Below are 72089 nucleotides of genomic sequence, written 5' to 3' on the forward strand. Positions count from 1 at the left end.
CTGAGACAGACGTCTGCGGTGGGAAAGCCTGAGAGTGCACAGCCAGAGTAATATAACGAGTAATATAAAAAGTAACATAACAAGTAATTTAACAGGTAATATAACAAGTAATATAACAAGTAATATAACAAGTAACATAACAAGTAATATAACAAGTAATATAACAAGTAATATAACAAGTAATATAACAAGTAACATAACGAGTAATATAACAAGTAACATAGCAACTAATATAACAAGTAATATAACAAGTAATATAACAAGTAATATAACGAGTAATATAACAAGTAATATAACAAGTAATATAACGAGTAATATAACGAGTAATATAACAAGTAATATATCGAGTAATATAACGTCATTATATAACAACATTATTTAACTTTTTTTCTGAAGAAAACGAATAACGAGTAATAAGTAAGTTTTTATCAGTAACATGCCCAACTCTCTGGCTTCTATACATAGCTGAGCACACATATGTTTATTTCCCTTTAACTCCACACCCAACCCTTTACTGTCTCTGAGATTGAAACATTGATTCTCATAGTGCTTTATCTTTAACACTTTATTGAGGTCTCAAGACTTATGGTCTAGTTAGTTTGAAATGTTTTTATTACAGTTTAAAAAGTCTGAGTTAAAGTAAACCGAATCTATTATTCAAGAGAAGTCTGTCCATTTCCAGTGTAAAAACAGTACTGTACCTCAAAAAGGGACATGGAGAAGTGTTGTAATAACGATTGTGTTAAAATGTAATGAATCCTGCATCTCACTATGGTTATGATCAGGCATTTGTAATGCATACTGCAAATAATTGCATGAAGATATCTTCCAGTGAATTCACTCAAACAACCCAAACAGATGAGTATAGCTTTGAAATTGTGGAAAAAAAATACAACTAATTTTGCAAGCTGAGGGTTTTTCCTTTGTTGCCTTTCAGTACTCTTAAAATGTGAGTTGGAGATTACTGGATAGTTCAACAGCAAGGAGAGCAAAGGGCAGTCCCATAGTGCACACCCAGGCTCTACACAGCAGGCTCAGGCAACAACTCCCTCCAAAGAGATACAGTCATTTCGTTTTTAAAAGGTCATGTTCATTTAAACTTTGCCACGATAAATGTTTGAGATTGTGCATTCTCTATAGCAGGCAACGCCAGGTAGCTTTAACTGAACCTGAGCTGAAAGTAAAGAACCTCAGCTGGTGATATTAGCAGGCATGGCTGCAGTGAGCAGAATAATTGCTAATTGTTTGTTTCAGTTGCACAACCCCCCCCCCCCCCCCCCCCACACACACACACACACCTTACCCGCTGCTATTACCTGTCGAGCAAGTCTTCTGAACGCTCCATTGCAAAAAGCAGCAACATTCCTCACAGGACATCATGTATAGACTTGAATTGAGAGATGATGTGTCGGAGAGGTGATTTGTACTTTCATACTCAGTGACTACACTGTGTAACAAAAAAACAATTTATTGTAAGTGTTATTTCCTAATTGCTTATGCCTCAAAAGTATAGAACATGGCTATTATTCCCCACAAACTTTGCTTTTGTGACCAGGACAGTAATATTTCAAAATATCACTATTTCTAATGGGAAAACGCCAAATGTGTGTCTTTTCGTTCACATAAAGTCAGAAAAAAACAACATATGAATTCAAATTAACATGTATTTATACTAAAGTAATACAAAGATGACTGCAAAAGATTTAGAAGTGAGTAGTTTTTGCAGGACAGCCATCTGGCAGAGACAGAGACAGAGCAATGATGGGAGTAGGCAAAACTTAGTCTGCTATTATTGGTGAGAGATATGATTAGGAAAAGTACATTTTTACTTCAGGAACCAAACAAAATGAAATTACCTACGGTGTGCGTCCCTGCCCTTCGGTCAACGTTTTTAGAAATCTTAAAACAGTTTTTGTGACTCTATGTAGTTCGAGAAGTCGCTCTTCCAGGACTTTGAAAAAAAACAAAACATGTATGCATTATATAATAGAATAGATACATAGATAGGAAACTGAACAAGGTACAGTTCTGCACTCAGTGACTGAAAATAGTCACACAGGAATCAATGCACGTGGATACATCTCAGACTGGATCTGTAGATCTGATTTAAAAATATGTTATGAAGCATTGTTTCTTTAACAGTGCAATTAATGCAAGCATTCACCGACACACTTTGATAAGGCTTTAGCTAAGAAAATAAATCCAGGGATCTTTCATACTCTGCAGTTTACACTGAAACATGAGGCACTTTAGGTTAAGAATGTTCTGGGAAGCAGCTGGTTAGTTTATCACAGGAAAAAGTTATGGAATGGGCTGGGGACAATTTCACTGTACAGGTGAAAAGACCAAGGAAGAGCACCACTACCTGAAAGCATGCTGCAGGATTTCTTTAACTTAGTGTGCTACCACATATAAGGTTTGTTTGTACTACGGGGTAAATCTAATTATAGGCACAGTGCAAATAATTGTGGATGCAAAGTTCATACTGCATTGCAGCCAGGCAATTATATTGCATTGCGCCCTATGTAAGCTTAAGAGCAATACATGCACATATAATGATCTGCAATGTTGATAGTGAGGGTCTCAGTCAGCGCATTGGTCTCTTTAGCGGCCGCACCTGCAGCCCAGAGGTGACAGAGTTAGGAGTACAGAGAGCAGTAGGCACTGTATGATGTTTGTGGGGCACGAAAAAAAAAAAAAGTATGGCAGAGGAAGGGCAGCAAAGTCCTCTTGGCACACAAAAAAGAAAAGAAAAGTTTTCTGAGGAGCTGAGAGTTCTTACGGCTGAGGACACTCAGGATAGCAGCTGATTGGTGGCAAAAGTTGAAATAGCAGCGGGGGTGGGGATGGGGGTGGAGTGGAGTCTTTCAATATTAAAGCACATTGCACACAGCCCTGCAGCAACGCCACAGCTTCTTCAAGTTTCTCCGGAAGCACTGAGACAGACGTCTGTAGTGGGAAAGCCTGAGAGTGCACAGCCCCACTCATCTCTTAAAGGTATGTTGTTATATTTATATGCCATTTCTACCACTCTCTTAAAAACTGACTCCAAAAAACTGAAAACTGACTCCAACCCATCCACCCAGGACTCTTCTGTGCCCATCAAGTGATTTATTGTATAAGGGTTAGAATAATTGAAATACTATAGAGTTTAATCAGTTCTATTGTCTGGTCTTGTTTACTATATATTCTGCTTAAAAACGTACCTGACGGCTGCATGTTCCTGCTTACTGTGTCAAATTGAAGCACATTTCTTTTCAATAACTAGAATTCAAAATTACAGGAATTTACTGTCTTTCTAACATATTTATGGTTAAGTAGTTAGTTTGTCTTTTATGTTTTGTGTTATATCTATACACACACACACACACAGCAGCATGCAAATTCATTAGAATTTGTAATCTATATCCTACCTGTATGAAAACCTCTGGGTGTGAGAAGTTCAATTTTCAGTCAGCAATCAATGAAAATATTAGACTACTTTGTGCTTTAATTATGCATCTTAAACAACTTCAAAAAGGTTGCATGCATTTTACCATTTGTGACTATGTGTAGGGTCCTATGAGTGATTTTTATCTAATTCTATTGAAAAATAGTATTGTTGACTTTGTGTGTGTGTGTGTGTTTGTTTTTTTTTTTGTGCAGTGTGGGGTGCACCAAAGCAAACAGATTGACAGGGAGCCGAGTAGGAGATTTCATTTTGAACTTGATGAAATGCCCATTGGTTTCACTACCAGAAATCTTATGTGTGTGAACATTGGATCGTATTGTTCAAAGTGACTGTACAGTAACAGCAGTCTGTGTGAGGAGTACTTTTAGTGTTTTAATACAGATGATAAAAATAGTCTAAAACAAGTAATAATATAACAAGTAATAGAAGAAATAATATAATGAGTAATATAACAAGTAACATAACAAGTAATATAACAAGTAATATAACAAGTAATTTAACAGGTAATATAACAAGTAATATAACAAGTAATATAACAAGTAATTAAACAGGTAATATAACAAGTAATATAACGAGTAATATAACAAGTAACATAACAAGTAATTTAACGAGTAATATAATGAGTAACATAATGAGTAACATAACAAGTAATATAACAATATAACAAGTAATATAACAAGTAATATAACAAGTAATATAACAAGTAACATAACAAGTAATATAACAAGTAATATAACAAGTAATATAGTAACATAACAAGTAACATAACAAGTAAACATAACAAGTAATATAACAAGTAATATAACAAGTAATATAACAAGTAATATAACAAGTAACATAACAAGTAATTTAACAAGTAATATAACGAGTAATATAACAAGTAATATAACAAGTAATATAACAAGTAACATAACAAGTAATATAACAAGTAACATAACAAGTAATATAACAAGTAATATAACAAGTAACATAACAAGTAATATAACAAGTAATATAACAAGTAATATAACAAGTAACATAACAAGTAATATAACAAGTAATATAACAAGTAACATAACAAGTAATATAACAAGTAACAAGTAATATAACAAGTAATATAACAAGTAATATAACGAGTAATATAACAAGTAACATAACAAGAAACATAACAAGTAATATAACAAGTAAATAACATAACAAGTAATATAACAAGTAATATAACAAGTAATATAACAAGTAATATAACAAGTAATATAACAAGTAACATAACAAGTAATATAACAAGTAATATAACAAGTAACATAACAAGTAATATAACAAGTAATATAACAAGTAATATAACAAGTAATATAACGAGTAATATAACAAGTAACATAACAAGTAACATAACAAGTAATATAACAAGTAATATAACAAGTAATATAACAAGTAATATAACAAGTAACATAACAAGTAATATAACAAGTAATATAACATAACAATAATATAACAAGTAATATAACAAGTAATATAACAAGTAATATAACAAGTAACAAGTAATATAACAAGTAATATAACAAGTAATATAACAAGTAATATAACAAGTAATATAACAAGTAATATAACAAGTAATATAACAAGTAATATAACAAGTAATAACAAGTAACATAACAAGTAATATAACAAGTAACATAACAAGTAATATAACAAGTAATATAACAAGTAATATAACAAGTAATATAACAAGTAATATAACATAACAAGTAATATAACAAGTAATATAACAACAAGTAATAACAAGTAATATAACAAGTAATATAACAAGTAATATAACAAGTAATATAACAAGTAATATAACAAGTAACGAGTAATATAACAAGTAATATAACAAGTAACAGGTAATATAACAAGTAATATAACAAGTAATATAACAGGTAAATAACAAGTAATATAACAAGTAATATAACAGAGTAATATAACAAGTAATATAACAAGTAATTTAACAGGTAATATAACGAGTAATATAACAAGTAATATATCGAGTAATATAACGTCATTATATAACAACATTATTTAACTTTTTTTCTGAAGAAAACGAATAACGAGTAATAAGTAAGTTTTTATCAGTAACATGCCCAACTCTCTGGCTTCTATACATAGCTGAGCACACATATGTTTATTTCCCTTTAACTCCACACCCAACCCTTTACTGTCTCTGAGATTGAAACATTGATTCTCATAGTGCTTTATCTTTAACACTTTATTGAGGTCTCAAGACTTATGGTCTAGTTAGTTTGAAATGTTTTTATTACAGTTTAAAAAGTCTGAGTTAAAGTAAACCGAATCTATTATTCAAGAGAAGTCTGTCCATTTCCAGTGTAAAAACAGTACTGTACCTCAAAAAGGGACATGGAGAAGTGTTGTAATAACGATTGTGTTAAAATGTAATGAATCCTGCATCTCACTATGGTTATGATCAGGCATTTGTAATGCATACTGCAAATAATTGCATGAAGATATCTTCCAGTGAATTCACTCAAACAACCCAAACAGATGAGTATAGCTTTGAAATTGTGGAAAAAAAATACAACTAATTTTGCAAGCTGAGGGTTTTTCCTTTGTTGCCTTTCAGTACTCTTAAAATGTGAGTTGGAGATTACTGGATAGTTCAACAGCAAGGAGAGCAAAGGGCAGTCCCATAGTGCACACCCAGGCTCTACACAGCAGGCTCAGGCAACAACTCCCTCCAAAGAGATACAGTCATTTCGTTTTTAAAAGGTCATGTTCATTTAAACTTTGCCACGATAAATGTTTGAGATTGTGCATTCTCTATAGCAGGCAACGCCAGGTAGCTTTAACTGAACCTGAGCTGAAAGTAAAGAACCTCAGCTGGTGATATTAGCAGGCATGCCTGCAGTGAGCAGAATAATTGCTAATTGTTTGTTTCAGTTGCACAACCCCCCCCCCCCCCCCCCACACACACACACACCTTACCCGCTGCTATTACCTGTCGAGCAAGTCTTCTGAACGCTCCATTGCAAAAAGCAGCAACATTCCTCGCAGGACATCATGTATAGACTTGGACTGAGAGATGATGTGTCCGAGAGGTGATTTGTACTTTCATACTCAGTGATTACACTGTGTAACAAAAAAACATTTTTTTTTTTTTGTTCCTGGGTAGTAAGTGTTATTTCCTAATTGCTTATGCCTCAAAAGTATAGAAAATGGCTATTATTGCCCACAAACTTTGCTTTTGTGACCAGGACAGTGATATTTCAAAATATCACTATTTCTAATGGGAAAACGGGCAAATGTGTGTCTTTTCGTTCACATAAAGTCAGAAAAAAACAACATATGAATCCAAATTAACATGTATTTATACTAAAGTAATACAAAGATGACTGCAAAAGATTTAGAAGTGAGTAGTTTTTCGAGATTTACAATTATTCTGTAAATATTAGGATATAACACTTACTACCCAGGAACAAAAATTGTGTTACATAGTGTCATCAGCATGTCTGCTGGGAAACCTGAGTGTTAACCTGAGAGGTGTTGTGTGGGAGAGGTGATTTTTATTTTTTCCCCAGTATCTTCAACTCAGCTGTATTATTATTTACTTATATTGAGAGAACCGACAAAACTCAGCAGGGACCTTCTTCAGAATAAGTTTTGTAGTGCATTGTGACGGAAACATGAGTTCTGGTGATGAATCTTCCTCCCGACCTGTGAGGGCGCTAAAGAACGGGACGAGAAGTATCTGGAAGGGCTGGTCTGACAGTTCGTTTGCCGGTCAGGGAAGTGGGTCAGCCTGGAAAGAAGCGAGACTCTGTTGCAAGACCGTATTGACCTGAAAGGTAAACGAGGGGCAGCTGCAAGTAATAAGGCAGCTGCAACCGTTTACCTAGATATCATGCGGGATTACATATAGTGGCCAGGGTAACGCTGATCGTTTGGGTAAATGAGTGGAGGGCAAAGGAGCGAGAGAGGAGTTCTCAGGAAATACAATAAATACGTGTTCTCTGTGTTTTATTAAACTGTTTGTGTTTTGTTCACTATAGACAGTTAAAGCACGTCTCCGGAGCTGTCGAAAAAGGGTCAGCACTATCCGGAGCACCACAGCACTTCACACAAACCTGTGTCCACACCGAGCACCTGCATGTCTGCACGCACCCAGGACTGGTGACCGCGTCTTGCGTTTTTGTTCGGGACTGTGCCCAGTTTTTGTTATCCCCGCGCTATCCACATTGTTGTGTATAGCCGGGGAGTTATTATTTATCGGTCAAGACCTGGAGTACAAATTAAAGCACTTTGTTCACTGAATCACTGTTGTCTGTTCATCACTCCTGCACCGCATCGCCGCTACGTCTGTTCCCCTTACCAACCACTTTGCTACATGCATGTATCATAATCTAAGGGTACATCGAGTCTGTCTTTATAAAGAACAGTTTATCCAAATGTGATGAAACATTCTTTAGCACAGGTTGTTCATATTCTCATAGTAAGGAAGTCCATGGAGCTGTGTGTCACACTATGCTTTTGCATACAGAAGCTATAATTTAATGACATGTAGAGTATGCAGGGTAAGCCTTTGGAGTGCCTGCTTTTTAAAAGAACAATGCCAGATGTGTGCATGATACTATCACCTGACATATCACCTGATATGTGTTTTGAATTTGAATGACACTAAATTTGTGTCTTGCATTATATCGATACAGGATTTTGCGATTTATAAAGCCGGTTTGCATTGCTCAGCCTGTCTTTCGATACAGGATTTTGTGATTTATAAAGCCGGTTTGCATTGCTCAGCCTGTCTTTCGATACAGGATTTTGTGATTTATAAAGCCGGTTTGCATAGCTCAGCCTGTCTTTCGATACAGGATTTTGCAATTTATAAAGCCGGTTTGTATTGCTCAGCCTGTCTTTCGATACAGGATTTGGGGATTTATAAAGCCAGTTTCCATTGCTTTGGAGCATGTGTACCATATCATCTGTAATAGTTATTTTAGAGTCATTGCTTAAAATAACAGTAAGGGTTGTTACTAAGACCAGATCAGGTACTGTGTCTTTTCTTAAAAACAAATTAACCCAATGAGGTTTTCTGAAGGGTCAGTAATGTAAATCAGTGCTACCCCTGAGGCAGGCATCCCATCTGAGCTGTAATTCTGAGTTATTTCTTTAAATGACTTTTAGACTGAATCTGATAAGCCAACGCCATGCCTACATCCTCAACAGGGTAGTCCGTATGACTTTCTCACTGCGGCATAGAATTCGGATGGGTGGGGGGGTCTGTTCAGTTGCTGAGCATCGTATTTGTTTCCATAAGCAAGTTGAATTTCTTTGAATTTTAGGAAGTCAGAATTTTTATAACGACTTTCATGTGTGTAGCGTCTTTGTTTTGTAGTATATTTTGTAATTCCTTTTTTGTTATGTCACAAAATTGCTGTTCAGTGGGTCTGTCAGTAATGCTGTTTTGTTGGGGAGTAGAGGAAGCATGTTCAGCGAGATGGCCCTGTCATGGGTCCATAGTTGGATATGTGTTCGGTCATGTGATGAGGCTTTAACTAATCACATACCAGAATCTCTAAAGGCTGATTCCATATATATATATATATATATATATATATATATATATATATATATATATATATATATATAGGTCAGCACGGGTACCTGAAAACCCGAGTACCCGTCGGGTTTTAAATTACGACCCAGGTTCTTTTAACTACCCCGGAATCGATTATTAATTTGAAAATTGAATGTAGAAAATGTAGAAAATGTGACAATGCAGTTGTAAGCACAGGTCTCAGGCCAGCGTAATAAAGACAACGTTAAAACAAGCTTTACATTAAATAAAATAACAATAAGAGGTTGATATTTTTCCAAGCCGTGTTATAAATATATATACACAGTTGTACTTGAAAGTTTACATGACCAATGGAAATGTATAATTTCTAGAAATTTCTCAAAAATAAAGAATTTTAGGAAAAATCTTTTGAAGCAAAAGTTTTGCTTTTGTGGATGAGCGAAAAAAGTTTCAAGAAATAGATGCCTACACAAAAAGAGCCCATAATGTCAAAGTGAAAAATAAAATCTACAAATTGTTATAAATTAATTACAAATATAAAACAGAAAATAATTGATTGCATAAGTATTCACCCCCATCAATCAATATTTGGTAGAGGCACCTTTGGCAGCAATTACAGCCATGAGTCTATTTGGATAAGTCTCTACCAGCTTTGCACATCTGGACACTGCAATTTTTGCACGTTCTTCTTTGCAAAATTGCTCAAGCTCTGTCAAGTTGGATGGGGACCGATGTGAACAGCAATTTACAATGCTTTCTACATATTCTCAATTGGATTGAAGTCCGGGCTTTGACTGGCCATTCCAGGACATTGACCTTTTTGTTTTTAAGCCACTCCAGTGTGGCTTTGGCTGTATGTTTGAGGTCATTGTCCTGCTGGAAGATGAATCTTCTCCTAAGTCCCAGGTCTCTTGCAGACTTCAGCAGGTTTTCCTCCAGGATTTCTCTGTACTTTGCTGCATCCATTTTGCCCTCTATCTTCATGAGCATTCCAGGTCCTGACACAGAGAAGCATCCCCATAGCATGATGCTGCCACCGGCATGCTCACGGTAGGGATGGTGTTCTCAGAATGATATGCGGTGTTAGGCTTGCGCCAAACATAGCTCTTAATGTTGAGGCCAAAAAGCTCTATTTTGATCTCATCAGACCATAGAATCTTCCACTCGGTCTCAGAGTCTCCCACATGCCTTCTGGCAAACTGTAGCTGAGATTTGATGATTTCAGTTTTTTTCAAGTTTTTCTGAGCTTTCTTTTTGCCACTCTCCCATAAAGGCCAGTTTTGTGAAGCACCCGGGCTATTGTTGCCATATGCACAGTGTCTCCCAGCTCAGCCGTGGGAGACTGTAACTCCTTTAGAGTTTCCATAGGCCTCTTGGAGGTCCTCAGTTTTTGAGGATGGTCTGTTCTAGACAGATTCACAGTTGTGTCATATTCTCTCCATTTCTTAATAATGGACTTTACTGTGCACCGGGGGATATTCAATGCCTTGGAAATGTTCTTATATCCTACACCTGATTGATTCTTTTAAAGAACCTTATTCTGGATTTGCTTTGAATGTTCCTTTGTCTTCATGATGTAGTTTTTGTTAGGAAATGTACTAACCAACTGTGGGACCTCCCAGAGACAGGTGTATTTAACCTGAAATCATGTGAAACACCTTAATTGCACACAAGTAGACTCCATTCAACTAATTATGTGACTTCTATGTGAATACTAATGCAATCAATTATTTACTGTTTTATATTTGTAATTAATTTAGGACAATTTATAGATTTTATTTTTCACTTTGACATTATGGACTCTTTTTGTATTGATCAGTGGCAAAAACTCCTAATTAAATCAATTTTGATTCCATGTTGTAACACAATAAAATGTGGAAAAGTCCAAGGCAGGTGAGTACTTTTGAGAGCTGCTGTATGCAGTGGTTTGCAGACGTATTCACCCCCCCCTGCGTAGTTTTCACATTTTGTTGGCACCTGAGCGTACTCCCCAACACTTTGAAATTAGACTTTACATGTAGAATCTACACAAACTACTCCACATTGATAAAGTTAAAAAATGCACATAAAATATAAAGAATTAAGATTTACAGAGAAAAATAGATTAATCTCAGTTGCATAAGTATTCAACCCCTTTGCCACTGCAGGCCCTGATTTGTTTGAAAGGTCACAAAATTAGTGAAATGGTTTCAGTCTGTGTGTGCTCAAAGTGGTTTAACTTTTAAATAATTTTGCTCAGGTATATAAAGACTTTCAAGCTGCAGCTCACATAGTGATCCAACAAAGCAACCACGAAGACCAAGGAGCTTTTGAAATAAGTCAGGGATAAAGTGGTAGAGAGGCACAGAGCAGGAGAAGGGTACAAGAAAATTTCAAAGGCGCTGATTATCCCTCTCAGCACAGTGAAGTTCATCATTAAGAAGTGGAAGATGCATCATACCACCCAAACACTATCCAGATCAGGTCACCCTCCCAAACTGAGCAGCCAGGCAAGTGGGAAACTGGTTCAGGATGTCAACAATGACCTTAAGAGATCTGCAAAGTTCTGTGTCTGAGATGGGAGGCAGTGTTCACACATCAACAATAAGCCAGTCCCAACTTCTGGCCTGTATGGACGGGTGGCAAGAAAAAAGCTATTACTGAAAAAGCCTCATCTTAAAGCATGTATGGAGTTTACAAAAAAGCATGTAGATGATACTTCAGACATGTGGAAAAAAGGTTTTGTGATCAGATGAGACAAAAATTAAACTTTTCAGTCTAAATTCCAAGCATTACATCAGGTGCAAGCCCTACACGGCACATCACCCAGGCAACACCATCCCAACTGTCAAGCATAGTGATGGCAGCATCATGTTATGGGGAAGCTTGTCAGGACAGAGGGGAAAATGGATGGTGCAAAGTACAGATGACTCTCTGAGGAACACCAGTTTGAGTACGCCAAGACAAACTGGGGAGGATAATGACCCGAAGCACAAAGCCAAAGCCACACTGGAGTGGTTGAACAAGAAGAGCATTAAAGTTCTTGAGCGGCCCAGTCAAAGTTCTGACTTGAATCCAATCGAAAATGTATGGTGAGACTTGAAGATTGCAGTCCATCGACAATCCCCAAAAAACTTATTAGAACTGGAGCAATTTTCCTGTGAAGAATGGGCAAAGATTTCACCATCCTACTGTGCATAGCTAGCAGAGACCTATCCAAAAAGACTCATAGCAGTAATTGCTGCAAAATGTGCTTCTACCAAGTACTGACTTAAGGGGCTGAATACTAATGCAACCAGCTAATTTCGTTTTATACACTTTCTTTGCAAGTTTTGCTGACATTTATCCAACTCCTATAACAGTGTTCAGTTTAACCACTACAGCTTTGAATAAAAAAAGTTTGAAAAACTGTGCATACATTATTTGTTGTGTCAGTGCCTCAGAGTTTCATGCATTTAAATGAGGACTTTTTGGAAGCACTTTTGGCAGCAATTACAGCTGTGAATCTATTGGGATAGGTCTCTACCAACTTTGCACACCTAGATTTGGCAATATTAAACCATTCTTCTTTACAAAACTGTTCAAGCTCTGTCAAGTTGCTTGGGGAGCGTTGATGAACAGCAATCTTCAAGTTATGCCACAAATTTTCGATTGGATTTAGGTCAGGGCTCTGTCTGGGCCACTCAAGGACATTTACCTTTTTGTTCCTTAGCCACTCCAGTGTAGCTTTGGCTGTGTGCTTTGGGTCATTGTCATGCTGAAAGATGAACTTCCGTCCCAGTTACAGCTTTCTTGCAGAGAGCAGCAAGTTTTCCTCAAGGATTTTTCTATACTTTGCTGCATTCATTTTCCCTTCTATCCTGACAAGTGCCCAAGTCTCTGCTGATGAGAAACATCCCCATAACATGATGCTGCCACCACCATGCTTCACAGTAGGGATGGTGTTCTTTGGGTGAGGCACTGTGTTAAATTTGCACCAAACATAACGCTTTGCATTTAGGCCAAAAAGTTTTAATTTTAGTTTCGTCAGACCACAAAACTTTTTTGTCATATGGTTACAGAATCTCCTGAATGTTTCAAATGGTATTCAAGGTGGGCTTTCTTGAGTAAAATACAGGCCAGATTTGTGGGATATTGTTGTCACATGCACACTTTGACCAGTCTTGGCCATAAAAGCATGTAGCTCTTGCAAAGTTGCCATTGGCCTCTCGGTAGCCTCTTTGATCAGTCTCCTTCTTGCTCGGTCATACAGTTTGGAGGAACAGCCGGATCTTGGCAGGGTCTTGGTGGTGCCACACACCTTCCACTTCTTAATAATCATCTTGACCGTGCTACAAAGAATATTCAAGGCCTAAGATATTTTTTTTATACCCATCCCGATCTGTGCCTTTCAAAAACTTTGTCCCAGAGTTCTTTTGAAAGCAGCTTGGTGCTCATGGTTGACTCTTTGCTTTGAAATGCACTACCAAGCAGAGGGAACCTTTAGGAACTGCTGCATTTATATAAAATGGATGTTTCTAATGTTATCCATCTTTTTGTTTAATTGCAGAACAATAAAAACAGTACACCACATTTCTGAACTAAAGGAGACAATGGCAAACCAAGAAAAGTGCGATACTCATCAGACAGGCATCATGAGTGAAGAGCAAAACAGCAATGGAGAGCCTGTTTTAAATCCAAAATTCCAAGGTCTCAGAAGACGGGTCACAGCCAGTCAGCTCTTAGAGGCTGAAATCATTGAGAAGGAGCTGTTTGATCAACTGAAACAAGGAACGGTGACTTTTGAAGGTGTTAACAAAATGGAATCAGTGCAGAAGTACCTGCAAGGAACCAACAGCATTGCAGGAGTGCTGGTGCAGTCCTCCACAGAGAAGATGAGTATCTACCAGGCCATGAGGAAGGGGATTCTGAGACCAGGCACTGCACTGGTTCTCCTGGAAGCCCAGGCTGCAACTGGATTTCTCATTGACCCAGTGAAGAATAAAAAGCTGTCTGTAGAACAAGCAGTGGCTGAAGGACTGGTGGGCACAGAACTGAAGCAGAAACTCTTGTCAGCAGAGAGGGCTGTCACTGGGTACACTGATCCTTACACTAAGAACACAATCTCCTTGTTCCAAGCAATGAAAAAAGATCTGATAGTAAAGGACCATGGGATACGCCTGCTGGAAGCTCAGATCGCCACTGGGGGCATCATTGACCCGATCAACAGCCACCGTGTGCCTGTGGAGGTGGCCTACAAGCGGGGATACTTTGATAAAGAAATGAGTCTGATTCTCTCCGACCCAAGCGATGACACCAAAGGGTTTTTCGACCCCAACACCCACGAGAATCTCACCTACTTGCAGCTGCTGGAGCGGGGTGTAAAAGACCCAGAAACTGGACTCTGCTTACTTAGCCTGGTTAAGAAAGGAGAACGGTATGTTTACAATGATGAGCAAACGCAGAGTGCCCTCAAGTCAGCTACAACCAACAGGGTAGCAGGGAAGTTCAAGGGCCAGACAGTTTCGATCTGGGAACTGCTCTATTCTGAATACATCACCGAGGAGAAAAGGAGAGAGCTTCTGCAGCAGTACAAGTCGGGAAGTTTGACAATTCAGCAATTCACAGAGATCATCGTTACCATGGTTGAGCAGAGTATTAAAACAACAACAACAACAACTACAACCACAACAACAACCATAAAAACAGAAACCGACTCCAAATTCCAAGGTCTCAGAAGACAGGTCACAGCCAGTCAGCTCTTAGAGGCTGAAATCATTGAGAAGGAGCTGTTTGATCAACTGAAACAAGGAACGGTGACATTTGACGTAGTCAACAAAATGGAATCAGTGCAGAAGTACCTGCAAGGAACCAACAGCATTGCAGGAGTGCTGGTGCAGTCCTCCACAGAGAAGATGAGTATCTACCAGGCCATGAGGAAGGGGATTCTGAGACCAGGCACTGCACTGGTTCTCCTGGAAGCCCAGGCTGCAACTGGATTTCTCATTGACCCAGTGAAGAATAAAAAGCTGTCTGTAGAACAAGCAGTGGCTGAAGGACTGGTGGGCACCGAACTGAAAGATAAACTCTTGTCAGCAGAGAGGGCTGTCACTGGGTACACTGATCCTTACACTAAGAACACAATCTCCTTGTTCCAAGCAATGAAAAAAGATCTGATAGTAAAGGACCACGGGATACGCCTGCTGGAAGCTCAGATCGCCACTGGGGGCATCATTGACCCGATCAACAGCCACCGTGTGCCTGTGGAGGTGGCCTACAAGCGGGGATACTTTGATAAAGAAATGAGTCTGATTCTCTCCGACCCAAGCGATGACACCAAAGGGTTTTTCGACCCCAACACCCACGAGAATCTCACCTACTTGCAGCTGCTGGAGAGGGGAGTAAAAGACCCAGAAACTGGACTCTGCTTACTTAGCATGGTTAAGAAAGGAGAACGGTATGTTTACAATGATGAGCAAACGCAGAGTGCCCTCAAGTCAGCTACAACCAACAGGGTAGCAGGGAAGTTCAAGGGCCAGACAGTTTCGATCTGGGAACTGCTCTATTCTGAATACATCACCGAGGAGAAAAGGAGAGAGCTTCTGCAGCAGTACAAGTCGGGAAGTTTGACAATTCAGCAATTCACAGAGATCATCGTTACCATGGTTGAGCAGAGTATTAAAACAACAACAACAACAACTACAACCACAACAACAACCATAAAAACAGAAACCGACTCCAAATTCCAAGGTCTCAGAAGACAGGTCACAGCCAGTCAGCTCTTAGAGGCTGAAATCATTGAGAAGGAGCTGTTTGATCAACTGAAACAAGGAACGGTGACATTTGACGTAGTCAACAAAATGGAATCAGTGCAGAAGTACCTGCAAGGAACAAACAGCATTGCAGGAGTGCTGGTGCAGTCCTCCACAGAGAAGATGAGTATCTACCAGGCCATGAGGAAGGGGATTCTGAGACCAGGCACTGCACTGGTTCTCCTGGAAGCCCAGGCTGCAACTGGATTTCTCATTGACCCAGTGAAGAATAAAAAGCTGTCTGTAGAACAAGCAGTGGCTGAAGGACTGGTGGGCACAGAACTGAAAGATAAACTCTTGTCAGCAGAGAGGGCTGTCACTGGGTACACTGATCCTTACACTAAGAACACAATCTCCTTGTTCCAAGCAATGAAAAAAGATCTGATAGTAAAGGACCATGGGATACGCCTGCTGGAAGCTCAGATCGCCACTGGGGGCATCATTGACCCGATCAACAGCCACCGTGTGCCTGTGGAGGTGGCCTACAAGCGGGGATACTTTGATAAAGAAATGAGTCTGATTCTCTCCGACCCAAGCGATGACACCAAAGGGTTTTTCGACCCCAACACCCACGAGAATCTCACCTACTTGCAGCTGCTGGAGAGGGGTGTAAAAGACCCAGAAACTGGACTCTGCTTACTTAGCCTGGTTAAGAAAGGAGAACGGTATGTTTACAATGATGAGCAAACGCAGAGTGCCCTCAAGTCAGCTACAACCAACAGGGTAGCAGGGAAGTTCAAGGGCCAGACAGTTTCGATCTGGGAACTGCTCTATTCTGAATACATCACCGAGGAGAAAAGGAGAGAGCTTCTGCAGCAGTACAAGTCGGGAAGTTTGACAATTCAGCAATTCACAGAGATCATCGTTACCATGGTTGAGCAGAGTATTAAAACAACAACAACAACAACTACAACCACAACAACAACCATAAAAACAGAAACCGACTCCAAATTCCAAGGTCTCAGAAGACAGGTCACAGCCAGTCAGCTCTTAGAGGCTGAAATCATTGAGAAGGAGCTGTTTGATCAACTGAAACAAGGAACGGTGACATTTGACGTAGTCAACAAAATGGAATCAGTGCAGAAGTACCTGCAAGGAACAAACAGCATTGCAGGAGTGCTGGTGCAGTCCTCCACAGAGAAGATGAGTATCTACCAGGCCATGAGGAAGGGGATTCTGAGACCAGGCACTGCACTGGTTCTCCTGGAAGCCCAGGCTGCAACTGGATTTCTCATTGACCCAGTGAAGAATAAAAAGCTGTCTGTAGAACAAGCAGTGGCTGAAGGACTGGTGGGCACCGAACTGAAAGATAAACTCTTGTCAGCAGAGAGGGCTGTCACTGGGTACACTGATCCTTACACTAAGAACACAATCTCCTTGTTCCAAGCAATGAAAAAAGATCTGATAGTAAAGGACCACGGGATACGCCTGCTGGAAGCTCAGATCGCCACTGGGGGCATCATTGACCCGATAAACAGCCACCGTGTGCCTGTGGAGGTGGCCTACAAGCGGGGATACTTTGATAAAGAAATGAGTCTGATTCTCTCCGACCCAAGCGATGACACCAAAGGGTTTTTCGACCCCAACACCCACGAGAATCTCACCTACTTGCAGCTGCTGGAGAGGGGTGTAAAAGACCCAGAAACTGGACTCTGCTTACTTAGCCTGGTTAAGAAAGGAGAACGGTATGTTTACAATGATGAGCAAACGCAGAGTGCCCTCAAGTCAGCTACAACCAACAGGGTAGCAGGGAAGTTCAAGGGCCAGACAGTTTCGATCTGGGAACTGCTCTATTCTGAATACATCACCGAGGAGAAAAGGAGAGAGCTTCTGCAGCAGTACAAGTCGGGAAGTTTGACAATTCAGCAATTCACAGAGATCATCATTACCATGGTTGAGCAGAGTATTAAAACAACAACAACAACAACTACAACCACAACAACAACCATAAAAACAGAAACCGACTCCAAATTCCAAGGTCTCAGAAGACAGGTCACAGCCAGTCAGCTCTTAGAGGCTGAAATCATTGAGAAGGAGCTGTTTGATCAACTGAAACAAGGAACGGTGACATTTGACGTAGTCAACAAAATGGAATCAGTGCAGAAGTACCTGCAAGGAACAAACAGCATTGCAGGAGTGCTGGTGCAGTCCTCCACAGAGAAGATGAGTATCTACCAGGCCATGAGGAAGGGGATTCTGAGACCAGGCACTGCACTGGTTCTCCTGGAAGCCCAGGCTGCAACTGGATTTCTCATTGACCCAGTGAAGAATAAAAAGCTGTCTGTAGAACAAGCAGTGGCTGAAGGACTGGTGGGCACCGAACTGAAAGATAAACTCTTGTCAGCAGAGAGGGCTGTCACTGGGTACACTGATCCTTACACTAAGAACACAATCTCCTTGTTCCAAGCAATGAAAAAAGATCTGATAGTAAAGGACCACGGGATACGCCTGCTGGAAGCTCAGATCGCCACTGGGGGCATCATTGACCCGATAAACAGCCACCGTGTGCCTGTGGAGGTGGCCTACAAGCGGGGATACTTTGATAAAGAAATGAGTCTGATTCTCTCCGACCCAAGCGATGACACCAAAGGGTTTTTCGACCCCAACACCCACGAGAATCTCACCTACTTGCAGCTGCTGGAGAGGGGTGTAAAAGACCCAGAAACTGGACTCTGCTTACTTAGCATGGTTAAGAAAGGAGAACGGTATGTTTACAACGATGAGCAAACGCAGAGTGCCCTCAAGTCAGCTACAACCAACAGGGTAGCAGGGAAGTTCAAGGGCCAGACAGTTTCGATCTGGGAACTGCTCTATTCTGAATACATCACCGAGGAGAAAAGGAGAGAGCTTCTGCAGCAGTACAAGTCGGGAAGTTTGACAATTCAGCAATTCACAGAGATCATCGTTACCATGGTTGAGCAGAGTATTAAAACAACAACAACAACAACTACAACCACAACAACAACCATAAAAACAGAAACCGACTCCAAATTCCAAGGTCTCAGAAGACAGGTCACAGCCAGTCAGCTCTTAGAGGCTGAAATCATTGAGAAGGAGCTGTTTGATCAACTGAAACAAGGAACGGTGACATTTGACGTAGTCAACAAAATGGAATCAGTGCAGAAGTACCTGCAAGGAACAAACAGCATTGCAGGAGTGCTGGTGCAGTCCTCCACAGAGAAGATGAGTATCTACCAGGCCATGAGGAAGGGGATTCTGAGACCAGGCACTGCACTGGTTCTCCTGGAAGCCCAGGCTGCAACTGGATTTCTCATTGACCCAGTGAAGAATAAAAAGCTGTCTGTAGAACAAGCAGTGGCTGAAGGACTGGTGGGCACAGAACTGAAAGATAAACTCTTGTCAGCAGAGAGGGCTGTCACTGGGTACACTGATCCTTACACTAAGAACACAATCTCCTTGTTCCAAGCAATGAAAAAAGATCTGATAGTAAAGGACCACGGGATACGCCTGCTGGAAGCTCAGATCGCCACTGGGGGCATCATTGACCCGATAAACAGCCACCGTGTGCCTGTGGAGGTGGCCTACAAGCGGGGATACTTTGATAAAGAAATGAGTCTGATTCTCTCCGACCCAAGCGATGACACCAAAGGGTTTTTCGACCCCAACACCCACGAGAATCTCACCTACTTGCAGCTGCTGGAGAGGGGTGTAAAAGACCCAGAAACTGGACTCTGCTTACTTAGCATGGTTAAGAAAGGAGAACGGTATGTTTACAATGATGAGCAAACGCAGAGTGCCCTCAAGTCAGCTACAACCAACAGGGTAGCAGGGAAGTTCAAGGGCCAGACAGTTTCGATCTGGGAACTGCTCTATTCTGAATACATCACCGAGGAGAAAAGGAGAGAGCTTCTGCAGCAGTACAAGTCGGGAAGTTTGACAATTCAGCAATTCACAGAGATCATCGTTACCATGGTTGAGCAGAGTATTAAAACAACAACAACAACAACTACAACCACAACAACAACCATAAAAACAGAAACCGACTCCAAATTCCAAGGTCTCAGAAGACAGGTCACAGCCAGTCAGCTCTTAGAGGCTGAAATCATTGAGAAGGAGCTGTTTGATCAACTGAAACAAGGAACGGTGACATTTGACGTAGTCAACAAAATGGAATCAGTGCAGAAGTACCTGCAAGGAACAAACAGCATTGCAGGAGTGCTGGTGCAGTCCTCCACAGAGAAGATGAGTATCTACCAGGCCATGAGGAAGGGGATTCTGAGACCAGGCACTGCACTGGTTCTCCTGGAAGCCCAGGCTGCAACTGGATTTCTCATTGACCCAGTGAAGAATAAAAAGCTGTCTGTAGAACAAGCAGTGGCTGAAGGACTGGTGGGCACAGAACTGAAAGATAAACTCTTGTCAGCAGAGAGGGCTGTCACTGGGTACACTGATCCTTACACTAAGAACACAATCTCCTTGTTCCAAGCAATGAAAAAAGATCTGATAGTAAAGGACCACGGGATACGCCTGCTGGAAGCTCAGATCGCCACTGGGGGCATCATTGACCCGATAAACAGCCACCGTGTGCCTGTGGAGGTGGCCTACAAGCGGGGATACTTTGATAAAGAAATGAGTCTGATTCTCTCCGACCCAAGCGATGACACCAAAGGGTTTTTCGACCCCAACACCCACGAGAATCTCACCTACTTGCAGCTGCTGGAGAGGGGTGTAAAAGACCCAGAAACTGGACTCTGCTTACTTAGCCTGGTTAAGAAAGGAGAACGGTATGTTTACAATGATGAGCAAACGCAGAGTGCCCTCAAGTCAGCTACAACCAACAGGGTAGCAGGGAAGTTCAAGGGCCAGACAGTTTCGATCTGGGAACTGCTCTATTCTGAATACATCACCGAGGAGAAAAGGAGAGAGCTTCTGCAGCAGTACAAGTCGGGAAGTTTGACAATTCAGCAATTCACAGAGATCATCATTACCATGGTTGAGCAGAGTATTAAAACAACAACAACAACAACTACAACCACAACAACAACCATAAAAACAGAAACCGACTCCAAATTCCAAGGTCTCAGAAGACAGGTCACAGCCAGTCAGCTCTTAGAGGCTGAAATCATTGAGAAGGAGCTGTTTGATCAACTGAAACAAGGAACGGTGACATTTGACGTAGTCAACAAAATGGAATCAGTGCAGAAGTACCTGCAAGGAACAAACAGCATTGCAGGAGTGCTGGTGCAGTCCTCCACAGAGAAGATGAGTATCTACCAGGCCATGAGGAAGGGGATTCTGAGACCAGGCACTGCACTGGTTCTCCTGGAAGCCCAGGCTGCAACTGGATTTCTCATTGACCCAGTGAAGAATAAAAAGCTGTCTGTAGAACAAGCAGTGGCTGAAGGACTGGTGGGCACAGAACTGAAAGATAAACTCTTGTCAGCAGAGAGGGCTGTCACTGGGTACACTGATCCTTACACTAAGAACACAATCTCCTTGTTCCAAGCAATGAAAAAAGATCTGATAGTAAAGGACCACGGGATACGCCTGCTGGAAGCTCAGATCGCCACTGGGGGCATCATTGACCCGATAAACAGCCACCGTGTGCCTGTGGAGGTGGCCTACAAGCGGGGATACTTTGATAAAGAAATGAGTCTGATTCTCTCCGACCCAAGCGATGACACCAAAGGGTTTTTCGACCCCAACACCCACGAGAATCTCACCTACTTGCAGCTGCTGGAGAGGGGTGTAAAAGACCCAGAAACTGGACTCTGCTTACTTAGCCTGGTTAAGAAAGGAGAACGGTATGTTTACAATGATGAGCAAACGCAGAGTGCCCTCAAGTCAGCTACAACCAACAGGGTAGCAGGGAAGTTCAAGGGCCAGACAGTTTCGATCTGGGAACTGCTCTATTCTGAATACATCACCGAGGAGAAAAGGAGAGAGCTTCTGCAGCAGTACAAGTCGGGAAGTTTGACAATTCAGCAATTCACAGAGATCATCATTACCATGGTTGAGCAGAGTATTAAAACAACAACAACAACAACTACAACCACAACAACAACCATAAAAACAGAAACCGACTCCAAATTCCAAGGTCTCAGAAGACAGGTCACAGCCAGTCAGCTCTTAGAGGCTGAAATCATTGAGAAGGAGCTGTTTGATCAACTGAAACAAGGAACGGTGACATTTGACGTAGTCAACAAAATGGAATCAGTGCAGAAGTACCTGCAAGGAACCAACAGCATTGCAGGAGTGCTGGTGCAGTCCTCCACAGAGAAGATGAGTATCTACCAGGCCATGAGGAAGGGGATTCTGAGACCAGGCACTGCACTGGTTCTCCTGGAAGCCCAGGCTGCAACTGGATTTCTCATTGACCCAGTGAAGAATAAAAAGCTGTCTGTAGAACAAGCAGTGGCTGAAGGACTGGTGGGCACCGAACTGAAAGATAAACTCTTGTCAGCAGAGAGGGCTGTCACTGGGTACACTGATCCTTACACTAAGAACACAATCTCCTTGTTCCAAGCAATGAAAAAAGATCTGATAGTAAAGGACCACGGGATACGCCTGCTGGAAGCTCAGATCGCCACTGGGGGCATCATTGACCCGATAAACAGCCACCGTGTGCCTGTGGAGGTGGCCTACAAGCGGGGATACTTTGATAAAGAAATGAGTCTGATTCTCTCCGACCCAAGCGATGACACCAAAGGGTTTTTCGACCCCAACACCCACGAGAATCTCACCTACTTGCAGCTGCTGGAGAGGGGTGTAAAAGACCCAGAAACTGGACTCTGCTTACTTAGCCTGGTTAAGAAAGGAGAACGGTATGTTTACAATGATGAGCAAACGCAGAGTGCCCTCAAGTCAGCCACAACCAACAGGGTAGCAGGGAAGTTCAAGGGCCAGACAGTTTCGATCTGGGAACTGCTCTATTCTGAATACATCACCAAGGAGAAAAGGAGAGAGCTTCTGCAGCAGTACAAGTCGGGAAGTTTGACAATTCAGCAATTCACGGAGATCATCATTACCATGGTTGAGCAGAGTATTAAAACAACAACAACAACTAAAACCACAACAACAACTATAAAAACAGAAACTGACTCCAAATTCCAAGGTCTCAGAAGACAGGTCACAGCCAGTCAGCTCTTAGAGGCTGAAATCATTGAGAAGGAGCTGTTTGATCAACTGAAACAAGGAACGGTGACATTTGACGTAGTCAACAAAATGGAATCAGTGCAGAAGTACCTGCAAGGAACCAACAGCATTGCAGGAGTGCTGGTGCAGTCCTCCACAGAGAAGATGAGTATCTACCAGGCCATGAGGAAGGGGATTCTGAGACCAGGCACTGCACTGGTTCTCCTGGAAGCCCAGGCTGCAACTGGATTTCTCATTGACCCAGTGAAGAATAAAAAGCTGTCTGTAGAACAAGCAGTGGCTGAAGGACTGGTGGGCACCGAACTGAAAGATAAACTCTTGTCAGCAGAGAGGGCTGTCACTGGGTACACTGATCCTTACACTAAGAACACAATCTCCTTGTTCCAAGCAATGAAAAAAGATCTGATAGTAAAGGACCACGGGATACGCCTGCTGGAAGCTCAGATCGCCACTGGGGGCATCATTGACCCGATAAACAGCCACCGTGTGCCTGTGGAGGTGGCCTACAAGCGGGGATACTTTGATAAAGAAATGAGTCTGATTCTCTCCGACCCAAGCGATGACACCAAAGGGTTTTTCGACCCCAACACCCACGAGAATCTCACCTACTTGCAGCTGCTGGAGAGGGGTGTAAAAGACCCAGAAACTGGACTCTGCTTACTTAGCATGGTTAAGAAAGGAGAACGGTATGTTTACAACGATGAGCAAACGCAGAGTGCCCTCAAGTCAGCTACAACCAACAGGGTAGCAGGGAAGTTCAAGGGCCAGACAGTTTCGATCTGGGAACTGCTCTATTCTGAATACATCACCGAGGAGAAAAGGAGAGAGCTTCTGCAGCAGTACAAGTCGGGAAGTTTGACAATTCAGCAATTCACAGAGATCATCGTTACCATGGTTGAGCAGAGTATTAAAACAACAACAACAACAACTACAACCACAACAACAACCATAAAAACAGAAACCGACTCCAAATTCCAAGGTCTCAGAAGACAGGTCACAGCCAGTCAGCTCTTAGAGGCTGAAATCATTGAGAAGGAGCTGTTTGATCAACTGAAACAAGGAACGGTGACATTTGATGTAGTCAACAAAATGGAATCAGTGCAGAAGTACCTGCAAGGAACCAACAGCATTGCAGGAGTGCTGGTTCAGTCCTCCACAGAGAAGATGAGTATCTACCAGGCCATGAGAAAGGGGATTCTGAGACCAGGCACTGCACTGGTTCTCCTGGAAGCCCAGGCTGCAACTGGATTTCTCATTGACCCAGTGAAGAATAAAAAGCTGTCTGTAGAACAAGCAGTGGCTGAAGGACTGGTGGGCACAGAACTGAAAGATAAACTCTTGTCAGCAGAGAGGGCTGTCACTGGGTACACTGATCCTTACACTAAGAACACAATCTCCTTGTTCCAAGCAATGAAAAAAGATCTGATAGTAAAGGACCACGGGATACGCCTGCTGGAAGCTCAGATCGCCACTGGGGGCATCATTGACCCGATAAACAGCCACCGTGTGCCTGTGGAGGTGGCCTACAAGCGGGGATACTTTGATAAAGAAATGAGTCTGATTCTCTCCGACCCAAGCGATGACACCAAAGGGTTTTTCGACCCCAACACCCACGAGAATCTCACCTACTTGCAGCTGCTGGAGCGGGGTGTAAAAGACCCAGAAACCGGACTCTGCTTACTTACCTTGATGAAATAAAAAAAATTTTAAAAAAATTATTTGGAATAGAATTTAAGTTTTAAATATTATGAGAACTAGCAGGGTTTGAATTTCAACATGTCTTTCAATGCTTTCTATTTCAGAGATATTCTAAGAGTCCACTGCATTTTTCACTAGAACAACCTGTAAGGAAGTGGGTGTCAGTGACAAAAGCAGTATGAGACGCATTCTGAGTAGTTCTGTGTAAAATAAATACATAAATAAAAGTAGTGCTGGATATTTTAAATGCCGCAAGACTTTATCCTCTCGTACATGATTCTCGGCCGCTGTCTTTAAGCATTATAGAAATTCAGTACACTGCAGTAAGGAAATAGTTTTGAAAAAAAATAAAAAAAATAACAATATTAAATCTGTCTAGATGTTGATTTGCAAGCAGTGGCCCTTTAAAACATAGAAAGAAAATGGAGCGCTGGTTATAAAGCAAAGCACCTTTTTCTTCTGCTGCAGGAAAAAAAAAGTTGGAGCAATTAAATGAAAACAGTACAGAAGGTACAACACAAACAAACCACAGCAGGGAAGGGCAAGGCAAAAAAGATACATATCCGCCAAACTGGCTGATTTAACCATGGCTGGAGTTTAAAATACGCTGCTCAGTCTGCAGTCTCTATGCAACTGTAAAGTTTACTAGCCATTGTTACACCAATTCTACATTATTGAGATATTCTAGTGGCAGTACACACAAACAGCTCAGAAAAAATGGAAACTTCACGTCAAGCAATGGCAAAAGCACCAGAGAGTGCTCAGTCTCAGTGATGAACAGTTGTTAGGTCTCCTGAAAGCAGCTTGTTTCAAAGCAATACCAGTGTTCCCCCTTAAAATGTTTGAATCCCACCATTGGCTGCAGCATTGGGATAAATCTGCCCAGGACACAAAAATGAAATTCAAGCCCTGACTAGGTTTATTTTGATATTCTGATATATTTGACTTTATATTACAAAGAAATGTTCTCAAATTTGCAGTGTCTTTATAAGCTATTAAAACATATCTGCAGAAAAAAAAAAAAACTATTTTCTATTTACCATGGTGAAAATAATTGATTTAGCCCACATATTAACCTTTTTATATGGCAATAAAGATGTATTGAATTTGAAGATTTTCTAAATGTATACAATAAATTGAAAATTGTATTCCACTGTGGTTTTTCGTTTTATCTTATTTAACTTATAATTAAGCCTTTTTACATTATTTAAACAAAGTTGTAAAACCTTACTGTTTTCCCCAATATATTTTTTTACCTTTACATTGAAATTAAAACTTGAATTCTTGATAAAAAAAAGTATATATATATATCCTCCATACCACCTAGATATCACTTAAGTTATTCAGTGTTCTACTGAATTCGCTCAAGTCAAACTTGGTAAACAAATGCATTTTAATTTCCTCTGACAATGTGGGGTGCTGTATTAATTTAGTTCAACGGTTCTCAAACTTTTTTTGCTAGACCCCGTTTTTGGAAATGTTTCAGGCTGTATAACACGTATTTACTGGTTCATATTGTGTCTGTGGTCAACTCTGAGACCACTTCGGTTATGGAGACTTGCTTCCCAAGGTCTGTTCTCTTACCAGACTACTGTACTTGTAATACACTGCCACACTGTGGTAAAAGATCATACAGAGCTAAACATTATATGCACTGGACCCAGGGGCAAAGGGAAAAACACAAACAAACAACAGTGACCTTGAAAAATTCCTTTAGGTACAATAGCAATTTAAGCGTTTTTACAAACTCATGTTTGTATTTTTTTTTATTTTTTACAGGCATCTCTTCCACCCTCCTTTCTGTCACATTCTGATACAACCTTACATAACATATTGTACTGCAGAACGCACAACCTGTCTGGGAATGTTTCATTGACAACTAGGGGATAATCCAATCTTTCATTCAGGCTTATTGATAACAAGTACACAAAATGATCAACACAAAACATACAGCAATACCCACAGTATGTAGCACATACTTTTAGTCTGCGGTTTAAATTACATTTCTGAAATGTATTCTGTAATAAGTGATGACTGAGTGCACCAATAAGAAACACTGCACTTTTTTCCAGATTTCTAACACAGACTTTCCTGCATTATCACTGGCAGTGGAAATCATTGGCTATGCTTATGACTGTTGGACACAGAATGAAAAGCAATTAGCATAAAATGACAGCAGCTGGCACCGGTACTTCAAAGTGTTTTTCTTCAGGAATGATAGCACGACCTCAGTTTAAGTGAGGTGCAGATTAACAGATCGCAGATGCTTCCATGGATGGATAAAGAGCAGCGTAGTGAGGGTGTAAAGTTATAGTATCATTTCCTCTATAAAGGAAGAAGATACAGTGCCTTGCAAAAGTATTCAGACCCCTGACCAATTCTCTCATATTACTGAATTACAAATGGTACATTGAAATTTCGTTCTGTTCGATATTTTTTTTTAAAACACCTAAACTCAAAATCAATTATTGTAAGGTGGCATTGGTTTTATGTTGGGAAATATTTTTAAGAAAAATAAAAAACTGAAATATCTTGCTTGCATAAGTATTCAACCCCCACACATTAATATTTGGTAGAGCCACCTTTCGCTGCAATAACAGCTTTAAGTCTTTTGGGGTAAGTATGTACCAGCTCTGCACACAGTGTCGGAGTGATTTTGGCCCATTCTTCTTGGCAGATTTGCTCCAGGTTGTTCAAGTTGGTTGGACGACGCTTGTGGACCGCAATTTTCAAATAGTGTACAGATTCTCAATGGGATTGAGATCAGGACTTTGACTGGGCCACTGTAGGACATTCACCTTTTTGTTCTTGAGCCACTCCAATGTTGCTTTGGCCTTGTGCTTGGGATCATTGTCCTGCTGAAAGGTGAATTTCCTCCCAAGCTTCAGTTTTTTAGCAGACTGAAGCAGATTCTCTTGCAGTATTTTCCTGTATTTTGCTCCATCCATTCTTCCTTCAATTGTAACAAGATGCCCAGTCCCTGCTGATGAGAAGCATCCCCACAGCATGATGCTGCCACCACCATACTTCACTGTAGGGATGGTCTGTCTTGAGGCATGGGCAGTGTTAGGTTTGCGCCACACATAGCGCTTTGAGTTTTGGCCAAAAAGCTCCATCTTGGTCTCATCTGACCACAAAACCTTTTCCCACATCGCAGCTGGGTTACTCTCATGCTTTCTGGCAAACTCCAGACGTGCTTTCAGATGGTACTTTTTGAGTAACGGCTTCTTTCTTGCCACCCTCCCATACAGGCCGGTGTTATGCAGAGCTCTTGATATGGTTGACTGGTGCACCATTACTCCACTCCCAGCCATTGAACTCTGTAGCGCCTTCAAAGTGATTGTTGGCCTCCCTGTGGCTTCTCTCACAAGTCTCCTTCTTGTTTGAGTGCTGAGTTTTGAGGGACGGACATTTCTTGGCAGTGCCTGGGTGGTGTGATGCAGCTTCCACTTCCTGATTATTGATCCAACTGTGCTCACTGGGATATCCAAACACTTGGATATTATTTTGTACCCTTTCCCTAATCTATGCATTTGTATTACTTTATCTCTAACTTCTGTAGAATGCTCTTTGGTCTTCATTTTCCTTCAGATTCACAGCCTTACCACTGATCCTTCAACATTGGGGTTTTTATCCAGAAAATGTGACAGCAACTTTAATGGTTCACAGTTGGAGGCCAATGGTAAGGTAATTGTGTCCTTGTTAGGGCAATTTCTTTCATCGGTGCAAACTGTGAGCTTCCACAGCACAGGGGTTGAATACTTATGCAAGCAAGATATTTCAGTTTTTTATTTTTCTTAAAAAATATTTCCCAACATAAAACCAATGTCACCTTACAATAATTGATTCAGTGTTTAAAAATAAAATATCAAACAGAATGAAATTTCAATGTACCATTTGTAATTTGGTAATATGAGAGAATTGGTCAGAGGTCTGAATACTTTTGCAAGCCACTGTATGTTTCAATTGTAGCTGAAACATTATTAGAGAAGGGCCTTTTACTTTCATCAAAACAGTATTTTATATAAAACAAGAAAAGTGATTTTTAAGGACCAATAAAACACAAACTTGACAGCATTTTTTTATTAGCAAAAATGTCACCACAGTAAGTTTCATAACAGCATAGTTTTTTTTTTTTTTTTAAACAAAAAAACACAAGCAAATTTTATAAAACCTATATATATTCCATCAGTTTTCAAATTTTTATTGGTTTACTTCTTATTTCCTTTCAAATTATAGTAACATAGAGAGAAATAAAATCCAATAACAAAACATTCTGGCTATACAGTCTCATTGTTAAAACAGATTTTACAATTTTTTTTCTTAATGAATATCCACTTCGGTCTTGTTTTCCCAGGACTGATAGTCGCAATCTACCAAATGTTGAATCAATCACCTGGTCAATGTCCAATTATTTCATTAAAGCAAAGAATCCAGTAGTTTGATAACAGGAGTCTTGGGAAAAGGAGGGTTCACCAGAGCCTCAGCCCAGCCAACGTCGTGCTGCATCAGGTGCTACACCTAAATTACTTTGTTCAGCTCTCAGGTCTTCATACTTCAGGATGGATGGGTCACTGGCTGCCACTGTCCTCAATGTAGTTCACTCAGTCATCCAGATCTACCTGTGTGCTTTTTAGCAGCCTGTCATACAGCAGCTGGATGTCTTCCTGCCCTCGATAGACCCTTTTCAGCCCACGGGGAAGATATCGGCAGGATGTTAGGTTGAGGTATGTGAGCCGAGGGCACAGGGTGATAACCAGTCTAAGAGAAGAGATCAGCAGGATGTTAGGTTGAGGTATGTGAGCCGAGGGCACAGGGTGATAACCAGTCTAAGAGAAGAGATCAGCAGGATGTTAGGTTGAGGTATGTGAGCCGAGGGCACAGGGTGATAACCAGTCTAAGAGAAGGAGACGAATCTGTATAGTTATGTGAAAGGCAGTTATCTGAGCGAGCATGCTAGTGGCTCAAGCAGTGTCCTATGTACCGTGAAGGGACTAATTTCAAGAGACAGTGTCATAGACTCTAAATCAACACAAAGCTAACAGAGAGAAGATTATGTACAAGGGGTTTAAAATATATTCTTGATTGAAACAAAAACAGATTAGTTTGCCTGTTTCTAGGTGTATGTATCTGTCAACACAACCTAGAACTCTGTATGACACATATGACTAAGGGACCCTCACTTTCATATACAGTCACACCCTTTCAATATCACTTTAAAAAGTGAAAATATGAACAATAAGCAGAGCTGACTATCAGGAGCTCATCTATAACCTGGCAAAAGAATCGTTTAAAACCCCAAACAAACATGCTTGCCTTTGGTGTGGAACTTGAAATCTGGGTATTGTCATGATTATAGTTGTGTGCATCTCAATCAGCAAGAGCAGAAGAAAGCTTTTAAATTGCAGTGTTATGTATGCTATATTGTACAAGCACAGTGTAGAATGGGAATAGGTCATTAGCATGCCGCAATTTACAACATATACATCTTCTAATGGTAAGTTTTTATTTCCCCAAAGCGATATTAAGTGAGGTGGAAACGGTTTGAAAGACAGAAACGTGTGTGTGGTATTTAACCCGAGACATCAGCAGGACCTTGTCCACACATTGCATTGTACTTTGGTCATGACGTTTCAATGTGGTCACAGTAGGCTGAAGGGGACGTTAACAGGAGTAATACTAAACACTGTATTTACAAAACGACTACAAGACATTTACTTGAAATAAAAGACTTAAACTATTTAAAGGTGCATAAACAACCAAAAATGACCCATAAAACAGTAAATGTTCTCCTACCTGAGTGCACTGAGAGGAACCTTGGTCCCTTCCAGGTTAAGAGAGCGCAATGGGCTACTACCTTCACCCCCTGTCAGCTTTGTCATGGCAATCTCCAGGTCCTCCTCAGAGAAGGCCTGGCCCCTGAGATCCAGCTCCAGCAGGGTGCACTTCCACTGCCCTGTCAGCAGGTGGCTCCCTTCCTTAGGCAATGTCAGGTTGTTACTGCTGCAGTAGAGCCCCAAATACAGACATTCCAGCTCTGTAACCAGGGGCAGGTTTTGTTAAGTTTTCAAAGATGCTTTAAATCCTTCCCTATATTAGCGTTACCCACACTACTAATGGGCTCCTTTTATTGTTTACTACTACTACTACTTTGCTTTTTTTTTGCTAATTCAGAATATATACAAGTTTCATATAAACTGCTGCATCCTGGTCACAGTCTGGAGTAAGTTTCAATTACAACACATGGGTAATCAGGCTATTCAAATGTCAGCATTACAAGAGCCAATCAAATCGTGTGCAAGTTACCAAAAGGCTTCTACATTCACAGCATTTAAAAGTCAGAGTACAGCAGCTGCAGGCACATGTTGCCCTGTTCGGGGCTCACCAGTGCAGTGTCACTGTACTCTGACTAGTGAAAACCTCAGGAAAGTAAGTAAATATTTAATTACAAGACGTAAAAAGCCATTAACTGCTAGCATTGTCACTGAAATATCTGAAATTGTAGCTAACAAAATAATTCCACGATTCCTTTTGTGCACATCCATTTATTACACGCCTGAAACGTGATGTTTTTAAAGAAAATCGGTTTTATTTTAAAACAGGATTCTGGGTTGAAAACAATCTTCCTGCAAGGCTTGCTTTATGCTCACTCGGCCAATGGGAGGACGTGTCCTAGGGGGTGCAAGTGGAACACAATGGAAGCTTTCTTTAGAATGAAAAAACGCGTTTGCAACATGTCCCTTTCAAAACTCCACAACGGGAATGCAAAACCGGGCAGATCTGGGGAATTATTTTGTTAGCTACTGTCACACATCATCCAAAGACATACGACTTCCACATCCCGGGATCAGGCATGTAAGCAGTCCCCTTTGCTCTCGTTTGACACATCACTGTCACATGTTTATACATACTACTAGGCTGGCTCTCTCCTGTGAACCTGGCTTTTTCATCGCTAAGGTTTTTAAAGGCTTTCTCTGGTAGAGAGCACTCTCGCTGGCTCTAGTTTACACGCTCCCGTTCTGTTCAAGAGGAATTATCATTTGCATATCAATTTATCATCATCTTTCCTTCTCTGGTTTTAAAGATTCTACTGGGGATTGACTCTGTACCTGCTGCCAATGCTACTCCTTCAGTTCATATTAACAAATAAATACGTCTTTTGTATTCGGTTTGTATATCTCTGTATGCTGCTGACTAAGTCTGAACCACATATTAATAATAATTATAACTAATAATAATAATAATAATAATAATAATAATAATAATAATAATAATGTCGTAATTTAGCAGACTCTTGCAGAGTCACTTCCAATAGGACCTTGTTTGTTTTACATCTCACCCGAAGGACAGTGCACAAGGAGGTTAAGTGACTTGCTCAGGGTCACGCACACGCATACACAGTGGCTGAGCCAGGAAACTCCTGATCAACCCCCTTTCTTTAAAGACTGGCCCAGCAGCACATGCAGACATGTTTTATTGTGTTATTTGTACATTTGTAATGGCCTTTTTATACATTGCAAACTGGGAACTTGGTGTATCAACATTTTAAAATGAAAATACATGATTTGCTATTCAATTTAACTCTTTAAAAACTGCACATTTGAGACCTATACAGCTAAAATGGGAAGTTCAAAATGGGGAAGATTTATTTAATTATTTTGTTAGTTACAATTGCTTTAAAATAACCCCTATGGCGGCCCCGGGGGTCCTTTGCAACTCCAGTGCCACAGTGCACCCACCTTTGCAGGGCAGCGTGGAAAGGCCCGCAGGGGTGACCCGGTAGCAGCCTCGCAGGTCCAGGACTCGCAGGCGGGGAGAGCCATGGAGCAGCCTGTGCAGAACCTGCTCTTCCACAGAGGATGAGGAAGAAGTGGCCAGGCACAGCTCTTCAAGCTGGGGAAACCCTGATTGGAAGACAGCAGCCCCGCGGACCACCTTGGGCAGCCAGGTCTGATTCAGGAGACGGAGGACCTGCAAGTGGAGGAGCAGCACACAGGGCTTTACAGAGCAGGTCTCTGGTCTTTATGAAGAAATACTTTACTGGGGAGAGCTTAGTTCAGACAAAGCACAGCAGTGAATATGAATTAAACGTCTGCATAGAATTTAATAGTACCCGGGATACAGAACATTACAATGTCATTTCATGAGACACTTCTTTTTTGCTCATCTATATCTTACGTTACTCCTACCTGCAGTTTTGGACAGCCAGTTTGTGCCAAGATACGTCTCACATTCGACTACTCTCAGAGAATGTTTTAAATAACAGATAGAGGTCGTCGACATTAAGTCCACAGCATCCTTTCTTTAAAAAAAAAAAAAAAAAAAAAAAAAATATATATATATATATATATATATATATATATATATATATATATTATTTTATATATATATATATATATATATTTCAAAAACCTACCCATTTTATTATCCCCCACGTGTTGTTGTGACTATAAAATACCCTCCCCCCATCTTCAATCCCCACGATGCCCTGTATAGTATATCACATCCTTCCCCTGTCTTCAATCACCACAATGCCCTGTATAGTATATCACATCCTCCCCCTGTCTTCAATCACCACGATGCCCTGTATAGTTTATCATGTTGCCCCTCCCCCCGGTCCTTATTCTGGAGCTCTGCATCCAATAAAATTACGAATCACATAATTGCTCAGTTATTTTTTATTTGTCACCAATTTAACTGTATCAGTGCAATTTTTATTGTTTTTACATTTATTTTTAAAGACTATCTGCCTACAGTTATGGACAATAATTTTACATTATATTCTTAATATCTTTTTTTTCCTTGGCTCTACCGCATTTGATCCATCAGGAAAAAAAAAAAAAAAAAAAAAAAAAACTCACAGCAGTTCTGGTACTGTAAGTTGCGAAAAAAAACAAGCAAAGCAGATACACAAATACATCCAGCACCCACTCGATATATCACGAGTGTCAAGATACACAAATACATCCAGCACCCACTCGATATATCACGAGTGTCAGGGTCCAATACAAATCCGCTATATAAATCAAGCAAAGCAGATACACAAACACATCCAGCACCCACTCGATATATCACGAGTGTCAGGGTCCAATACAAATCCGCTATATAAATCAAGCAAAGCAGATACACAAACACATCCAGCACCCACTCGATATATCACGAGTGTCAGGGTCCAATACAAATCCTCTATATAAATCAAGCAAAGCAGATACACAAACACATCCAGCACCCACTCGATATATCACGAGTGTCAGGGTCCAATACAAATCCTCTATATAAATCAAGCAAAGCAGATACACAAACACATCCAGCACCCACTCGATATATCACTAGTGTCAGGGTCCAATACAAATCCGCTATATAAATCAAGCAAAGCAGATACACAAATACATCCAGCACCCACTCGATATATCACGAGTGTCAGGGTCCAATACAAATCCGCTATATAAATCAAGCAAAGCAGATACACAAATACATCCAGCACCCACTCGATATATCACTAGTGTCAGGGTCCAATACAAATCCGCTATATAAATCAAGCAAAGCAGATACACAAATACATCCAGCACCCACTCGATATATCACGAGTGTCAGGGTCCAATACAAATCCTCTATATAAAATCGAGGGCTGCGATACAGTGAGAGACCCATAGAAAAACAAATAGGCTAACAAATAAATACTATACAACCACTCCCCTATTTTATCAGGAGCGTCAGTGTCCAGTTAAATCCTCTACCCAAACCGCTTTTTCGTATAAAAAGCATCACGCCGTTTTAAATCGTACTGCAGTAGGCAATTGCTTCTCAACAACGTCAGTCTCCAATTAGTTTAATAAATCTTCCTCTCCTTTGTCAAATGCCCAAACCGCTGCATTGAAAAAATCCTTTTCGAAACACAGGAGGCTTGCTTGGGAGCCGATGTCACTGTCCCTGTCACTTTTGTTACTGCACTGCTTAAAAAAAAAAAAAAAAAAAAAAAAAAAAAAAAAAAAAGAAAAAAGCTTCATCAAGTTGATAACACTATGTAACACAATTTTTGTTCCTGGGTAGTAAGTGTTATTTCCTAATTGCTTATGCCTCAAAAGTATAGAAAATGGCTATTATTCCCCACAAACTTTGCTTTTGTGACCAGGACAGTGATATTTTGAAATTTACCTATTTCCAATGAGAAAAAGGGCGAATTTGTGTCTTTTCGTTCACATAAAGTCAGAAAAAAACAACATATGAATCCAAATTAACATGTATTTATACTAAAGTAATACAAAAATGACTACAAAAGATTTAGAAGTGAGCAGTTTTTCGAGATTTATGATTATACTGTAAATCACTTTTACAAATCAGCCCCCAAATGTAGTCTCCCATCATATTCTCATTATACTGTCCTTGGTAGCGGTGTTCAAAGTCCAGTATATCTTGGTGGAAGCGCTCGCCTTGCTCCTCCGAGTACGCTCCCATGTTCTCCTTGAATTTATCAAGATGAGCATCAAGGATATGGACTTTGAGGGACATCCTACAGCCCATTGTGCCATAGTTCTTCACCAGAGTCTCAACCAGCTCCACATAGTTTTCGGCCTTGTGATTGCCCAGGAAGCCCCGAACCACTGCGACAAAGCTGTTCCAAGCCACTTTCTCCTTACTAGTGAGCTTCTTGGGGAATTCATTGCACTCCAGGATCTTCTTTATCTGTCGTCCGACGAAGAAACCGGCTTTGACCTTTGCCTCAGACAGCTTAGGGAAGAAGTCTTGAAGGTACTTGAGCTCTGACAAATTGTTTCATAAGGCCCAATTTGATGTGCAGTGGTGGCATCAGCACCTTCCGGGGGTCCACCAGTGGCTCCCACTTGACGTTGTTCCTCCCCACAGAGAACTCGGTCCGCTGTGGCCAGTCCCACCTGTGGTAGTGCGCCTTGGTGTCCCTGCTGTCCCAAAGGCAAAGATAGCAGGGAAACTTGGTAAAACTGCCTTGGAGACCGATCAGGAATGCCACCATTGCAGCCTCTTGATGCCATCTCAGAAAAATGCAGATATGTATCCACTTAGACAGCTGGAACTAAACTGAACTGGTGGGCTTAAGGCCCCTGTATTTATACTACTATTTATATTACTGGAAAGTTCTAGAAGTTACTCCAAGTTTACTCAGCACTGAATCTATCTGGAACGTTCTGGAAAATAGGTAAATTTCAAAATATCACTGTCCTGGTCACAAAAGCAAAGTTTGTGGGGAATAGCCATTTTCTATACTTTTGAGGCATAAGCAATTAGGAAATAACACTTACTACCCAGGAACAAAAAAAAAAAAAAAAATTGTTACACGGTGTATTTAATTTGCTTTGTGTTATTGTGCAATGTGTGTGTATATGATAACAGTACAATAATAATGCTTTGTTTTTAATTATTCTGATTATTTTAGTTTGATGTGCAGTACAAAACAAAACGAACAGTAATTCAAAGTGAAATGTTCTATGTATAGTGCAGCTAAGTAAGCGCAGTCGAGTTAGAATGTAAAAATGAGGCGCCAACTCCAGGACCAAGTTATATCCGAGTATAGCGAGGGTGCAATATAACGAGGGGTGGGTGTAGTTTATAACATTGCTTAGCATGCACTTACTTTAGAGGAGCCAACATAAATTCGGAACTGGGCATTTCATGAGAGTTTAATTTGTCTTATTACATTCTAATACTTTAAAGTCCATACAAATGACAACTAGCACAGTTTATATAAATAGATTGATTTTGGAAGCAAAAAATCAACGCCAGCACCATTTGGCGTTGAATTCCAATATGTATCGCAATACATGTCACAATATAGTCTTCAGTATTGCAATATATTGCAATACAGATCCTCAGTCCCAATACCCACCCCTATAAAATACCTATCCCCTCACCCTTATAGTAGCTCCAGAAAAGTCTTGTTTAGAGTGCTTAGAAACTTTAGCTTTTGCTAAATGCTGTTCATTTGGTACCACCTCTAAACTGCCTGTCGTGTATAAACTGAATACGATTAATACAACTTACAGAAATTGCATTAATCAATGCCATTACTCTGCTGTTAAAGGTGATGTGAAGCTGCTTGATGCGACCGCCGTACGTTTCCAAAAAAGATATCAGGTCTGGAATATGCACCTATGGAGAAAGAGTACAAACAAACAACTGAAAACGGGTAGCAACGTGGCCAAGTTTCATTCTTACTCTTTACAGAAAGTACCTCTTTCATATGCGCTCTCTTAATTAAATGCCTGAGCAGACAAACAGTTTGATTTGCATCAATATCAAATATTGGAAGTATCCGGCATGAACAGACTTATATAATAATACACACTTGCTGGTTGAAAGGTATGCATCTGTGCCTCAAACCTACTGTGTTAAAAGCTGAAAATATGACTGGTTAAGATGTTGAAATGAATTGGTCAGAATAGGAGAATAACAGCTAAAACTCAGAGATATCATTACATGTGAAACACTGTCTCAGTATGAGGAGAAACTCTGAGCTGTAGAGTACAGTGTGAAACTTTGATCTGTATGGAGTACAGTGTGAAACTGAGCTGTAGGGTACAATGTGAAACTGAGCTGTAGGGTACAATGTGAAACTGATCTGTATGGAATACAATGTGAAACTGAGCTGTAGGGTACAATGTGAAACTGAGCTGTAGGGTACAATGTGAAACTGATCTGTATGGAATACAATGTGAAACTGAGCTGTATGGAATACAATGTGAAACTGAGCTGTAGGGTACAATGTGAAACTGAGCAGTAGGGTACAATGTGAAACTGAGCTGTAGGGTACAATGTGAAACTTTGTGATCTGTATGGAATACAATGTGAAACTGAGCTGTAGGGTACAATGTGAAACTGAGCTGTAAGGTACAATGTGAAACTTTGTGATCTGTATGGAATACAATGTGAAACTGAGCTGTAGAGTAGAATGTGAAACTGTGATCTGTATGGAGTACAGTGTGAAACTGAGCTGTAGAGTACAGTGTGAAACTGAGCTGTAGAGTACAGTGTGAAACTGAGCTGTAGAGTACAGTGTGAAACTGAGCTGTAGAGTACAGTGTGAAACTGAGCTGTAGGGTACAATGTGAAACTGAGCTGTAGAGTACAATGTGAAACTGATCTGTATGGAGTACAATGTGAATCTGATCTGTAAAGTACAATGTGAATCTGATCTGTATGGAGTACAATGTGAATCTGATCTGTATGGAGTAGAATGTGAAACTGATCTATATGGAGTACAATGTGAATCTGATCTGTAGAGTACAATGTGAATCTGATCTGTATGGAGTACAATGTGAATCTGATCTGTAGAGTACAATGTGAATCTGATCTGTATGGAGTACAATGTGAATCTGATCTGTACAGTACAATGTGAAACTGATCTGTATGGAGTACAATGTGTACTCTACAGATCAGATTCACATTGTACTCTACAGATCAGATTCAATGTGAATCTGATCTGTACGGAGTACAACGTGAATCTGATCTGTAGAGTACAATGTGAATCTGATCTGTAGAGTACAATGTGTATCTGATCTGTAGAGTACAATGTGTATCTGATCTGTAGAGTAAAATGTGTATCTGATCTGTAGAGTACAATGTGTATCTGATCTGTACGGAGTACAATGTGAAACTGATCTGTAGAGTACAATGTGAATCTGATCTGTACGGAGTACAATGTGAATCTGATCTGTATGGAGTACAACGTGAAACTTTGATCTGTCTGGAGTAGAACATTCCTTTTTTTTTGAACACCTAATTTAATTTGCTGAAAAAGATGCAACATGATTTAACTTCTATCCCCATTCATCTCTGTTAATCTTGCTTATTGTCCCCCAGTTAATATCACTAAATTCAATAAAATACTGGGTGCTGTATTTAAAATAAGCTCTTTAGATCACTGCAAGGTTTTACAATCAAAGCAGTTTGACAACTTTTTTGAAAGTAATGTAACATAAAACCACAACCTAAAAGCACACAGTTGTAAAGGCTCTTTCCATGGTTTGAGTTTAACTATGTTTTTTTGCTTCTTGTGTTTTGTATGTATGGTTGTACTGTATATTGTATTTGGCTTAAACTTGCTGCCTCTTGCCCTTGGACCCCCTTAGGAATGAGCAATATCCCAGGTCACTTTGAAAATAAATAATAATATGGAATACTACAAGCTGAATATAGACTGACTTCGGGAATATTTTACAAATGCATGGTAATATACAGTAGAAATCAGCACATTCCTAATATAGGCAATACAGGAAAAGATGGACACATAATGAGGTACATACCTGTGAATGCTGCAGATTCAGGCTTGCCAGCTGGGTGCAGCCACTGGCAAGGCTCAGAAAAGCCTCTGATGTCACACCTGCACAGTCCTGCAGTTTGAGTGAAGTGAGATGCGGGCAGAACTGAGAAATGGTCTAAAATGAAAAATGTTAACAGCCTGTATACTTTGAAAACACTGTCAATGTAGTATTCAAATCACACAACACCAATACAGTTTGTAACATGAAATCATAACTGAATGTCTCCATCACGAACAGAGAAGTGCTATCATTTAGATGCTATTTGCTAAATGGTGAAAGACCAACTGAGAATTATATCCAGCCTTGCATTGGTTAGAATGAGTGTGCTTTACATGAGAATGCTGCAAAGTACTAACCCACTTACTAACCCCACTTAGTCCCACCTTGCCGTAGAAGAGAAGGGTGCTGCCCATGAAAAAGTAGCATCATCAGAATGTGTCAACCCTCGAGTTTCACAGGGACTGAAAGAATGGGTTAGATGCAACAAAAAGGATCTGCTCCAACCCACCTGTACAGTATAGTTCACAAGATGCTTCCAGTGGCATAGGGCAAACTCTCTGAGCTGAGAAAACCTTAAAATACAAGTGAATATGTTAGAACTTCTGCTCTAGAAGAAATTAATGATCTCACATGACACACTGTGTCTCTGCTCAACACCAACCTGCTCTGTGAAATGAATGATCTCACATGACACCCCGTGTCTCTGCTCAACACCAACCTGTTCTGTGTAATGAATGATCTCCCATGATACACCGTGTCTGTGCTCAACACCAACCTGCTCTGTGAAATGATCTCCCATGATACACCATGTCTGTGCTCAACACCAGCCTGCTCTGTGAAATGAATGATCTCACATGACACCCTGTGTCTCTTCTCAACACCAACCTGTTCTGTGTAATGAATGATCTCACATGACACACTGTGTCTCTGCTCAACACCAACCTGCTCTGTGAAATGAATGATCTCACATGATACACTGTGTCTCTTCTCAACACCAACCTGCTCTGTGAAATGAATGATCTCACATCGTGTCTCTGCTCAACACCAACCTGCTCTGTGAAATGAATGATCTCACATGACACACTGTGTCTCTGCTCAACACCAACCTGCTCTGTGAAATGATCTCCCATCATACACCGTGTCTGTGCTCAACACCAACCTGCTCTGTGAAATGATCTCCCATGATACACCGTGTCTGTGCTCAACACCAACCTGCTCTGTGAAATGAATGATCTCACATGACACCCCGTGTCTCTGCTCAACACCAACCTGTTCTGTGTAATGAATGATCTCCCATGACACACTGTGTCTCTGCTCAACACCAACCTGCTCTGTGAAATGAATGATCTCACATGACACAGTGTCTCTGCTCAACACCAACCTGTTCTGTGTAATGAATGATCTCCCATGATACACCGTGTCTGTGCTCAACACCAACCTGCTCTGTGAAATGAATGATCTCACATGACACAACGTGTCTCTGCTCAACACCAACCTGCTCTGTGAAATGATCTCCCATCATACACCGTGTCTGAGCTCAACACCAACCTGTACTGTGTAATGAATGATCTCCCATGATACACCGTGTCTGTGCTCAACACCAACCTGCTCTGTGAAATGAATGATCTCCCATGATACACCGTGTCTCTGCTCAACACCAACCTGCTCTGTGAAATGATCTCCCATGATACACCGTGTCTGTGCTCAACACCAACCTGCTCTGTGTAATGAATGATCTCCCATGATACACCGTGTCTCTGCTCAACACCAACCTGCTCTGTGAAATGATCTCCCATGATACACCGTGTCTGTGCTCAACACCAACCTGTTCTGTGTAATGAATGATCTCCCATGACACACCGTGTCTCTGCTCAACACCAATCTGTTCTATGTAATAAATGATCTCCCATGATACACCGTGTCTGTGCTCAACACCAACCTGTTCTGTGTAATGAATGATCTCCCATGATACACCGTGTCTGTGCTCAACACCAACCTGTTCTGTGAAATGATCTCCCATGAGACACCGTGTCTGTGCTCAACACCAACCTGTTCTGGGCCAGCCAGCTTACAGTGTTCTGGATCTTCACTTGTGTTTTTAGTAACTGCTGCTTGCCTGGTTCAGTCCAGCAGAAACCAAGTGTTGTGCTGCGCCACAGAACCGGGCTGGAGGCAGCACCGTGCCATAGCCTGCACACCCGAGAGACCCTGCAGGGGGCGGAAGAAATGAGGGGTAAACAGCACACTGATGGTAAAGGGCATGTGCATCCCTTTTGACTTTTTAAACACTATATCCCCACTACATCTACATTCACACTGTTACACAGATAGAATCTGCGTTCCGTAAAGTACAGTATCTACTACATAATTAAAAAGTTCATTAAGCATCACTATTTCACTGACCCTCGTCTGTCACACTCTGCATTGTGAATAGTAGAACTGTACTGTTCCTGCTCCGATCTACAACAAGCTTTTACGTCATACTCCTGGCCTCCTACAGAAGTTTCACAGCAGATTCCACTCTCACTTTGCACTTCTTATGGGATTATGAGGCTGTCCTATGTGTGCCTGCACTGGTTCAACCACGTGCTATTACACAGTGCGATCACCACCATCAAAATCTTCAGTTAAATGAATTTTAATGACAACAAAATATGTCATCTAGTAAAAGATATAAAATTCTTAACTCCAAATCAATTCAAGTTTCCAAGAGAGGTTATAACTACTAACAACTAAGAGAAGTAGTGTACCTTTGAATTATAATAAGAGAAGGACCTTTGTATTAAAATATTGTGCGATAAGCATTTACAACACAAGACTTTCAACAGCATTACACAATACAAGATGCTAAGTGAATTTTTGTCTCGGTAAGAGGACGACTCTTCTAACTGTCCTTGGAATGGGATGTATTTTGACCCATGGAATAACGTCAAACTGGCACTGGCCTACTCCATTTCCAAAACTGAGAAAGGCATAGTAAGATGGTGGAACAGTGATGTAAAAAATCTAGAACAATATTATTCCATTCTGGGAGCCAAAAAGTCACTGTGAACATTAGTAACAAAACATCATTGGCAAAAAATGGGCATCTAGTGTACATATTCGGCATAAAAGATATCAAATCAGAACTCGTTAGTTTACTGGCGCATCTATGACTTTAAACCCTCAATTATAACAAAACAGCAATACTAAATATAAATTTGAATAGTTCAAAGTTTCAGAAACAAAAATCAATGCCATTGAAAGACATGACAAAAGACTTCTGGTTAAACGAGTCGAGGAGTGTACACTCCTTCTTGGACCCGTATCTTTCTGAAGCAATGATTCTCACCTGCACAAAAAGGGTAAAGCCCCATCTCGATTGACCACCACTTGGAAAATCCGCACCAGGATCTCAGCTGGAAGTCTTACCCCCCAGCTTCCCTGTTCCTCCAGCTTCACTCCCACTAAGGCTGCAGAGGGTGGACCGTCCCGCTTCCTTTCTGCCTTGCATTGAGACTTCACAGTTGTTTTTGGAGCTGTGGAGCGCTTGGTGTTGCTCTTTGTCACTTTCCTCGCTCTCCTCTTAGTCCTCCTCTGCACTTCATACTGGTCCACGTCAGGGATGAGCAGCAGCATGTCATTGTCGGTTTCTTGGATAGTGTATCTCGGAGCGTTCCACTTGGCTGTCTTTCTTTGCGCTTTCTTCTTTTTCCCTTTGGGTGCTGACTCAGACTTTACTTTCACCTTTGTCCTCTTAACAGTATCTTTGGATGTGGAGTTCCTTTTCCTTTTTTGAGCAGCGCCTGGTCTGGTAGAACCACTAGAGGGAGCCTCTTCCACACATTCTGCAGGTGCTGCCTGGCTGGTGCCAGCAACACGCTGGGCTTCACCCGGGTCTTCCATCAAGTCTTTCCTAACTCAGTCTTCAACTGCTGTAAACAATACCAGGATAAGTTCAAATGAAATTCTCCTCAATGTTGCAACAACCAAGGCTTTTTAACACACAGATCTATTACAAACCTCTTTTATTGCATTTGTACACTATTTCAATGAATTCACCTCGTCAATCACAGTACGAGTGTTCCTCTGAGGCTTTGACAGTGCGGTGGACCGGGTTGAGGAACTTCCTGCATGCGCTATTCTCCCCAACATACTCCTATTAAAGCCCTGTGCCTAAACGAGGTAAAACGGACACCCAGCCAGACACACGTTTTAACAAATATAATTGCAACCCTGAAGGAAGTAATCAGCAATGGATGGTCTTCAAAAGCGGATCGGAGAGAATACAATGAAGATCAAATGCAGTGGACTTTGTATATGCTGAAGTCAGGATATAAAGAGTAAAATCGAAACAGAAACAAGCCCAGCTGACTTGTTTGCAATATAAACCCTGTGTGGGACTCCAACCCAAGACATGCTTCCAATGCAGACGCCCTAGCTTTCACGCTTCCTTTTTACAACAAGTGTAAGTAGTATAGCAGTAAAGTTACAGTTTTTAACAAGTAAAGAGACAAACAAGATGTTGTAAATAATTATTATGTATTACCCCGATTGTACTGAAAGCCTTCTTCTGATTTTGCAAACTATCACAATAAGCTTGATCCATTAATTTAGTACACTGTAACATTTTCATGTTCAGGAAATAGTACTCAGAGAGACGGTGTTGAATTCTCAAAATATTTGTTTTATTTGAAGCTACAGAGAATTCCTGTCAGGGGCCGGAATTCACAGCACCAAAATAATAACCCTACATTTTAGTCTTGGCACTTTCACTGCACATTCTCTCTGGCACAGCTCACACGCTCGCTCAGTCACAACCGCAGTTTCTCATTCAAGTTCAGCACTGGACTGTCTCTTAATTTAAAAAGTAAAAATATATAAAAGCACCTTTATGTACAAAAATCTCCACTAATATACAATTGAACAAGAACTGTTGAGTATTTATTTTTGTTTCATACAGTATTAAAATGAGTGTTTATGTACTCATTTATATACAAATTTATTTAAGTAGTTAATGTATTTATTTACTTTTACCAAATATATAGGCTATCCTTCTGCATAGCTAACTAATTCTCAGAAATTAACGTTCTTTTTTGTCCACTGAGGATCACAAATAGCGTTACTGTCATCAACCAGCATGGACAGGAAACCGTACTTCCTTGCGCCAACAGGGATCAGAATGAGTGTTACACCTACAGCTGAGTTCACTAGCGAAACCAACATTTTTCAGAGATCAAGATCAGAATCTCAGAATGATGAAAATGATAAGCTTTTTTTTGGGGTTTTTTTGGGAGGTTTTAAATGTAAAAAAAAATAATAAAAAAAAAATCCCGAGAATTCTCAGCTGGCTGACTTCATCTTTCAAAATAATGCTCGTTTTATCACGAGCAATCGTGTAGCACTGACAGTGTAACACAAAGACTGTCACAGACACACACATGTAATACATTATGTGTGTATATATATATATATATATATATATATATATATATATATATATATATAATATCCTAGGAAATAAAATGTCACTCCTGGATTACATTTATTCAGATTACAAACAATCACGATTACAAAATGCAGTATTTTAAAACGAATCTTGATCACAAAATATACGATTATAAAACCGGGATCACTGTTCTCCACAGTTCTGAAAAAGCGGCCCCCGGTGTTATTATTATTATTATTATTATTATTATTATTATTATTATTATTAATAATAATAATAATAATAATAATAATAATAATGTAGCCCATGAGAGAAATTGCCTGAATGAACGTGGTGTTCCCTGCCGGGCCCTATTGTTCTTCAGCGGGTGTTTTTGCTTATGTTTGGCCGCTTGTGAAGCCAACGATTCGGCGTGAGCGAGATGAAACAACTCGCCGTTTACATTGCATTCTATTTCGCTAGCTTTTTTGTAAATATGTTCATAATGTCTTATAAACGGCACACTTCATTCCCTATATAATTCGATATCGATCTAAGTAATAAAGCGTGGCAAACCTGGCAGAATGGTGTGTTTTTAAAACATTACATTTACGACGTTAAGTGTAATGTAAGCCACGACTATACAACATGCAGCAACAAAACAAAACAGTTTACAACACAACAAACAGAACTGACCTCAGCGCGGTGTTTCCGACATTTGCTTTTTCCGCGTCTCCGCCTCCTGTGCACAGGCGAACCCTGGCGAGTATGATTGGCTATGCTGTTTGAAGCCCTCGTCCAACCAGCTGCTCGTGTGAAGAACGCCTTTCAGGTGATTGCCCTGTTTTATTATCAATCACCCAGTCGGTGGCTCTCGGTGTGCGGTGCAATGCAACAAACGCACCTGAGCGACTGGCGGTGCAATGCAACAAACGCACCTGAGCGACTGGCGGTGCAATGCAACAAACGCACCTGAGCGACTGGCGGGGCACGGCAACAAACGCACCTGCGCGACTGGCGGTGCAATGCAACAAACGCACCTGAGCGACTGGCGGTGCAATGCAACAAACGCACCTGAGCGACTGGCGGTGCAATGCAACAAACGCACCTGAGCGACTGGCGGGGCAATGCAACAAACGCACCTGAGCGACTGGCGGTGCAATGCAACAAACGCACCTGAGCGACTGGCGGGGCAGGGCAACAAACGCACCTGAGCGACTGGCGGGGCACGGCAACAAACGCACCTGAGCGACTGGCGGTGCAATGCAACAAACGCACCTGAGCGACTGGCGGGGCACGGCAACAAACGCACCTGAGCGACTGGCGGGGCAGGGCAACAAACGCACCTGAGCGACTGGCGGTGCAATGCAACAAACGCACCTGAGCGACTGGCGGTGCAATGCAACAAACGCACCTGAGCGACTGGCGGTGCAATGCAACAAACGCACCTGAGCGACTGGCGGGGCAAGGCAACAAACGCACCTGCGCGACTGGCGGGGCACGGCAACAAACGCACCTGAGCGACTGGCGGGGCACGGCAACAAACGCACCTGAGCGACTGGCGGTGGGCAACAAACGCACCTGAGCGACTGGCGGTGCTGCAACAAACGCACCTGAGCGACTGGCGGTGCAATGCAACAAACGCACCTGAGCGACTGGCGGGGCAATGCAACAAACGCACCTGAGCGACTCTGCAACAAACGCACCTGAGCGACTGGCGGTGCAATGCAACAAACGCACCTGCGCGACTGGCGGGGTGCAACAAACGCACCTGAGCGACTTGCAACAAACGCACCTGGCGGGGCACGGCCATTCTTGAGTCTGACCAGTTTAACCAGTGATCTGCACAGAATGAGCTCCGTGAACGCACCCGTTGGCTGATTGGTCAGATTCTGCACAGAATGAGCTCCGTGAACGCACCCGTTGGCTGATTGGTTCACGCTTCGCGCTTCGGTCCTTGGTCACACTTTGTCACTGTACAAGATGTGCCGAATGTATTTGAATTAAAACTTTGGTGCGCCAGTTTTATTTCAGATAATCGCGAGCTTTCATTCATGCAACCACGAAGTTTCAGTTGCCGCCTGTTTGCTAATATTTTTGACTAGCTAACAGGATTGTGTAAGAAGTAATGTTTTTTGGAACACGCGTGCGAAAAAAGAAATCTCGCACTGATGCACGCATTTGCGTGCTTTTACACATTGCTCTATTAACGACGGTTCTATTGGATAGATTTAAAACAAACACGCTCCAGCCCTCTTCCCTTTAAAAGAGCAGGGATGTGTCAATTGGCTGAAAGTTTACCAATCGGTGTTGGCGATGCTGCAGAGCGCCGTTGCCCGGGAGTGAGTGGAAGCGAGCTGGACTCTGCGATCACGTCTAGAGGAGGCTACGCCATTAGCACGGTAAGATAAACAATGATAGGGCAAGGCACTGCATGCAAACGATCAACTTTTACAAAAAATAAAAGGTTGTATCGAATGCCGATTCTCAACAAAAATATTGCTACAGTAGATTCGTATTAACTCATAGTCTGACACGGTAACAGCACAGCTAGTTAAAAAGTAATGCGAGATGGCACAAGTGTAAACTGAAAGAAGTCTTATCTACACGGTAATATGTAATTAATGAGCCGGTAGTCTTTCAGGTTGAAGAAAGTTTCATGAAACCCACCTATCTAGTGCCTGTTCTTTATTCTTTCCACAATCCTGATAGTATAACAAGGCTAGTTTTAACGTACTCCTTCAGAACTGGTGGGGGGACTCGTGTTAAACAGTAAGACTATATCCCAGCGTACTCTCACTTCAAACTCAGACCTCGTGTTAAACTTACATGTTCAAATTAATTGAATAGACAAATTTTAAAAATATTGGACCGTTTTAATTGTAAATTGGAACTATAGTAGCGTCAGTATCATATATGATATTATCCTGTCATGATATATAATATATATATATTATTATATACTATATATATATATATATAATATATATATCATCAATATACAGGTACACACACGTCATATAATCATCAATATACAGGTTCCTGTAAACTATCTGAAGATGCCACAGAAGTCTTTCAAAGAACATTTCAGCAACAACTCTGATTAAATATGTATCACCAGAAACGCTACAATTCGCTTTACACAGTTAAAACGGCCCAATATATTTTAAACAGACAAGTATTAAAACATGTCTAACTGCTGTGATATAGTCTTACTGTTTAACACGAGACCCCCCACCAGTTCTGAAGGAGTACGTTAAAACTAGCCTTGTTATAATATCAGGATTGTGGAAAGAATAAATGAGAACAGGCACTAGATAGGTGGGTTTCATTAAACTTTCTTCAACCTGAAAGGCTACCGGCTCATTATTCCCTTGAGAAAGATATGTACAACATATGGAAACGTTGGGCAGCTAGCTGTTTGAGCTTATAGTGTGTTTACTTCACTCCAAAGTTTGTGTGTTGCTGATTTCATTTGCTTTTGTTTTTCAATGTTCTTCTGCATGAAATTTGTTTTGGATCGTATGGGACATTGTCTGGAGTTGCAGGGCCCATATGTTGTACGATGCAGCATTCTGGAGTCACTGAATCTGCAGAACAAGAGTTTCACTTGATAAATACTAAACCAGAGTTAAATTCACTTTAAACATTAGCTGTCCAGTTACTAAAGGTATCGCAATAAAAAATGGAACTTATTTAATAAACAAAAAATCATCTGACCTTTGTTTGGAAGCTGGAATTCATCTGCAGTGGTTATAAATACCTCAGTCCGTGGAAGATTGCAATATGGTGGATCGTGAGCAAGATTACACCTTCATAGGAGGCAGACCCCAATGTGTTTCTGATATCGCTGCGGAGTTACGTGAGTATGAAGTGTTTCATTATTTGTGTTTTAAATAAATGATATATTTATATACATGCACTGGCAGAAAAAGTCTGATCAGTGGGCAGGTTTCTTTCATACAGCTATGGTGGAGGAATAATGTATTTATTATAATTTATTAAGAGGTCTGATTGCTCAAACTTTACCTCTAGTGTGTTTTTAACACTGTGCTAATACTCTGTTCTGAGTGCATGTTTATTATGGTGAAAGTAAACAGACAGTTTTCATACGGTGTTGGAAATTCCGGTATAAAATATATGCTCTTGCATATAACTATTTGCAGTTCTGCTGGGTTTATAGATAATTCAAGGTAATATCCAACTGTAATGCACGTTCTATGTAAGCTTTGTGTCAGGTAGAGCTGGTAATAAAGTGGTGCTGGGATGAACATGGTATTTTCATGTTTGGATGTCTGTTCAAGATTCAGACAAGTATTCAAACATTTGTTCATTTGCATCAAATTATTTTCAGGGTTCGACATTAACCATGTCAGGGCTGGTGGAGATCGCAGTTTACCACAACAAGCCCAAGTGGGCTGGTAACATTTAACTGTATAACGCATATATATTGTATAGTGCACATGGCTTCCATTTCATGAACGTAGGAAAAGCTGCAAAAACAAATTTACAAACCCATTTTTAAAAAGAGTGGAGTGGAAGAAAGACTTAATCTGGCTTCATGATGATCATGAATCATAGGTCAGTTTTCCAGACTTTTAGCATTGTGGTAACCACATGGTAACAGCTTAGTTGCAGGTTTGCTTGTAAACAACAACAAAAAAATCATTTATACGCATATGTTCTTGAGTACAGTATTTTCATTTTCACAAGCACACCAGTGTGTGCATGTTAAACTTCTGAACTAATACAATCGCATATACTGAAAGCTTCGCTTTTCTTCGGAGACACAGGCTCTCTCTGGTTACCGTACACCAGTGGTAATCAACTCTGTCTCTCGAGATCAAGTCCAGCCCAGGCTTTTACTCCAAGCAGGTTCTAAATGTAGTTAATTGAAGCTAATAAGAGGCAAGTAACTAATTTAGGACCAGGTTGGAATAAAGACCAGGACTGGAATAGGTCTCAAGGGCCAGAGTTGAGTAGCACGTCCGTACATGTTAGAAACATACGGAAATGAAAAACCATCATGAAGGAAAGCCAATGTGCTTTAACACAGGGTCTGTTTCAAATGGACTCTGTCTGGTTCGTTTAGTTTGAAACAATGCATCAAAGTGCTTGCTGTTCACACTTCTCTACGAGCAAAGGGACCGAAATCGCCAGATTCACAGTGAAAAATGGGGAGGTTTTTATTTGCTTTAATTTACTGAAGCCATAGCAACTCTGAAGCCAAAAATAACAGGGCATAAAATAACACAATAATAGTGAAAACGAAGGGGAATTTATTAAAGATGAGAGCACCTCATTATTTTCTGTATATTGTCATCTAGTCAAAACATGTTACATGTACAAAACACCAGATTTAAATAGTGTACACAATCAGAATGGTTAAACAAATAATCCATACAATTGTTTATTTTATTTTTGAATGGTACGAACACACAGCCAAATGCATTACTCTGCTGTTAGTATGCTCAGCACACTGATAACAGTTTTGTACATACAAACTAAATACAATGGCTTTAACAATTTTACTGTTTCCAACCGGGTCAAAAAATGAAGGTTGAAAACTGTGACACTGTTTTCCCAGGGTGTCTAGTAAACCTAATGCAGCTCCTGGGATGCTGTTTGTTTGCTTCCGAGTCAGGTTCCCTTGTATAGTTTGTTTCCTATGTGCAAAAGGACAGAGTCCAGCTGTTGTTCACATTGACGTTTAGCAAACCACTTTTCAGCTTTGTTGACTTCTATTCATTTTCATCTATGGGATGAGGAAAATGTTACAAGAAATAGATGTCTAGAATTATTAATTTCAGCATTTTTTTTTGCAAAACTTCAAAAATGCAAATTCAAAAGTATTCATACCTTGGTAAATAATTTTAATTAATAGCTAGTTGAGGCACCTTTAGCGATTTAATATACTCTTTTAAACAATTAGGATATCGTATGACAGGATTTTGGTGGGGAATTTATTTTGGCTTTATTGGTGGTTTTGATTGGATCGCCAGTAATTCTTCCACCCATCAAAGTGTGGCATGCAGCAAGTGATCCCGCAGCACAGTTTGAAGGAGCACTGGGCAAGGGAAAGAATGTGTCGGGTGTCAAAGTGAATATGAGTGGCAGTGTGATGAAGCCAGTTTGCTTGAGAAAAATTAAAAGCAGACTGAACATTTCCATTAATGGGTTTAGAAAATGTGGAATTATGATGCAGTCAGGAACTCCGAGGCAGAGTAAACTGTGCCTGCTGCTGTGGTACCTGTAAGACTCTTCTTTTTATGTTAAGCAGTTTTTTTTTGTTTGTTTTTTTTTTACAAGGGGTTAATTAAGTACTGTAACAACCAAAATAGTTTATTCCAGACTTAAGTCTGTAACAAAAGCAAATTCCATTTGGATTGTTATTGTCAATTAGTTGTAGATACTACTATTAAGACACCCACCGTGCAGGTATCGCAACATCCCTAAACAATGTTAAAATAATTGAGTTGATTTTGCCAGTGCTTTCTAGTCTGTTGACTAGTTTTAAATTTAAAAACGTTTTAGTTTCAGCTTTATTGTTAAAGTTTTCACACGTGCAGTACTGTCCTGCAATTACTAAATGATATTGTGATCATTCCACTGTGTTAAATTAGTGAACCAGAGCTACGTTTTAAAACTGAGTTAGCAAATGGCTATCGTTAAAGTGTACTGCAGCTTCTAATAACAGTAACGATAATGAGCTGAAACTTATTTTTAGGCCTTTGTTCTTCTCCAAGTTGCTGCAGTGACATTGTAGATGCTATAACGAGTTGCTGTAAATGAGATACAGTTTTAGAAGACAGATTTCATTAAGCTGAAATTGGGATATCAAATGCTTGGAAATCTTGTATCCTCCTCCAGCTTTGACAATAAATAATTCTGCCTAAGGTCTTCAGATAGCTCTTTACTTTTTCCCATATTGGCTTATTGGTAATGACAGCAATCATCCTATGCCTAACCCTTTTATACTCTAAGAATATTCACCTACAATCCAGCATTTTGTAGACTTCTTTTAGAATTCGGTTCTACATTATCATATTTAGCACCTTGTAGACAATACTATCATAGCATCAAAGGGTATGAATACTTTTGAATTGGCATTTTTGGAGTTTTGCAAGAAAATTGCTGAAATAAATAATTGTAGACATCCATTTCTTGTAACTTTTTTTCTTCATGCACAAAAGCAAAACTTTTGCTACAAAAGATTTTTCCTAAAATTCTTTGTATGAGAAATTTCTAGAAATTATTATAAATTTCCATTGGGGTATGTAAACTTTTGACTACAATTGTGTGTGTATGTGTGTGTGTGTGTGTGATTATGTATAAATAATATATATCTGCCTTTACATTTACATGCATTCTTGCCAAATTGTTCTTATATAATATTTAAAAATAAATAAATAAAAATTGGGCCAGTTGTATCCAGGCCAGTAAAAACACTACCTCACTAGTTAAAAATGCGAACTAAATGTAGAGCCCTGTATGTAACGCCTTACAAAACAACGCATGCTGCACAGCAGTTGCAGGTAAACTAAATACCTGTGTGTGTTAACTACAGCACAAAGTCTGCTGTACAGTAGTCAGTTAAATGAAATACATCCCAGGGGCATAGCTAAGAATAGATTTTTACTGAGGCAAAAAACACATTTTGTCTTTTTTAAAAAAAAAAAAAAAAAAAAAAAAAAAAAAAAAAAACCTGCTTATCCTGTTCATGATGCCTGGAGACTGTTAATGTAAACTATAAATCTAAGTCTCTAGCTATTTTTACCCAGTGACCCACCTTGGATGATGATTGAAATGTCATGACTTTTGTTTAAAAAAGGAAAGAAAAAAAAAATCTCCCAGCAAAAACACCAACCTAAAGTTACTCAAGTCACACTGTCAGAATGTGTGATATTAAAAGGACAAGAATAGAACTTCTGAATAGAAATAAGTAGATGGGTTTATACCTTCATTGAGAGATGCGTTTGGTTCACTGCTACTGAAGTTAATGCTGAGATTGGTGACACTGATGCTACAACTGGAACTGGTAAGACTGGTGCTGCCACTGCTGGACTGGTGCTGGGACTGGTAAGGTTGGTGCTACTGTGCTGGGACTGGTAAGGTTAGTGCTACTGGTGCTGAGACTGGTAAGGTTGTTGCAGCCACTGCTGGAACTGGTAAGACTGGTGCTGCCACTGCTGGACTGGTAAGATTGCTAATATTAGAGTTAAGACTGATCGGACTGTTGAGACTGTATGATGGCACGATTTAAAAATAAATAAATAGATTTAGAAGGCTTTACTTTAAGTAGTTTGTCAATCCTCCTATGGCCTGATCTATGGAAACGCTGTAACACTTCCTCCTGTGACATGTGTCTCTGGACATACAGCAGGGCAAGGCCAGTCAGTCTATTTTCAGCCACACTGCTGTGAGAGCGGTCAAATATACTGAAACAGATGCACTCGGTTGCACTCTCTCGTCATGAACAGGGACCCTAGGAATCCGCTTGCTGCTGGAAACACGGCTTGTCTGTGGTGGTGGACAATTATTAGTTTCACTTGGGACGAGGTAAAAAAAACATGCAAGGCTTTTTATTGTTTGAGAACCAAAGCAATACACTTACCATATATAATCATCAACACAGACAATGCTGCTTTAAATTTACACAAATATACTTTAAACTGCTGCTGGTTTACAGAGATCAGGGTTGAACGAGGTGACAGTCATGCTGGAACGTAGCTGCAGTTTGCTTTAGTATGCAGTGTATTGTTACCATTGAAGAAGCTGTTAAAAAAATAAATAAATAAATGGGTATTAAAACAGTACTTCCTTGTTTTGTTTTTTCCTGTAACTAAAACATTAGGAAAATAACTTATTTTTTTTAAACTGCTGTTGCCAAACAGTGAATTTATAAGTAGAATTGCCTCCAATTCTTTTATCCCATGCCATAAAATACAGTACATGAAAAGTACTAAAACCTAACAGCTATGAATCGTATCGGGGGAGGGAGGGGTTAAACACCAATTTCTGAAAACCTGTCACATTTCTCATTGGTCAGTTTCTCTAGTTATGCCGTGTTTATGATCCGGCTCCAGTGAATTCGGATCCAGTCCCATTTTTTGTTCTCGTTGGTGCACCCAGCCCCTGGAGCAGTGGGTACTCCTGTATATTTCGGTACTGTACATACTGAAAGATGAAATGAAGAAACCAATCTGTAACGCATTTCTTTCAGAAGAAGCCAACTCTGGGTAAAAATGTTTAGTGATTGCAAACTGTAGTTAACTCGTATCATGGAGGAATTACCAATCTCTGGGGTCACTTGACAAGCCTAAGTTCATATTAGTAGTAGCAGTAGTAAAATGTGACTGATAAGCTGCTGGGAATGGTGACTCTTAAATAAAGCTTTGTTTTGCCTAAGACTGGTGCAATGCAAGATTACTGTATCTATTGCAAGCAGCATCAATTACATGTACATTTTTATGTTATAAAACATGATTACTGTTCTATAGAACATATTTTTAAACTACATGTGAGTGTTTGTTTTATTCCATTTATATGAATTACCTGTAAAATAGGATTTTCATTCAGCTAAACAAGTAGCTATGGTGACGTCGCCCGTAAATTATGCAAATGAGTACCATCGAAGGTTCGAACCTTCCTTCGGTAGTGTGTTCTGAACCTTTGAAGGTCAAAATGTGCACTTCGTTGCAGCCCTAGTATTAACTACAAAACAAAGGATGCTGTACAGCAGTTAGTTGCTGTCTGTCCTGCACATTCCAGCAAGGTGAGAAATCCGTGGGAGCCAAAACAGATTGTGATACGTTTTTCTAATTGTCCTGTGGTTAAAGAAACGGGCTTGTAAGCAGGAGGTACCCAGTTCAAATCCCAGCTCAGCCACCGAGTCACTGTGACCCTGGGCAAGTCACTTTACCTACTTGTGCTCTGTCTTTCGGGTGAGACATTGTCATGCAGCTGATGCATAGTTCACACACCCTAGGCTTGTATCTTGTAAAGCGCTTTGCAATGGTGGTCCACTATAAAAAGCACTATATAAAAATAAATATTATTATTTTCTGATGGACAAAGACACTTTTTTTTTTCCATTGAATGCATATTAATATTCATTCTGCTGTTCGTCACAGCACTATAAGACATTTGCAGTATATTGATCAGCACATTTCATATAATAACTTAAATATGGAAACGCCTCTGTCACAGTGCATGGCAATTACCCTTAACTGCCATCATTTAAGCCCATGGCTAAATCAATGATCCAGACCACAGTGGTGTATTCAGCTGAGAGGCAGCTGTTTTCCATGATTCTTTCAGTGAAGTCCAGTTCCTAGGGTTGTCTGTTTCACCGCCACATTGTTTTAAACTCTGCTAGTATGAATGATGCAGCTGCGTTTTGCATGTTTGTATTCAGATGAAAGGGAGTCGATGTGTAAACGCCTGCATGCACTGCTGTTCTGCAAGAGGCTAAGAGAATAAAGTTTAATACCTTTAAGATGCAAAACTGAATTGCATTTAAGTCAGTTTGTTATTGATGCAAGGAAGGTCATGAGTTTGCACAGGTCAAACAAGGCAGGGCAAGCTTGCTTTATGCTGAGTGCAGGGTTTTGATTGGATCGCCAATAATTCTTCCACCCGTCAACTTTAAAGTCGCCAGTTCTCCTGTGCAGGTAAATGACTGTAGATGGGTGTCGGGCATTGTTTCAATACAGGGTTTGGTGATTTTATATTCTGTACATCTCTTGATATCCCTTAATTTGGAGTATGTATTCAATTTTCATTGTAAGAGTCTGAGTTTTGATGAGTCTGCTGAATACAAAAGACAGTAGCTAATTGTTGCATTCTCTTTTCTTTTTTTATTTCAGGAAATGATTACTATTCTAAGCTTCAGGATGTCTTCTTGGGAACAGCGAAAGGAAACAATCAAAATACTCTACTAGTTCCACACAACAATCGTATGCTTTTGCAAATCGGGCTTTTGAAAGAAGAAAACCAAGTGGCTTGGAAATATGTACAAGACTGGTTGGAAGCGCTGTTCCCAAAATACAGATCTGCACGTTTACGGAGTCTGATTGAAAAGGCAAGCGTAAGTGCACTGAGGTTAAATGCAGAAGAGAGAGCAATGTTTCTAGAGGAAGAAGTCAATCTGGAGTATGTTGGTCCGGTGTGTGACAGTCTTGGCATTCGAAGAACTGATCTGTTGGAATGCACTGACCTTTCAGAAAAAATCCCACCTGGAGATCCTGTCACGAATGCTCTTCTGTTGGAATGGGACAGCTTTGTTCGAAAAGAGAAGATTGATCCATCAGTTATAGTGACCTGGTTGAAAAACTTCCACTCCCAGTTTTGCAGTGATGGCAATACTCACAAAGCATATAAAACCCTGCAACTACAAATCCAAAAAATTAAGCTTGATTATCGAATGCATCAAAAAAATAAATATAAAAAAAACAGTCTGTTCAGTGACTTTCTTCAGGCTGAATTCATTCCGATTCCCAGTGCATCAGAGGGTGGTGTGATAGATGGGAAACTGTGGAATGGAGGTCTCAAGAAGAAGAATTTTGGCTCAAAGTGGATTGCAAACAAAATGCGATCAAGAAAAATCAGAAATTCGGAACTTGCAAATGGCATAGCTGATAAAACCTACAATCCTCCAAATCTGCATGTTAGGGGAACAGAGTTGTACCAGAATCGGAGTGAAATCTTGTCACATCACAAAACAGAACAGAACCTTAAGAGTCAATCGATATCGGGTCAGTACCCATATCTGACAACCAAGCCCATTCCACAGTCAAGCCCCTGGGCTTCACAGCCAAATGGCGCATATTGTAATGATGCTTTTGACCAGCACACAAGCGTGGAATCTAAGGAATCGGTCAATGTGATTCACTGTAGTGAAGCTAAAGAGCAGGCCTTGACACTACTGGATGTTTCTATCCTTGCTTTTCAAAAGCTGTCAGGTGTGTACGGCACAGAAACGGAGCTCTCCAATCAGGTTTTCAAAGAACTGCTGAGAAAGCACTTTGTCCTGATGTCTGATTATACCAATGTTATGAAAACCTTTAATGACAGAGTCAGTCTGTGCCAACAAGGTCAACCTGGCATCCCTTCACCTTTGCACTTCTTAGGGTGCAATGCCCACTATCTTCTTGGGCTGAGTCATGCAGCTGAAAAAGAAACTCTGTCTTTTGAAAATGAAATCTTGGCTGTTACTGGGGAGAAATTGGGCCGTGACAAGAATCTAAAGTTTACAAATTTCTTGAACTTTTCAGAGAGTGCTTCTGCACGTTACATCCGTATGGCTTGTGATGTTTTGAACCCTCGTGGCGAAGAAAAGTTTGGATGCAGAAAGGAGTGGCTTGCATTCTGCGAGGCCAATGGCAAGGCTTCCAAAGTACCAAGCGGTCGATCAAATCGGTTTAATAGCTTCTTTGAAGGAGCTGCTGCTCTCATTCATCATCACGTGGATATTGTTGCTTTCTTCTCTGATGAGCATGTGTTAAAGAGACTGAATGTGGTACAGGAAAGTGTCCGTGATGATGTGCAAGATCCCATACTTCAAGCTCTTGTTTGTGTTTTTGCTGTTATCTATCATCAGGTCATAGGTCCATACTGGCAATTCCTGAAAAGTAATACAGAATACCTTGACTTCCACAAATACATCCAGCGTCTTCACCAAAAGCTCAACGAATGGTCCTTAGATGCTACACCTCTCCTCTTGCCAGAACTCGGTGACACAAACATATTCCACCAGTTTCTTCTTCATGAGGGGAGCTTTGATGGCTTGTTTTCATATTGTAACCCTGACAATCCGTACTTCACCCTCATCAAGAAGGCACTGGAACAAATCATGAAGTCATTTGTTGCCGTGACTCGGAGAGAGCTTTCAGATTTCTTGCCAGGAGGGGTTCACAGTAAAGAGCCCATGCCAGAACTTCGTGCAAAAATGAGAAACTGTCAGCTTGCACAGTTGATGGGTGAATACCCCTTTGGACACACTTACACTGACAAGTACAGAAAGCCCAACAATTCTTTAAATGACCAAGGACCTTTGCACAGTCCATCTCGTACCTCCGGTCAGACAGGAAGACACAAGAAGCGAATGCAACTGAGCAGCAGAGAGATGAATCCAATGCAGGAAAAACAGCTACTGGATATCTCAAACAAGACAAAAATTATAGCTGCAGTGGTGAGAAACGGAGGACCTTGCAAAACTAAAAGAGATGTTGATTACCTTTTGTCTACCCTGGAAGGGGCCAGTCACTCAAAGAAACGTGAGGCAATCAGACTGCAGATTAGTTACCAGAAAATTGTTCTTGGCTTAAAAAACAAAAACTTAACCCATATAGGGTTTTCTCTGAAAGACATGGTGGATAAACTCAAGTCGGTCTTGGCAGAAGAGAAGTGCCCACAGATCCCTGTTCACGGCAATAGACCAGCGTTTAGCCACGATGCCCATGCAGGACCAAGCCAGCGACCGTGTGAGGCAGCCCCTTCCAGTGGAATGAGAAGTGCAGCCCAGCATCCTTTAGAACATTGCCATTTTGAAAACCTTGACAAACACGACATGAAAATGTGTTCTGAATTGCCCAAAATCGAAATTCAGTCTTTTGTGTATATAGATTAATGTCCTTAATGCGTTGCATTGACTTGTGTACGTCAGGCATTTGGAAAATGTTCATAGCAGTTTCTTTCACTAGCTGTGAAAGAATGTGCAGACAGTTACAAATCTAACTAATAACTTTTTTAAATTTTAAAATGAGCAATTATTTCTTTTCCCCCAATTTAGAATGTCCAATTTGCTGTTTTTTCTCCTCACCACATCGCGGTCCCCACAGAGCGCAGACATTCAGAAGGCGTGTGAACCTCCTACAATCTCAGAAGCCTAAAGCCTGAATTGCTTGCTTTTACGCTGAGCAATCCAGAGCAGAGGTGGAGTGGGGCTACCGATCCCGGAGAACAGAGAGCAGCCCTGCTTATCTACTCTGAGTGTGCTCGGTGTCTGGCCCCAGCAGTTCTCTTTTAAACATGAAACCAACGACCGTTGTGTTTTCTTCATAGTGCATGCATAAAACAGGAATACTCCTATTTAGCTGCCTTTTATAGTGTATGTGTGTAGCTTTATAGTAAACCATCCTGAGTCGTGTCTGCTGAGGACTTCTGTAGCCTTCCAGTCATGATTGAATAATAGAGCCTACTGGATACAAACAAATTCTGGAGGCAGTACTAAGTAAGCATGATAGTGTGAAAACCAGTTGTATTTCATGATCTGCAGTAATGAGGAAATATTCTGGGCTTGTTTACACTAACTGGGATTTCAGAAATGTTTAGTCCTATTACCTTAAAGCATTAATATTCATGCACGTGTCACATGACTAAGTATTATGTACTGTACTTAATACCCACTCTTGGATGTTCCAAGCATACCTGCAGTTTAGATTTATTTTTGGATACAAACTTTTCAATTTTCTTTAATAAAACAGGTTCTTAATGCGGCTTGACATTGGAGATGTAGTTTACAGTATCTTGGTTGGAAATCATGTACTTTTTTTATATGACAGTTTAATTGTAAATAAAATCCACATTATTTGCTAACAGGCTGTGTGTTTCTTTTCTTCTGCCAATCTAGTAGATTGTGGGGTTGTCTATGCAAGGGAGTGCTGTGTTTTTTTGTCTAAAAGAGCAAACAAGCTTATCTCCTGAATTATTTCACATTGCAACAGTTTGCAAGGACAGAAGACTACAGTACGTTAACTTATGGGCAACAAATTCAGTGTGTAAACTATACGTTAACTTGTTTTTAACATGCAGTTACGAAGACCATGACTAAGTTGGTCAATTGCAACACACTTTAGAATGTAGTGCTTTGTTCTGTACTAAGGTCAGTACTAGCTATTTCTGTCATCCCCAGCTCACAACTATCTCGGTGACAACAACTCCCAGCTTCAGTACAGCCCTGGGGTTAAACTGCTCATTTCTACATTGTGTATGGATGGTGGTGGGGACAGGAGGGCTGCATTCTTGTACTGCACGTTTATCAACTATCATTTTAAACCTCTAGGGGTTTTCTGACATTTCTCTTCATTTGGTATTTTTTGTGTAATTCAAGAGATGGGTGAATCTAAAATCGCAATTTTGATATTGTTTTAATTTGATTTGTTTTTAGTGAATAGTTTTTATATGGTTAATTTGTATTAATATTTATTTTTCAAATAAATAGGTTTATATCTAATGACAGGGTGCTCTCCCTGGTGGCTGAGCGAGGTCATCAGGTCAGGTTTGTATAAGAACATAAAGTTTACAAATGAGAGGAGGCCATTCGGCCCATCTTGCTTGTTTGGTTGTTAGTAGCTTATTGATCCCAGAATCTCATCAGGCAGCTTCTTGAAGGATCCCAGGGTGTCGGCTTCAACAACATTACCGGGGAGTTGATTCCAGACCCTCACGATTCTCTGTGTAAAAAAGTGCCTCCTATTTTCTGTTCTGAATGCCCCTTTGTTTAATCGCCATTTGTGACCCCTGGTCCTTGTTTCTTTTTTCAGGCTGAAAAAGTTCCTTGGGTCGATATTGTCAATAGCTTTTAGAATTTTGAATGCTTGAATTAGGTTGCCGCGTAGTCTTCTTTGTTCAAGACTGAACAGATTCAGTTCTTTTAGCCTGTCTGCATATGACATGCCTTTTAAACCTGGAATAATTCTGGTCGCTCTTCTTTGCACTCTTTATGGAGCAGCAATATCTTTTTTATAGTGAGGTAACCAGAACTGAACACAATATTCAAGATGAGGTCTTACTAATGCATTGTACAGTTAATATTACTTCCCTTGACTTAAATTCAACACTTTTCACAATGTATGCGAGCATCTTGTTAGCCTTTTTTATAGCTTCCCCACATTGTCTAGATGAAGACATTTCTGAGTCAACAGAAACTCCTAGGTCTTTTTCATAGTCCTTCTTTATTCAGTATCTCCCATATGATATTTATAATGCACATTTTTATTTCCTGCGTGCAGTACCTTACACTTTTCTCTATTAAATGTCATTTGCCATGTGTCTGCCCAGTTCTGAATCTTGTCTAGATCATTTTGAATGACCTTTGCTGCTGCAACAGTGTTTGCCACTCCTTCTATTTTTGTGTCGTCTGCAAATTTAACAAGTTTGCTTACTATACCAGAATCTAAATCATTAATGTAGATTAGGAATAGCAGAGGACCTAATACTGATCCCTGTGGTACACCGCTGGTTACCACACTCCATTCTGAGGTTTTTCCTCTAATCAGTACTTTCTGTTTTCTACATGTTAACCACTCCCTAATCCATGTACTTGTGTTTCCTTTAATCCCTACTGCGTTCAAATTCCCAAATCCCGTTGATATTTAAAGCGTCTGCGCTCTTCAAAATATTGTACTGTCACGGACTCGGCGACCCCACACGGCTCCGTTCAAACGTGTTCGAATGGCTTCGAAACTACCAAGGATTATTTGCGACTTTTTGTTTTGTTTTTGCAAGGTCAGGAAAAGTAATAGTGTTGATTAAAAGTGCATGTCAGCCTAATAATAAGGAAGAATACATTCCCTTGATAGCTCGTGTTGTTTACTAATGATGTCACCACACCGAATCTTCTGTCTACTGAAAGCTTACTTTTTCATTTTAAATTGAAACGGTAAACTTAAAACTGCTAAATGAGCTTTGTGCAAATAAACAGACATAAATAAAAACGGATAATTATACCAAATGAATCACAATATATTGCTGATTCTAAATTATTGTGCGTGTTTAAATACATCGCATTTCTATTTCTCACTGTTCCAAAAACTCACTCTTGGTCATAGTGTGCGCTCTGTTTAAGTTTAAAAAAATTGGCACGCAGATAATTAAAGTTGACTGATAGGCTTATGTTTATTTATTTTTTTTCATAAGTATTTGCACCTTGTTTAACTGTTGTAATGGCCTATTTATAAACAGCAACTCTGAAAGAAATGCAACCCCCGGAGCGGTCTGTTGTGTTTGAATCGACACTGACCTATTACAAAGTTTCTTCTGGTCTGGCAGGTAAGGTTAGAGCTGTTTCTTTCTTTACATCAACAAATAAAAGTTAGTGTTTTTAAGGGGAGGGATTTTGAATTGGAAACAAAAGAATGGCTGTTTCTTCACAGGTAGATAGTGATTAAAGCACCTATATTATGGTGAATATTGGTGGCAGATTGGTTAATCCGGCCCTGCGTTGAGGAGACAGTGGGAGCGGAGTGAGCCAACTGTATATATTCAATGTAACTGGCGTTGCACTTTCTAAATTATCATGGAGGAATAAATATATATTCTCCCGACTCTGGAGCTGCCATATAAAAACGTGATAGACGTCATCAGTGTGTCCATCTGTCAGTCTGCGGTTGTGACGCAGCCGATAATGTTCTAAGTGAGGTTTTGATAGTATTACTGTAACAAAGAAGTCTGAGTTTCACACGCAACTTCCTAACCCTCCTCTCCACGCTAGTAGCACTGGAGCACACCCTGTCACTTTCTACTCTAGATCTAACCCCAGACGGTTTGGTGCAACTAAAGTAGCACATAGCCCTAACCTAAGTGGCCATAAGCAGTGCTCGAATACATGACAAATGCAACTTCAAAACTCTGCCAAAAATCACAAATCTGCGAATACCAAAATATTTTGCTTGGTTCTTTTAGATCTCATCAACTTTTATCCAAAAAATCTTTAGGTGATTTTTTGATTAATGATCAGTGGGTGGGCAAAAGTGTTTCCCAAAATTTGCAAGAGTGGTCCCAAATGTTCTTGTAGCAATGCTAACATTTTAGGACCCACATCCCCTACAGGGTAAAGGGTTGGGCTGAAGTTTGAATAAAACTTGTCACTCGAAACCTCTCGAAAGCCCTCATTACGAATGGAACAAGGTGCTATAGGTGATGGGAGCGTCTAAGTTGAGTCCAGGGTGATTTTTCACTTTTGGTTGACCATAGGCATTTCACAGTTCAAATATAATTATTAGCATTTCAGCAGGCCTGAAAAGCCCCAGGTGAATTTTTCTAGCACAATGTGAGATGCTCGGACATGGGCTCTGGTTGAGTTAGTATGGAATGACCCAAAAGAAAACGGGATTCACATTGCTAATATCAAGCCTGTAAGAATAAAACCTTAATACAAGAACATGGCACATTATTATTATTATTATTCTTTTAATTGTATTAGTCAAGTCCAGTACTTTTTTGATAATGAAAATGATGTGGATTAAGATAGACTCCTCACAACTAGTCTAAATGCATTTCTTACGCATACCACATACTCTTAAAATAATCATTGTTACTAATGCTCCCTGGTAGTATGCAATTCAGCTGTAAATGGTGTGTTATCCACTAGGTGGCAGTGGTTGCTCAAGCAAAACGTTCATCGTCCATGTGGTCAGTACTGAGCAGTGCATCGGACAGCTGTGTCTGTAGTTTAATGAACTGTTTCATCAGTCACTTTGTTATGCATGTTTGTTTCAAGCCTGATACTTTTTCACCTTACTGAGAAACGATATTTCTGCAGTAGACTTGGCAGTTCAAGATGGCATCTGGCTTAATTTATTTATTTTTTTAATTAACAAAATGCGTTTTTTATGCCCTCCTTTTTGGTTCTCTGTTTTCTTGTCCACCAAAAACATTGTTGAACCAACATCTGAAGTATGCAGAACATGTAGATCTTTAGCGCTTTGTTTTGTGCCTGACACATGTCGATGCAGATATTCATGTGCCTAAACTTCCCATTTATTATACACATACTGTATCTGCAAATATACAGTGGTGTTCAAAAGCTTGGAAACAATGATTTCCAGCAAGACTAGGCGTGGGGATTGCATTGCCCATGTTTCCTCACTCAGACCCTTTACTTACTAAATGTCTTGGTATCCCTGAATAGATACTTGTCTCCTCTTTAAGAATATACAGTAACATAACCACTAGGTGGCACACATTGTTCATTGTTTTATGATAACCTAGATCAGTGGTTTTCAGTTAGCTAACTTGAAATCTGCAACTGTTTCAGAGCTGAAAACAACTAATTTAAGCAAATTATCAGTTCAATTAAGGATTTAGTTAAGTAATTGAGAGCTCAGTTGGAATGAAAACCAACGGAAACAGTGGGCCCCCAGAACTGGGGTTGAAAACCACTGTCCTACCTTTGGGATGATATATCTGTTGATTCTGCTCATGTCATGCATACTGTCTCGTTAACCACCTCTTCTGACAACAGCTCTAAGTAATGTTTCCAGGCAGGCTGGAGGAGTCTAAGAGCCATGTGATTTTCCAGAGTGCTGTTCTCATAGTTTTCTGTCTCATTTTCAAGTGCCTTTCCCCGGGGATAGCTGAGCGGGTCTGGGAGAGGTCTAGCTGGAGGGTGTTTCCACTGAGGCTCAGCTATACCTCTGACAGCACCGTTTCATATCCCATACCCAACAGGGTTGTGCTGCATGGAAGCACGTCATCGAAATGTATGTGCTCAAGAGACAGACTGGTTTGAACAATGGCTGCAGTAAGCGAAGGCTGTGTTCAAAACTAACCCGACAAAGTTGCTACTTTGTAGGATGCAGAAGAAATTCCAGCTTCTCAACATTGGAGCAGAAAACCACAATGAAGAGCAACCCTTGATAAGTAACTTGAACTCTGCAACTGTTTCCGAGCTGAAAACAAGTAAAAAGGTCTAATTAAGCAAATTTATTAGTTCAATTAAGGGTCTAGTTAAGTAATTGAGAGCTCGGTTGGAACGAAAACCAGGAGCCACAGGGGGTCCCCAGGATGGAATTTGAGAAGCCCTGTTCTAGGTAGTTCCTCACGAGAGCTTTCAGCATCCTCTGTTGCTGTATTGACACTGGCACTTTAGATCAGTGTTGAGTGTGCATGGAAGCGAGACACCGTCGGGGGTGTTCACTCTTATCTTACTGTGTCTGAGTGCGACCCATTACTGGACTAACTAATCCACTTCCTGGATAGTTTTCGAATCTGCATTAATTGCTACCAGCTGAATTAACATGTGCTAACAAACTAGCCCACATTAAAAAAATAAATAAAATAAAGCAACTGTTTAGATTTTGCAAAAGTAAGTCAAATTATTGTTTTACAGAAGCACCGATCAAAGAACCAGTTAGCTTCTAGTGTGAACAGAACAGGAAGCAGAACTGCAAACCACTCCTGGACCTGACTGCCAGATTCAACTCCTGGGTCCTGGATACAAACCGCATATGTGAGACCAAAGGTAAGAGATTGAGACAAATGTGAGTGTCAGTCTTCGATATGACTTTGGAGAACTTTGGCACAGAAACAGAACATATATACACACACACACAATCTTATTTGCTGAGACAATCACATGCCTATTTTAAAATGAAATTAAACTTGGTGAACATGTTAAAAGTTCAATGTAATGCTATACAGATAAATGAAATAAGGAAATGCGTTAGTAAGTTATAAAACAGTCAGTTTAATATTCTAGGCATTCTTTTTTTTGGCGGTTGCCTCTGATGATGGTTCCAGTTGGATTTGTAGCTGGACTCTGGTGTTTACATTTCAACCTGTGTGGCTTCAGATTGTCCTTATTCTTAAAATACTGCAATATGCTGTTATTGACATCTGCAGTGATCATTGCTAATATGTCCTGACAGCATAAATGATGGCTATTAAGCCAGTAAAAAAAGAGGTAGTGGAACGGAGTCTAAGAAACAAAAGCGAAGTTGTCAATTACATACATAATTCAGACTATAGAGACCGCGTTATCTCCTGGATCATGTTCACTGGACTCTTCTCCTACCTGAAGGTCCTGATCAGGGGTCTGCTCCATGGGGCTGGACATGCTGCCCTCTTGTCTTATCAAGAGCATTGTAGACTTCACATGTCCTAATTCAAGTGGGAATACACAGTCGGGTTTGATAACCTTCTTTGTATCTTCGTACAGTTACAATGTTTATAGCGTTTCAAGGCATATGATTGTCTCAACGAAGTAGATTGTATGACATTGTATTGCCAGGTCGTCCTTGTAAATGAGAATATATATATATATATATATATATATATATATATATATATATATATATATATATATCATATTTAGATAGTAGAAATCATTCAATAACTGTGCAGCAATTTACACGTGTGGAGCCCCCCCTTAGGTGCTTGGTGGTGGGTTGGTACACCCCCGGTACACCCAGGTGGGGGCCATGGTGGTCAAATTTCCAAATCGAACCAGTTTAAATTTTTATTAGATGTCTGGCAACACAATGAATCCTGTTTGGGCTGGGTTCACGCCAAAACAATAACCCCTTCTCTCCCAATTGTCCTTTCTCTTTCTCTTTCCCTAAATCTCTTTTCTCCCAGTCACTCACGTTCTTCCTCCATCACCCACAGACAGTTTGGGGTTCTTCGCACTGTTTCACAGCTCAGGCCCTCACTGTCAGCCTTCCTCTCTGTCCCCCACAGTCATACAGCAACCACTCCAGTCAAGTCATCGCGCCACCTTCTCCACCTCCTCCTCGAGGCTCACCCCCCCAACCACATGCACCAACACCACACACACTAACACTAATGCTAATGGCGTGCCCCATACCCCTTCAATATATGTAACACTGAAAAAGACATGACATGACCAGTATGTCTACTTACTACTTTACTTTTTGCAGGTAATTGGTCACTCAGTTTCATAGTTACATCTGTAACTGTAAAAGCAAGCTGGCTTCTGTCCAATACTGCTGTGAGGCAGCGCAGTGATTTTGAATATGTGGAACCTCCCGTTCAGTTCAGCTCTGGACAAGCCTTCCTGTTTACCACAGCAGCAGCGTTTCGTTATGAGGCTCAGTTCTGAACAGACACCTGTATTTTTGTACTTGCCAAGCAATACCACAGTTCACAAAAAGGAGAAAAACATGTGTGAGTAATCACAACTGTAATGCTGTGTGTGACAGAGACTGGAAATAAGAAGCAGCTCATAACTGTAATGCTGTGTGTGACAGAGACTGGAAATGAGAAGCAGCTCATAACTGTAATGCTGTGTGTGACAGTGACTGGAAATGAGAAGCAGCTCATAACTGTAATGCTGTGTGTGAGCGCAGACGGCTGCAAACTGCCTCCATGCATTGTTTTCTTATGAGTATTTAATTTTATTATCCTCAAGTTGAGGGTGGGATATTTGGGCTGCGTCTGAAATTCGAAGGAGTACGGTCAATAAAATGACACAATTTTATAAACATCTTATTACTGATGTTATTACAGTTAGAGAATATGATTAGAAATGATACTGCAGTAATCCATTGTGTGTCAGCCATCATCAAGCTCTTTAGCAACGTCACCCATGTGTGCAGTGCTAATGCACACACTAATGGAAGTTGATACAGCCCTGTGCATGAACAGGGGGTTTGCAGGGTGCATGATGTCACAACACGGGTGGACAGGCTCTTGGCTTGGGCCAGGGAGGATCCAGTTGTCGTTGTTTATGTAGGCATTTCTAGAATTGGGGCAAAGGATTAAAAGCAGATCTTCTACGGTAGTTTTCTCAATAATACTGCTCGTGCTGCATGCTGGGCCAAGATGACAAGCGATGATTAGAACTTTTAACACAGGACTAAAAATCTGGTGTAGGCAAAGTTTATGGTGCACTGGGGAACTTTCTTGATGGGGCGTGGTCTGTAAGAACATAAGAACATAAGAAAGTTTACAAACGAGAGGAGGCCATTCGGCCCATCTTGCTCGTTTGGTTGTGAGTAGCTTATTGATCCCAAAATCTCATCAAGCAGCTTCTTGAAGGATCCCAGGGTGTCAGCTTCAACAGCATTACTGGGGAGTTGATTCCAGACCCTCACAATTCTCTGTGTAAAAAAGTGTCTCCTATTTTCTGTTCTGAATGCCCCTTTTTCTAAACTCCATTTGTGACCCCTGGTCCTTGTTTCTTTTTTCAGGCTGAAAAAGTCCCTTGGGTCGACACTGTCAATACCTTTTAGAATTTTGAATGCTTGAATTAGGTCGCCACGTAGTCTTCTTTGTTCAAGACTGAACAGATTCAATTCTTTTAGCCTGTCTGCATATGACATGCCTTTTAAGCCCGGAATAATTCTGGTCGCTCTTCTTTGCACTCTTTCTAGAGCAGCAATATCTTTTTTATAGCGAGGTGACCAGAACTGCACACAATATTCAAGATGAGGTCTTACAAGTGCATTGTACAGTTTTAACATTACTTCCCTTGATTTAAATTCAACACTTTTCACAATGTATCCGAGCATCTTGTTAGCCTTTTTTATAGCTTCCCCACATTGCCTAGATGAAGACATTTCTGAGTCAACAAAAACTCCTAGGTCTTTTTCATAGATTCCTTCTCCAATTTCAATATCTCCCATATGATATTTATAATGTACATTTTTATTTCCTGCGTGCAGTACCTTACACTTTTCTCTATTAAATGTCATTTGCCATGTGTCTGCCCAGTTCTGAATCTTGTCTAGATCATTTTGAATGACCTTTGCTGCTGCAACAGTGTTTGCCACTCCTCCTACTTTTGTGTCGTCTGCAAATTTAACAAGTTTGCTTACTATACCAGAATCTAAATCATTAATGTAGATTAGGAATAGCAGAGGACCTAATACTGATCCCTGTGGTACACCACTGGTTACCACACTCCATTCTGAGGTTTTTCCTCTAATCAGTACTTTCTGTTTTCTACATGTTAACCACTCCCTAATCCATGTACATGTGTTTCCTTGAATCCCAACTGCGTTCAGTTTGAGAATTAATCTTTTGTGCGGGACTTTGTCAAAAGCTTTCTGGAAATCTAAATAAACCATGTCATATGCTTTGCAATTATCCATTATCGATGTTGCATCCTCAAAAAAATCAAGCAAGTTAGTTAGGCACGATCTCCCTTTCCTAAAACCATGTTGACTGTCTCCCAGTACCCTGTTACCGTATAGGTAATTTTCCATTTTGGATCTTATTATAGTTTCCATAAGTTTGCATATAATAGAAGTCAGGCTTACTGGTCTGTAGTTACCTGGTTCAGTTTTGTTTCCCTTTTTGTGGATCGGTATTACGTTTGCAATTTTCCAGTCTGTCGGTACCACCCCTGTGTCAAGAGACTGCTGCATGATCTTGGTTAGCGGTTTGTAAATTACTTCTTTCATTTCTTTGAGTACTACTGGGAGGATCTCGTCCGGCCCAGGGGATTTGTTTATTTTAAGAGCTCCTAGTCCCTTTAACATTTCTGCCTCAGTTATGCTAAAGTTATTTAAAACTGGATAGGAACTGGATGACATGTGGGGCATGTTGTCAGTATCTTCCTTTGTAAAAACTTGTGAAAAGTAATCATTTAACATATTTGCTATTTTTTTTTCTTCCTCTACGATTTTGCCATTTGTATCTCTTAAACATTTAATCTCCTCTTTGAATGTTCTCTTGCTGTTGTAATATTGGAAAAACATTTTGGAATTGATGTACAGGTGGAACGGGCTGCACCTGAACAGGACAGGATCCAGTGTACTGGGGGACACGGTTAACAGTGCAAGCGAGCATTGTAACCACAGTGCAAACGACCCTGTCCGTTACACCTCCAAGCGAGCATTGTAACCACAGTGCAAACGACCCTGTCCGTTACACCTCCAAGCGAGCATTGTAACCACAGTGCAAACAAGCCTGCCCATTACACCTGCAAGAGAGCATTGTAACCACTGTGCAAACAAGCCTGCCCCTTACAAACCTGCAAGAGAGCATTGTAACCACAGTGCAAACAAGCCTGTCTGTTACACCTGCAAGAGAGCATTGTAAACACTGTGCAAACAAGCCTGCCCATTATACCAGCAAGAGAGCATTGTAACCACAGTGCAAACAAGCCTGCCCATTACACCTGCAAGAGAGCATTGTAAACACTGTGCAAACAAGCCTGCCCATTATACCAGCAAGAGAGCATTGTAACCACAGTGCAAACAAGCCTGCCCATTACACCTGCAAGAGAGCATTGTAACCACTGTGCAAACAAGCCTGCCTGTTACACCTGCAAGTGAGCATTGTAACCACTGTGCAAACAAGCCTGCCCGTTACACCTGCAAGAGAGCATTGTAACCACAGTGCAAACAAGCCTGCCCGTTACAGCTGCAAGAGAGCATTGTAACCACTGTGCAAACAAGCTTGCCCGTTACACCTGCGAGAGCATTGTAACCACAGTGCAAACAAGCCTGCCTGTTACACCTGCAAGAGAGCATTGTAACCACTGTGCAAACAAGCCTGCCCATTTAACCACTGTGCAAACAAGCTTGCCCGTTACACCTGCAAGAGAGCATTGTAACCACAGTGCAAACAAGCCTGCCTGTTACACCTGCAAGAGAGCATTGTAACCACTGTGCAAACAAGCCTGCCCGTTACACCTGCGAGAGCATTGTAACCACAGTGCAAACAAGCCTGCCTGTTACACCTGCAAGAGAGCATTGTAACCACTGTGCAAACAAGCTTGCCCGTTACACCTGCGAGAGCATTGTAACCACAGTGCAAACAAGCCTGCCGGTTACACCTGCAAGAGAGCATTGTAACCAGTGTGCAAACAAGCCTGCCCCTTACACCGCAAGCAGTGGCCTGGTGTAAGAAAGCTTCAATTAAAATGATTGTAGCAAATACAACTATTTAGTAGGTCATGCCTGCTCTGCATTCATTGTCTCAAAAGAAGCCTGTTTTAGTAAACGGCAGTATTTGTTATGTTAAAACGTGATGCTACACGAGGTTAAAGAAATCCTGTTTGGAAGCCATGCTTCACATGCTTGTTTCTTTCATGTCATAAACCAATCTGCTGCACTGCCTGTTGACTGACATGCTTTCAACCAGTAACATGCTTTGACCCAGAAGACACTGCTGAGAGGAAATGACCCCGGAAGTGCAAGGGTAACAGATGACCTGATAAATGGCATAGCAACTGAGAACTTCCTTTAACCTAAAGTAGTTCCAGACATCGTTTTAAATAAAAAATAAATGTCTTTCTTTCAAAACTGCACATTTGACACCTATATGTTCTTCCTGCATGAGGCATCGGCCCCCCATTTATAAATCCATAGCTAGTAAGCAGCGAGCAAATTTGAACTAAAGCACTCATCAGCTGCTTATATCTTACCTATAGCGTTCATACCAATATGTTAATAGGCCTACTCAATTCTAGAGACGATTGTCCTTTACATGTCTACTCATGTATGCTGTTATGTACTTTAGAACTACAGATGAGACGTGTAAAATTAAGGGTATAGTGGTACTTTTTAATACATATTTACAGTCACTAAAAAGCTGTCTGTGTCATTACTTACTTACCACTAAATGCAACGCTGATGGAACTAGGAAGTGAGTTCAAGCTCGCTGTATTAATGCATTATTATGATTTGAGTTCAAGCTCGCTGTATTAATGTATTATTATGATTTGAGGTCAAGCTCGCTGTATTAATGCATTATTATGATTTGGAGACAGTGGCTGTATTGTTTTCTCACATTCAACATGACTGCATAGTTATGAGGACTCCTCCTTTTTTCTGAAAGCCATGAAGGTTTTAAATGTCCTTTTTAGCCTCTTTACTAATGAGTCTCGATTTCCCATCTAGTCTTAAAAGCGCTGATTCAGGCACAACGCTGCGTAAAAGGGCTCAGACCTCTAATTGTATTGCACTTGAGGGATCAATTACCATAATGGCAGCTACTGTAGCTTCATAAAAGTGTGTTAAATAAAGAACTGCTGTTCAAATGATGCAAAGGCATTCCAAATCCATATTTCAATTCTGGGTTACAGTATTTTATACAAATGGCACCTTGTTATATGTATTTAAACCATCATTTACATAGTTAAGCATACTACATGTGTACACTATTGAATGCTTTGTACAAACCTAGATAGCGCATCCGTCGATGCTTTGGGGACGGCTGTAAGACTGTTAGAGGTGGCACGTCTTCATATTCTCAATGGAAACTCCTTAATCAAAACGCTGGTAACCTTTACCCTGTGACTTGTTTTTTTCTGGATGGTAAAGAACAAATGCTTTGAAACACACATTGGTCTCACCTCTGGTCACTTTAACTTGGGTGTGGTCTGTGTTAAAACACTGCTGATATTGCCGAGGTGTGTTTACTGAACCGATATAATTCACATCACTCAACACAATAACATTACAGCAAATTGAGATTGGAGAAAGAGCGTGCATTTCATTTAGAGTGGCGATTTTAGGGACTGATGCTACTAATGTATTATTTTCTTTTGGAGCCACAGCTGGCCAAATGCAGCAGGGACATAGAATTTCGAGTTTTAAAAGAAAACAGAGCAGTTGAAATTGCCTTCAATTCTAGATGTTAATGTCCCCATCTCACCCCCATCTCACCCCCATCTCACTTAACCGTGGCGTTCTGTCGCTCAGCTCGTCAGAAAGGACTCGTAATGAAAGCGGCAGTGCCTGCTGTATAATAAATAGGCCTCGGGTTCGTCTTGTGCCAAAGAAGAAACCAAGTTAAATAAGTGCTCTGAAAGATGAGTGGTTCAATACCTCGCTTTGTGAGAACCTGAAAAATAAAGGACAGAAGGAAGCAGGTGTCCAGCCCACACCGCAGATAGAATTGCTTTAGGATGTATTTGTATTAATGCTTGTTCAGGTCCTTTTCCAGCCTGTTCTGTACAATAGTGTTGTCTCTGTGCCCAATCCACTTGCACTCGAGTTTTCATGGGTTTTTTTTTTGGTATATATTAAAACGTAAACATAAACCCTGTTTGGCTGTCATCTGTTTTCATCTTGCCCCATTTTTGCCCCTCATATTTTGTAATCTGGAGAAAACA

At 40.6% G+C, this 72089-nt stretch overlaps 3 protein-coding genes across 7 annotated transcripts; 2 read left to right on the forward strand and 1 right to left on the reverse strand.

Annotated features, from left to right (window-relative positions):
* The first annotated feature begins 2776 nt into the window (after positions 1-2776).
* On the forward strand, positions 2777-25725 carry LOC121315197 (epiplakin-like). Of its 2 annotated transcripts, none has more exons than XR_005950211.1 (2): positions 2777-2997; positions 7468-7729. XR_005950211.1 is itself a non-coding variant. In XM_041249262.1 (2 exons), the coding sequence occupies exon 2, from the start codon at positions 13565-13567 to the stop codon at positions 24575-24577; it is 11013 nt and encodes a 3670-aa protein (XP_041105196.1). In that variant the 5' UTR covers positions 2895-2997; positions 13522-13564; the 3' UTR covers positions 24578-25725. The 2 variants fall into 2 exon arrangements, 1 of the variants encoding a protein (XP_041105196.1); XM_041249262.1 differs by lacking the exon at positions 7468-7729 and adding an exon at positions 13522-25725 and having other exon boundaries at positions 2895-2997.
* Positions 25726-28520: 2795 nt separating this feature from the next.
* fbxl6 (F-box and leucine-rich repeat protein 6) lies at positions 28521-45059 on the reverse strand. 4 transcript variants are annotated; one of them, XM_041249266.1, is made up of 9 exons: positions 44975-45059; positions 42203-42785; positions 40921-41079; positions 39380-39443; positions 38854-38940; positions 36593-36700; positions 32317-32548; positions 30374-30614; positions 28521-29338 (listed from the first exon to the last, which is right to left on the reverse strand). In XM_041249266.1, exons 2-9 carry the CDS (start codon positions 42754-42756, stop codon positions 29182-29184), a joined length of 1602 nt encoding a protein of 533 aa, XP_041105200.1. In that variant the 5' UTR covers positions 42757-42785; positions 44975-45059; the 3' UTR covers positions 28521-29181. The 4 variants fall into 4 exon arrangements, with proteins under 4 accessions (XP_041105200.1, XP_041105198.1, XP_041105199.1 ...); XM_041249264.1 differs by having other exon boundaries at positions 28522-29338; positions 38854-38985; positions 44975-45058; XM_041249265.1 differs by having other exon boundaries at positions 28522-29338; positions 38854-38985; positions 42203-42782; positions 44975-45009.
* Positions 45060-46282: 1223 nt separating this feature from the next.
* On the forward strand, positions 46283-58856 carry LOC121315200. Its single transcript, XM_041249268.1, has 3 exons — positions 46283-46680; positions 48012-48140; positions 55147-58856. Exons 2-3 carry the CDS (start codon positions 48065-48067, stop codon positions 57906-57908), a joined length of 2838 nt encoding a protein of 945 aa, XP_041105202.1. The 5' UTR covers positions 46283-46680; positions 48012-48064; the 3' UTR covers positions 57909-58856.
* Positions 58857-72089: the final 13233 nt, after the last annotated feature.

Source organism: Polyodon spathula, chromosome 4, assembly GCF_017654505.1.
Source record: "Polyodon spathula isolate WHYD16114869_AA chromosome 4, ASM1765450v1, whole genome shotgun sequence".
In the NCBI taxonomy this organism is placed as follows: Eukaryota; Metazoa; Chordata; class Actinopteri; order Acipenseriformes; family Polyodontidae; genus Polyodon; species Polyodon spathula.

Coding starts and splice junctions, on each gene's coding strand:
- LOC121315197 (XM_041249262.1), top strand. CDS start 13,565: ATGGCAAACCAAGAAAAGTGCGATACTCATCAGACAGGCATCATGAGT.
- fbxl6 (XM_041249264.1), bottom strand. CDS start 42,756: ATGGAAGACCCGGGTGAAGCCCAGCGTGTTGCTGGCACCAGCCAGGCA. Junction 36,701..38,853: donor TGAATCTGCAGCATTCACAG/GTATGTACCTCA, acceptor CTTTCTCCATAG/GTGCATATTCCAGACCTGAT. Junction 32,549..36,592: donor CATTGATTAATGCAATTTCT/GTAAGTTGTATT, acceptor CTCCACTTGCAG/GTCCTCCGTCTCCTGAATCA.
- LOC121315200 (XM_041249268.1), top strand. CDS start 48,065: ATGGTGGATCGTGAGCAAGATTACACCTTCATAGGAGGCAGACCCCAA. Junction 48,141..55,146: donor TGATATCGCTGCGGAGTTAC/GTGAGTATGAAG, acceptor TTTTTATTTCAG/GAAATGATTACTATTCTAAG.